Source organism: Lactuca saligna, chromosome 9 (assembly GCF_052625555.1).
Source record: "Lactuca saligna cultivar CGN05327 chromosome 9, ASM5262555v1, whole genome shotgun sequence".
NCBI classification, from domain to species: Eukaryota; Viridiplantae; Streptophyta; class Magnoliopsida; order Asterales; family Asteraceae; genus Lactuca; species Lactuca saligna.
This window is the reverse complement of record NC_136425.1, coordinates 13,970,691-14,042,779: the sequence shown is the minus strand read 5'-3', so window position 1 is coordinate 14,042,779 and position 72,089 is coordinate 13,970,691. Positions and strand designations below refer to the sequence as shown.

The 72,089-nt window shown below is 35.8% G+C and overlaps 3 protein-coding genes and 2 non-coding genes across 5 annotated transcripts; 3 read left to right on the top strand and 2 right to left on the bottom strand.

Moving 5' to 3' along the window:
* The first annotated feature begins 13,331 nt into the window (after positions 1-13,331).
* Positions 13,332-14,362, top strand: ATL63 (TOXICOS EN LEVADURA 63). The gene has a single exon (XM_078975707.1). It carries the CDS (start codon positions 13,391-13,393, stop codon positions 14,249-14,251), a length of 861 nt encoding a protein of 286 aa, XP_078831833.1. The 5' UTR covers positions 13,332-13,390; the 3' UTR covers positions 14,252-14,362.
* Positions 14,363-43,362: 29,000 nt separating this feature from the next.
* Positions 43,363-45,333, top strand: LOC145018721 (BAG family molecular chaperone regulator 4-like). The gene is made up of 4 exons (XM_078976576.1): positions 43,363-43,730; positions 44,234-44,490; positions 44,569-44,715; positions 44,799-45,333. The coding sequence occupies exons 1-4, from the start codon at positions 43,523-43,525 to the stop codon at positions 44,985-44,987; spliced, it is 801 nt and encodes a 266-aa protein (XP_078832702.1). The 5' UTR covers positions 43,363-43,522; the 3' UTR covers positions 44,988-45,333.
* On the bottom strand, positions 45,295-45,374 carry TRNAL-UAG (transfer RNA leucine (anticodon UAG)). Its single transcript has one exon. It is a non-coding gene; the product is annotated as a tRNA-Leu (tRNA).
* Positions 45,375-47,235: 1,861 nt separating this feature from the next.
* LOC145017770 (putative phytol kinase 2, chloroplastic) lies at positions 47,236-49,292 on the bottom strand. Its single transcript, XM_078975728.1, has 6 exons — positions 48,794-49,292; positions 48,233-48,300; positions 48,027-48,158; positions 47,836-47,951; positions 47,601-47,715; positions 47,236-47,527 (listed from the first exon to the last, which is right to left on the bottom strand). The coding sequence occupies exons 1-6, from the start codon at positions 49,151-49,153 to the stop codon at positions 47,347-47,349; spliced, it is 972 nt and encodes a 323-aa protein (XP_078831854.1). The 5' UTR covers positions 49,154-49,292; the 3' UTR covers positions 47,236-47,346.
* A 19,521-nt stretch (positions 49,293-68,813) lies between these two features.
* LOC145018984 (U6 spliceosomal RNA) lies at positions 68,814-68,916 on the top strand. Its single transcript, XR_013667304.1, has one exon. It is a non-coding gene; the product is annotated as a U6 spliceosomal RNA (small nuclear RNA).
* Positions 68,917-72,089: the final 3,173 nt, after the last annotated feature.

Here is a 72,089-nt window from a genome sequence, read left to right as displayed (position 1 = left end):
TCCAGATCTCTCCTGACTTTTATTCGCAGCTTGCTTCTCCCCAAGGGTTCCAAAATTCTTTATGTCGATCTGGAAAGCTGTATTTATAGATTTGAATCGACTCGCCGAGTCCATGACCGACTCGTCGAGTCTATCACTTAATTCCCATGCACGGTAAGTCATAGAGTCCTTATCTTCTCGATTCTTCGACGCGACTCGCCGAGTAGTCGACCCTACTCGCCGAGTACCATGTATTTTTACATTTTTCTTCTTTGTTCAATTCCCGAGCTCCCAACTGATTCTCCTGCTTCCTTTTGCTCCCGAGCTTTGCTTTTGGACTAAAAACACAATTCAAACACTTTTAAGTATCTTTTGTCCATGATATGCAATAAATTAGCTAATAAATGATAAAAATCTATACTTAATATAAGACTAAATATGAAAATATCAACCTTCTCATCCATGTCGGTCTTCTTCTTAAATATCCATTTGCACCCAACTGTCTTATGGCCTGGTACATTGCCAACCAAGTTCCAAACTTGATTGTCATACGTGGACTGAATCTTGTTGTCCATGTCCTCTTTCCATTTTGCAGACTCGGGGCCTGCCATGGCTTCCTTGTAGTTGTTAAGTTTATCCAAATTTACCAGTGTGCTATCATTGATAAATTTATCACCTTCTGCAGTAATATGGAAACCATAAAACTCAGGTGGGACTCTAACTCTACTGGAACGCCTCAGGGGTACGGACTTATCAATCGGTTCAACTTGAGTTTCCTCCTTGGGTTGAGTGCTAGTGTTTGAGGTTCCTTCACCACTTAACTCTTGAGGCTCTTCAAGGTCAATTTGCCTCCCACTGTCCCCTTGGCATATGAGTTCTCTCTCACGGAAGACTCCTCTCCTTGCAATGAAGAGTACATTGTCACTCGGTCTATAAAAGAGATATCCAAAGGACTTCTGCGGGTAGTCGATGAAAATACATCACTCACTTCAAGGTTCGAGCTTGTCGTAAGTCTCGTGTCTCATGAAAGCCTCGCAACCCCAAACTTTGATATGGTCTAATGAGGGAACCTTCCCTGTCCACATTGTTGGATAAGGTGTCTAAGTCCATAACTATTTCTGGTAAATACTTGACCCGACCCGGCATGGTCCATTGGGTTGCATGGCACCATGCAATTGGATAGACTAAATGAGAGAAATAACACTTGTGGTTATTAATATATTATAAGTTCTAATATATTAATAATATTATTTAATTAGTTTGATCATGAATTAATTTAGAATTAATTAAGATAACTAATTAAACATATGGATTGATTATGTAAATCATCTATATCTTGTATAGTAGGCTAAGAGGCTTCATGGGTAATCAAGTTGGGTTAAACCCATTGGATGCTCCATGGGAGTTACAAACCCATGGGTCATGGAAATGAAGACTCATGACACATTAGGGTTTACATGGTGTAACCCTAGATGTGTTAACACTATATAAAGTTCATGTTTCTCCCAAAATCAGCTATGCATCCATACTTGAGGGCTAGAGCCGATATTTAGAGTGTTATACTTTCTCTCCAAGTTTACTCCATAGCATTTGGTGTTGTGTGAAGCATTTGAGGCATCACACTTGGGGTGCTAGGCTCATAAGGTTTCAAGGATCAAAATCAACAACAAGGTATGTAGTTCTATCTTTTATTCAAGTTAAAGTTGTTCCCCATGTATGCTAGATAGGATCATAACCTTGGAAATCAACTTTGCATGATAATTAGAAAAACATAGCAAGGAGGGCTGTCTTGAGAGAGAGAGAGAGAGAGAGAGAGAGAGTTCATAAGCCAAGGAGACAATGGGAGGCTAATTGACCTTAAAGAACTTCAAGAGTCAAGTGGTGAAGGAACCTCAAACCCTAGCAGTCAACTTGAGGAGGAACCTCCTGTTGATCCAATTATACCTCCAATTGTACCTTTGAGGCGTTCCACAAGGGTTAGGAATGAACCTGAGCATTACTATTGTTTCCATATTACTGCGGAAGGTGAGACACTTATCATTGATGGGACACTGGTAAGTCTGGATGAACCTAACAGCTATGCGGAAGCCATGGCAGGCCCCGAGTCTGCTAAATGGAAAGACGCAATGGATAGCAAGATACAATCTATGTATGAAAATCAGGTCTGGGACTTGGTTGACAATGTGCCAGGTCGTAAGACAGTTGGGTGCAAATGGATCTTCAAGAAGAAGACCGACATGGATGGTAATGTACATACTTATAAGGCACGATTGGTTGCAAAGGGCTTTTCTCAAACTCCCGGAGTTGATTATGATGAGACCTTTTCACCAGTAGCCAAGATTAAGTCTATTAGGGTATTGTTAGCCATAGCTGCATTTCATAACTATGAAATATGGCAAATAGATGTCAAAACAACTTTCCTTAATGGAAAGTTGGCTGAGGATGTTTACATGAATCAGCCAGAGGGTTTTGTTAGCACAGAGTACCCTAATAGAGCGTGTAAGCTTGAGAAATCCATCTATGGATTAAAGCAAGCACCTCGCAGATGGAATCTTTGCTTTGATGAGAAGGTCAAAGAGTTTGGTTTTTCTAGGAGTGAAGATGAATCTTGTGTATATGTCAAGGCTAGTGGGAGTATAGTTAGCTTTTTGGTGTTGTATGTGGATGACATACTACTCATAGGAAATGACATCCCAACTCTACAGGAAGTTAATTCCTGGCTTGGGAAGTGTTTCGCTATGAAGGACCTAGGAAAAACTGACTAATTCTAGGAATAAGGATCTTGAGAGACCGGAGTAAAAGACTAATTGGACTTAGTCAGAGTACATACTCGGATAAGGTGCTGAAGAGATTCAGCATGCAAGATTCCAAGAAAAGAGAGTTACCCATCCAGAGTAACACTAGACTGACTAAGACTCAGAGCCTGAGTACTGAGGATGAGATAGCAGAGATCAGTCGGGTACCTTATGCTTCGGCAGTAGGCTCGATCATGTATGCTATGACCTGTACTCGTCCTAATGTAGCCTTTTCTTTAAGCATGGTTAGCAGGTATCAGGGGAATCCTGGTAAGGCTCACTAGACAGCGGTAAAGAACATTTTCAAGTACCTGCGGAGGACTAAGGACTGGGTCCTTACCCTTGGTGGGAGTGATGACTTGAGAATTGTAGGGTATAGTGATGCTAGCTTTCTGACTGATATGGATAATTTCCGCTCTCAGTCGGGCTGGGTCTTTACCTTAAACGGAGGAGCAATCTCTTGGAAAAGTTCCAAGCAGGAGACAATGGCTGATTCAACTTGCGAATCAGAGTATATAGCGGCAAGCAAGGCGGAAAAAGAGGCTATGTGGCTAAATAACTTCATTGGAGACCTTGGAGTTATACGTGCTATATCACAGCCCATAGGGATTTTCTGTGATAGTGAAAGTGCAGTTGCCTTAGCAAAGGAACCAAGGGATCATGGGAGATCTAGACACATTGACAGAAAATATCATTTCATCAGACATCGTATAAAAGAAGGACTCCTCGTGGCAAAGTGGGTATCATCAGATGAGAACCCGGCAGATCCCCTCACGAAGGGACTGGGTAAGGTTAAGCATCTCCAGCATGCTAGGAGCATATGGCTGAAGGATGATATTAGTCTTAGTAGTTAGATAATTTTTGAAATTGGTAAATGTAATTGACATTTGATGATGAATAAAAGGTGTGTTTATTTATGAGTAAAGTGTCGCTATTCCTTGTCAATCGTTTATTATTATATCTTTTGCATGTTTTGACTTCCAGAATATTTATTTGTTTTACATATTATTCAAATTATCCATAGTCAGTCATATGTTGGAAGTAGATATGAAGTAAGATTGTCATGAGTTGGTTGTAGAGGTCTAAGATGTTGGACATGGCCTCAACACTCATGAGTGCTCATAAGTCCTGAGTATTGGATTTAACACACACTCGCTGGTATCACTTCATGGAATTTATCTCGAGTGATTGTGAGACGGTAATATCATATAAGTCTTCAAACCTAGAGATATGACTTGTTAACTATGAGTTAGTTATGCATTGATCGTGCGAAACCGCATTGGTAACTCGATGTTATAAAACGTGCGTTTGTGTGTAATTTAAGAAGTAGTAGAACAAGCATATGAGTCAAAGTTTATCTGTTCCTTCTTGGATTAGAAGCTAATATCTGGGCCCCTCGATGATTTTGTTTTGACCTATGTACCAGGCCCGATCAGAACTAAGTTGATGTGTTCAATTAAATTCTTTGTCAAACAAATCAGAAATCGGGAAACAAACTGCTGGACAATGAGTAAGACCATGTTCCAGGTATTTGTACGGCTGATATCTAGAACAGAGGATTATATGATCCCTTATCTAAAATGGCGTACCATCATCTTCTCAGTTCCGAGAAACCTTGAAAAGAGCTACGATTGCTGATCGGTTCCTGAAGTATTACAGTTATAGTTATTAGACTTATCCAAGTGGGAGACTGTTGGGTACGGTGTCTAAGTTTATAACTATTTCTGGTAAATACTTGACCCGACCCGGCGTGGTCCATTTGGGTTGCATGGCACCATGCAATTGGATAGATTAAATGAGAGAAATAACACTTATGGTTATTAATATATTATAAGTTCTAATATATTAATAATATTATTGAATTAGTTTTATCATGAATTAATTTAGAATTAATTAAGATAACTAATTCAATATATGGATTGATTATGAAAATCATCCATATCTTGTATAGTGGGCTAAGAGGCTTCATGGGTAATCAAGTTGGGTTAAACCCATTGGATGCTCCATGGAGGCTCCATGGGAGTTACAAACCCATGGGTCATGGTAATGAAGAGTCATGACACATTAGGGTTTACATGGTGTAACCCTAGATGTGTCAACACTATATAAAGTTCACGTTTCTCCAAAAATTGGCTATGCATGCATACTTGAGGGCTAGAGCCGATTTTTAGAGTGTTATACTTTCTCTCCAAGTTTACTCCATAACATTTGGTTTTGTGTGAAGCATTTGTGTGACATCCCCAAAATCAAGGCCAGAAAAGACCGGTTTTGTTTATACTTTATTTCAAAATCAGAGTTATCTTTTAATAAAAGGGTTGCGGAATTTGTCCCAAAACAATAATATGATAAAGATTTATCAAAAGCATTTCCATAGAAATGTATTTCATTAAAAGACTCGGGATGTCATGTTCGTACATATCAAAAGTATAAACAGTACAATATAAGCCTTACTACATTATTTCATATCTACAGGCCTATATCCGTAATCCCTCGTCCAAAACATCACACCTATGCTCATGCGCCACTACCTGTAATGCATAAAACTCAGTGGGTCAGGCTTGGGAGCCTGGTGAGCACATAGGGTTTTCAACCCACAATAAATAAGTTTATTAATTTCATCAATCAACAATAACCCGATTACCCATTCCCGTTATCCTCACTTTACGTCCCTAAACACCTATCATAAGGGACCTAGCCTAAGGATCATCATCGGGACGAACACTACTGATAAGGGGATTCCTCAGCAATAAATGTCCTAATAGGAAACCATGTAGGGGATGGAGTACACCGGTGAACACATCGTTCACAACACCTACAGGTTGCGAGCCTGCTAGTGTTCCATTGGACTGTCTAGAAGAGTCCGTGGTCGTCATCTATACTCCGCTAGATGACTGGATCAACAACAACAACATCGAGGCCTCTCATCATTTTATCACACATCACCTATTACATCTACCCATGTTTTACCCCAACATTTTCGTAGATATAAAATACATATACAGTTTAAATCATTGAAAACATGTATAACAACGTTCATCTAACGTAGATAGTAAGTATTCAGATAATATGCACACATAGCACGTAATTTATATAAAATACTTCATATCTATGTGTAAGCTGAAAGTAACTATGCACTCACCGGAAAAGGTGGTGATTCCGAACTCAGACAGCGCTTCGCTTCTTAAAAAGAATTTTTCTTCGACGAAACCTAGTATTATTACCACTAGAGTTTAGTTTATTATTCGTCGAGACTAATTAATAGTCTAGATATTATTATTATTATTATATAAGCGTCAAAAAAATACTTATATAACCCATAATAATAGCCCAAGTATTTATTATAAGTTCCTAATAACGTTACTATAATTAAATAAAAGTTATATTAAAAATACCGTAGGCGTAGCTCACTTACAGCGGGTTTTATAGAAAACCGGGCTTTGCTTGGAGCAGCGTTCCCGAGCCGAAAAGCTCTTCTTCTCAGAGCCTTCGAGCACTCCGGGGCTTCCGCCTCGTGCTAGGGAGGTTCCCTAGGCTTTTCGGGGGATTTCGGGGCTAGAGAGAGGTTCTAGAGAGAGAGAGAGAGAGTAAAGAGAAGAAAGAATGGGAAAGGTGTGAAGAAAATGATGGTGGGAGAGGTGGTATTTATAGGGTGAAATGTGGCTGAACTTGGTGCCACATGTCACCATCTGGTGGCAAGCCTTGGGGAGAAAGCAATGGCCAAGATTGTGCCACATCACCCATTTTCGCACAGCACACTTCCGACTTCTAAAATCCGTAACTTTTACATACGACCTCCGTTTTTGACATTCTTTATATCCACGCGTAGGTAATAATAAGATCTACAACTTTCATTTTGACACCGTCAGCTAATTCTCGACCGATCTTAAATTTAACAGTACAAGGAGATTATACTGTTAAACGTCTGCGTAAAATTAATAACTTCTACATACAGACTCTGTTTTTGTCTGTCTTTTTACCGTTGATTTCCTATTAATGAGATCTTCAACTCTCATTTACGTTGCGTAAGCCAAAAACCGCTCGAACTAAAATTCGAGTTTCAGGCCGTGCACTGCTAAGCCGAATCTTAGAAAAATCATAACGTCTTCATACGAAGTCAGATTTGGGCGTTCTTTTTATCGATGTTCTTAGTTTAACATATTCTACGACTTTTGTTTAGATTGCTAAGGCTAAAAAGTCTTCTATCGTAAATTCACTATTTACGTCTCCCGGTGTCGTGCCGGTTTTGCCGTAAAACTTCGGCGGGCCATAACTTCTTCGTTATAGCTCGGATTTCGGCATTCTTTATATGTACGGAAACCTTGAGACATATTCTACAACTTTATGTAGAGATATCGGGATTATCTCACACTTTAATTTTGATGCTCATTTTTATTCTTTATTAATTATACATTTATAATTAAATAATAAACACATAAACACACATAATTCACATAATACTCAAATATTTCATATTTATTACTTCAAAAAGAGTTACAATAGTTGACCTAGACTATTACATTGACAAAAATGCTTAGCCCTGAAAACCCGGGCGTTACAATTTGAGGCATCACACTTGGGGTGCTAGGCTCACAAGGTTTTAAGGATCAAAATCAACAACAAGGTATGTAGTTCTATCTTTTAATCAAGTTAAAATTGTTCCCCATGTATGCTAGATAGGATCATAACCTTGGAAATCAACTTTGCAATATAATTAGACAAACATAGATCCAAGGTTATTAGGGTTTCATGTACACTTAGGAAGTGTTATAATGCTCAAAACCCATCACACATCTCATGAGGTGTTTTGGAAACCTTTTTGGTAGGGACTAGATTAAGGATATGGGCGACAGTCTCTAAGGCATACCACCATAATGAGATAGGTAACGATGCTCGAATCATCATGGAACATACCATGTCTAGCAAGGTTCTATTGCGCCTCTCAGCCACACCATTAAGTTGTGGTGTCCTAGGTGGCGTCAATTTTGAAAGAATTCCATATTCCTTAAGATAGTCTTGGAACTCGATACTAAGATACTCTCATCCTCGATAGGATTAGAGCATCTTTATCTTCCTGCCCCACTGATTCTCCACTTCTTGTTTAAACTCTTTGAACTTTTCAAAGGTTTTTGACTTATGTTTGATTAAGTAGATATAGCCATATTTGTTGTAACCATCAGTAAACGTCATATATAAGCGATTACCATCCCTTGTGGCGGATCTGAAGGGTCCACACACATCAGTGTGTATGAGATCCAACAAACCCTCAACCCTTTTTTAAGTACCAATGAAGGGTCTCTTGGTCATCTTTCCAAGCAAACAAGATTCACAAGCATCATCCGACTTTAAGTCAAATGACTCCAACACTCCATCCTTTTGGAGTTGGACTATGCGCTTCTTGTTAACATGTCCAAGAAGATAATGCCATAATTATGCTTTATCTAAAACATTGGACGAATCAATATGCAACACATTATTTCCTAAGTTATCTACAACCATCACAATTTCATACATAACATTACAAGGTAATGCTTCAAAATAAAATACACCATTGTAATAAGCATTAATACCACCAATTTCATTATTAAAAAAAGGGTAAAACCTTGTTTATACAAACTGTGAAAGCAAATAATATTTCTCGCCATGTTGGCGTAGTAACAACAGTTATTCAAATCTAAATCAAAACCATTTCTAAGCAATAAAGAATAAACTCCAATCTTGGTCACAGGCGACACTTTCCTATTTCCCATGATTAAGTTTATATTCCCATGCTCCACATACTTACTTCCTTTTAGTCCCTGCAAATTAGAACAAATGTAAAATCCACAACCTGTATCATGGACCCAAGAATTAGCATGTGATGATTTATTAGATTGAATAATGTAAATACCTACAAAGGAGGGCTTGATCTTCCCATCATTTATTTCCAACAAGTTCTTGGGGCAACTTCATTTCCAGTGCCTTTTTTCATGACAACGGAAACAATCAACATCCATAAGATTGGATGAGGAATTAGCAAAACCAGATTTGGTCCTACTAGAAGAGGATCCATCAAGAGACTTCCATTGCGGCTCTTGGAGGGTGCCTTCCTCTTCTTTCCCTTCCCATGTCCGATTGCAAGAACATGGGCAGAAGTAGTAGTAAGAATAGACACAACCGACTTGCCTTTCAGGTTGATTTCTGCAGTCCTTAGAAGGCCTCGAAGCTTGCTAAGAGTGAACTCCTCCTTATTCATATGATAAGTCATATGAAATTGATCATAATAAGAAGGTAAAGAGTGTAGAATTATATCTATGGCCAACTCTTCATCAAAATTGACATTCAATTTAAGCAAGCAGTCCACATATCTTTGCATCTTTTGCAAGTGGGCCATGATGGACTCTCCATCCTTCATTTTGGTTGTGATCATGGAGGAAATGATCTCATACCTCTCCCATCGAGCACTTTGATGGTATCTTTCCACCATGAAAAACAAAATAGATTATTAAGTTTAATTAGATTTGAAATTCATAGATTCCTTGAGATTCATTAAACTTTTCAATGACATGTTTAATTCTCGATTGCGCCCTTCAAGTTTTGTGACTGGGATGCGAAGGATCACAAACAAGGTGTGAATAACCATGCCAATTAGCTTGGTACACCCAATGTTACAAATCACATAATCAATGTCCCGGTTAACCATACAAGCTCCATTGATCTATGATTAAAACCAAACTACCATTTGCCACACATTGCCAGTCCCAAATTAGTGTTCCAGTTAACCACACACGCTCTACTAACGACTTAACAAGGTGAAAATTGTAATTTCATGGATTAGCACCATTTTCACATTTTTCCTAAAGTAACTAAGATTGGGAATTTAATAAAAGTTTAGTTACTTTATATTTATCATTATACTTTTAATGAGGGGGAGTTAGTGTCCTATCCTAACCGTTCGGCTAACGACCTTCCACCAGTCAAGGAAGCGGTGAGTGAGAGTAAACACCCATCGAGTCCCTAACCAGCTCGCCAAGTTATTTCATCAACTCGATGAGTTCACTTGATATTCAGAAGGCGAGGAAACCCAATCCGGCTCATCGAGTTCCTAGGGCAACTCGTCGAGTCCCCCTTCCTTTTGCTTGTTGTGATGATACACCGAATCCAGGGACTCTAGGGATTAGATCTAAAGCCCTAAGGTGTCTATAAGGATAAAATTTCCAAATTTATCCTCTAGAACCGTTCCAAATGCTCTAAGGCCCTTTTCAAATATTGAAAAGCTCCAAAGCTTTTCCATAAGGTCCAAAACTCTAGGGATCTAAAATCCCTCCTTTCCAGAAAGGTTTCTAGTCCTCAAAACATTCCAAAGATGGAGGCTTTATGGACATGCATGTCCAATGCATGTCCCTAGGTCAAAATGACACAAAAGAGGGAAATATGCCCTAAAACACTTGCATGGTGTCCTTGCTCAACCAAAGGCCAAATCTAGCTCACCTTGGGACCATTTTGCTCTGGAGATTCATAAAGTTGCAAACTTTATGAACATCATGCATGCAATCAACAAGAAGAGTAGGAAATGAAGAGTAAACTCAAGATCTAGCCATATTCTATGATAAAAATCGAGTCTTGAAGACTTACAGCAGTCCACAAGATGGTCAAGCTCAAGGATAGGTTCTTGATTTGCTAGATCTTCTTACTAACTCCTTCTTCTTAAGCTTCAAAGGTCACTCTAGCTCACCAAACGAATAGAATGGGGATTAGGGTTAGCACATGCGTTCTTGGGGTTTGGAGGCTAATGGGAGGTCAGCATGAAGGCTCTTAAGGAGATTACATAGGGTGAAAACCCTAAAATTAGGGTTTTATCATTACAGTACCTACTTGTCGAGTCGGAAATTACAAAGCCTAGCCGCTTCCTTGAAATGCCCTCTACTCAATGATTTGGACCCCCAACTCGCCGCGTCCACACACCAAAACCCTGGATCTTAAATAAATTAAGTAATACCTAGAACAAGTGTTATAAGTCTCCCCCACTTATACTAGAATTCGTCCTCGAAGTCTGCTGATCTAAACAATTTCGGGTAGTGATCTCGCATATCTTCCTCCGGCTCCCAGGTCCACTCGGATCCCCTGCGGTGCTGCCATTGCACCTTTACCAACTCCACCTCCTTGTTTCGAAGAACCTTAGTCTTCCTATCTAAGATGGCAACGGGCCTTTCAATGTAGTTCAGGTTATCATCCAATTGGATGTCGTCCAACGAGATGACTTCGGACTCATCAGTGACACATTTCCGAAGCGGTGACACATGGAAGGTGTTTTGAATCTGGCTAAGCTCATCTAACAGGTCTAGTCGATATGCTACCTTGCCTACCCAGGCTGAAATCCTGAATGGGTCGATATATCGTGGTCCTAGCTTGCCCCCTCTTCTGAAACTTGATAACCCCCGTCCTGGGTGACACTTTCTGTGACATCCCTATTTTCACGGTCAGAAAAGACCGATTTTGTTTCTGCTTTATAAAAATCAGAATACCCTTTTAATAAAAATGTTGCGGAATTTGTTACCAGTAAAACATGATAAATATGTTATCAAAGCATTTTCGAAGAAAAGTATTATTATTCATTTTAAAACATTTGAGATGTTATCGTCAATACAGAAAAACTCGAATCAAAGAAGCAAAATGAAAAGATCAAATCAAGGATCAGTTAACCCATAAAAAAACTTAAATCACATATAAGGTAGATTTCTCATATCTTGTGCATATATTATTTCCTTTGTTGCACGTTATTTAGTTGTATTCCTAATTAAATGTTCTCATAACATCATGTTATGGTGTTCTTTTTTTATAAGAAATCACGATTAATGAAAAATTGGTCTTAACTTGTTTTCCAAAAATTTTACAAACTGTTGGACATAAGTGGTTGTTCCATTAACAATGAGGTTTATTAAAATTTATTGTTAACGTTAAACTCTAGGATTTATATTAATATTTTCAATTTTTATATTTGAAAATTCTATGAATGATTTGGATGATACCGATTGGGATGGTAGAAAGATAAATTGGAAGGTTGGATGATCTCACATCATGGTCGTTGTGGCAAGTGAATCTATTGAGAGATATATTGAGTCGGTAAGTTGGACTGACTTGTCGAATAGTGATATGATGTCACGAAAAAAGACTGTTTTTTTATATATTGAAGAAAATCAAGCAAGAATATATGACATGCCCCTGGTTATTTTGTCTGGTCGTTGTGGTAAGCAAATCTAATGAGAGATATATTGAGTAAGTAAGCATGATTGAGTTGTCGAATAGTGATATGATGTCATGAAAAACGGCTGCTCATTTCGTACCTGGAAGAAAATCAAGTAGGAATAAATGATATGTCTTAGCTCTTTTGTCACATATTGAGTCGGTCAGCGAGATTGACGTATCGAATAGTGATATGAAGTCTGCGCATTTCGTATCCGGAAGAAAATCAAGTAGGAATAAATGATCTATCTTAGCTCTTTTGTCACATATTGAGTCGGTAAGCGAGATTGACGTGTCGAATAGTGATATGATCTCATGAAAAATGGCTGCGCATTTCGTATCCGGAAGAAAATCAAGTAGGAATAAAGGGTTTGTCCTAGCTCTTTTGGCACATATTGGGCCAGTAAGCAAGAACAACGTGTCGAATAGTGATATGATGTCACGAAAAACGACTGCTCATTTCGTACCGGGAAGAAAGTCAAACAGAGATGGCTTGACCTAGTTCTTTATTCTGGTCGTTGTGGCAAGCGAATTTATCGAGAGATATGTTGAGTCAGCAAGCGAGATTGACTTGTTGAATAGTGATATGATGTCATAAAAAAGCAGCGACTCATTTCGTATCTAGAAGAAAGTCAAGCATGAATAGATGGTTTGACCTAGCTCTTTTGTCTGGTCCTGGCAAGCGAATCTATTGAGAGATATATTGAGTCGGTAAGTAGGGTTGACTTGTCGGATAGTAATACGATATCAGAAAAAATGACTGCTTAATTTCGTATCTGGACGAAAGTCAAGCATGAATAGATGGTATGCCCCCAACTCCTACTAATATCTCTATGTTGATACCACATAGTGCTTTCATTATCTGTCATCCGTTCATATAATTCCCTATTGCTTGATCGTCGAACCTGATGAATGAATGAAAAAAGAATGTTATGATAAATTTGCAATTTACTGTACATTTACGAATTTATTAAATTAAATTCCATTCATTTTTTCAACAGAACACCCTATAACATTTTAATTTTTTTTTTTTAAAATAAAACTAATCTTTTCAAATAAATAAATCTGAAAAATAGATACTCCCTATTAAGTATGTATGTTTTAAGACTACTAGAAATAAAGATTTGATTTATAATTGTTGAAATAGCAAATTTGCCCCTGGATCACATTTAGATTGGATTTAAGTAGTCGGGTAACGGGGGATCTCTTCTTTGACTTCTTTTACTCCGTACAACCAACGCTCACATGTAAATGAGGAGAGAGAGTGTGAGTGTGTGTGTGTGAGCCTATATAGTATATAGGCAATCTTGTTACATCTTCTACGCAACCATTCCACCACTACACCCCCTTCTCCCTTCTCTCTTAGCTCCGCCGCTTGTTCATTGCACGGCTTCAAGATGTCATATGAATCTGATCCAGACGATGATAACTCCTTCAGCGACAACTCCCTCAGCGAGCTCGTCCATACAACCCTCTCCTACGACACAAACTTGATGCTCGCCGCGGTTATCTCCCTTCTCCTCGTGATCCTCTTCGTCCTCCTCCTCCACCTCTACACCCGTTGGTACCTCGTGCAAGCTCGCCGGCGAAGCCGCTCCTCCGTGACTGTGCCGCGCGTCCTAGGATCTAGATTACATAACCGTAGCAGTTTCACCATCATCGACACCACTTCTAATCCTGGTAATTCGAATTCTCAGGGAAAATTCGGCCTCCCTTGTTCAACCATCGCCTCATTGCCGCTATTCGTGTACAAAGTCTCATCCGAGGAAGATCGTGATTCCAGATTAAATTGTGCAATTTGTTTGAGCGCTTTCGAGGAAGAAGAGATCGGAAGGAAATTACCTGGATGCGGACATGCATTTCACGTGGAATGTATAGATATGTGGTTGCACTCTCATTCATCATGTCCGATTTGTCGAGCATCAATCCGGTGTAATCACAGTAATAGAACTAATCGTCTGGAAATCCAAATGGCTGATCAAGAGCAAGAATCGGAATCTGTCGGATTGACAATCAGTAATGAGGAAGAACTGCGATTGGAGAATGTAGCTCCAATAAGCGACCAGATCACGGAGCTTCATGAAACGGCGGATGCTGCGGCGGAGAACGACTCTGGAGTAGGTGGTTCATCATCGTCTTCGATAGGAGAATCGATTAAAAAGCTCATGAGCACCAGTAGCGGTTGCAGCAGCAGCAGCAGATCCGGAGGTAAAATTCATCCTTCATCGGATGATAATGGAGATGAATCAGTGGTTTGATGTTGATAATGATAGGTTTGTTTACTAAAATAGTCATCGCAAACATGTTACTTTGAACAAAAACTGTAAAAAATATGTAGTGAAATGAAGTTTTTGGGAGTCATAAAATCATTGAATTTAGGGTTTTTTAGGTTATGAAATCAAGACGGTGATCTACAATCGAATTTTTCTTTTTAATTGGTTTGAACTGAATTTAGGCCACCGTCACCGGCCATTCCGAATGTCTGGTTTCCGCCTGCTGCCGCTGCCGGCGATTTCAGCTTTCTACAATTTCGCCTTTGATTCTCATTTTCACAAAAAAGGAAAAAAACAAAAAAAAGATATTCATCCATCGTTAATTTTATTATAATAATAATATAATTTAAAATTTTATTTAATACTCTAAATTTTTTAAGAAATCTTAATATTAAATGATTTTTTTTTTCAGAAAGACAAAGATAATAACTAAATGTGTATTGATTCAAAGGATACAACAATTAAATTTGTATTGATTCAAAAGTGCGACTCCTTTATGATTGTACTCTTAATTCAATTGTGTATACCTATGTACGATAAAATATTTTTATTTAAAAAAATGCAAAGGTAACAAGTAATATATACTTCATTTATTTGTATCGCAATCAGATAGCAATAAACAAATAATAGTCTGACACAAACATTATAATGTTCAACATATATATGACATGTTTGTATCTGTTCACCACATAAGATTTTTGAAAAACATATTCCTACGCTCACTTTAGTTATTGAAATTTTATTCTATACAATTATTAAATTTATTTTAACTTATATAATTTAATAGAAAAACTGATATAAAAGATTAGGTATGTTATCAAACTGATCTTGGGGAAACCCTTTCTTATTCAAATAGATTTTCATATCTTTATTTACGTTCTTAATAAGTGATCAAATCATATATATTTCTAAACTGGTAAGCTTTTTAAGTAGAAAATTTACATTTTATTCTATTTTTCGTAGTAGTTTTTAAAGGATTCTACGAATATTTATTCAGTTTCTTCTTTGATGCGGTGTATCAATACTTCGATAGTGAGACTTTGTTGGTTATAGATCTTTCTACTAAATGGATCATTTTTGTACCAATCAAAGTAAAATCTTATTATCGAGAGTATTGTTGCGATAATTGTCTAAAATAAATAACTTGTAAAAAAGGTAAGAACATTCATTCTCTCTTTTTCTACTTATGTGATTTCATCTTGAAAACAAAAAGCGTTTTTTCTTATATTGTTATCTATTTTTGGAATCAAATTGCTTCTTAGTTACTTTTAGTGTGTTGAACGATCTAGTCACTTGGTCAACTAATTCTTCCCCATATTCGAGAGGCTTCTAAAGAAGGTTTGGAGATGGTGATTGTTACGACGATGTGGATTATTTGGCGACTTTAAAATAACATGTTTTTTTTCAATATTTTAAACTTGAAGTGCGTTTCAAAATAGAAAAAAAAAATAATAAAGATGTTTCTCGGATTTATGATAGATGCAAAACAAGTTAATTAGTTGGTTTGTTGGTTTTATACTTTTATAATCTAATTTTACATTTGTCTTTTTTATAATGTTGCTTTAACATCTTTGCTAGTTTGTTACTGTAATTTTGTGTCGTTCAAATATTAAAAAAGACTACTCATAATATATGGAATGTTAAAATTGTTGTGTTTTTATCTTTATCGTGCTCTATCCTTTTTGATTCAATACTATAAAATTAAGATATGTGATAAGTAAATTCTTAATTTTAATCATATAAAATATAATATTATATAAGACTAACATTTTTCCCACCCAAGCATCTATTTATTTTTTTTTGAATGACAAATAATTATTTTTCTCGTATGTTTGGGCTTGAACTCATAACCTTCAAATTATTTGTTGGTTTAAAACAACCAAACCATATTAACCAAGAGAGCTAACTCCAACTTATAAATAAAAGAATTAGTTATAACGTTTTTCTTTTATTTTGTTTTTAATTAAAAAAAGAAAAAGAAAAGTTCCCGAAACTCTATTAATAGAACTTCAGTCAAAGTATTGGCGTAAGATTTTAAGACGGTGATGCTAGAATTTTGGTGTAAGCCCACAATTATTGACTTTTGGTATACATATCACATATGTGTCATCCACCGAATCTATATGCCATTTTTGGCGACATTACTTAAATAGCATTTTATTTTTTCTTTTTATCTTTTTATATATTAGAAAAAAAATTAAATCAGTTTATGAAAAGTTATAAAATGAAATGTATATATATTCAAACTTGATTTTTATAATTTCAAATTTCAGAAAACGAGTTCATGAAAAATTGCATCTATCATCCAAATTCAGTAAGGGGTGGCTTTTATTTTTCATCTAAGTTTTTTTCGCAAAACAAGAAAAGATATTTACAAACATGCTTTAAATTTTATTGTTAACGGCAACTCTAAACCCCAAAATATAACCAAAGTATGTAAAATTTAAAAAAATTAAATTGATTTATATAGTTTTTAATGGGCCTTCTTGATGACACACATTGGGCATTCAATTGATCACATTTCACAATCCACGGACATTAGAGAAAGATAAATATTTGGATTCGGTCCATTCTGATAACATCATGTAGGTTAATATTCTGATTTATGTATTTGTGTTCGTTATGCTAAGGATGCATATGGACGATACACATTATATCCATTTAGTACATTATAATTTCTTGAACTTCCCCAAAATGTTCAACTCGAGTCGCTCGCTAAATTAATTGGTTTAACCTGATACGTGGCATTTATTTGGTACATTTTTGAAGGGTATAAGTTCATAGAATATCAATGTAGTTTTCAGTAGTAGACCTAGAAAAATCAGACTACATTTTTTTATAAAGTTGCACTAATAGAAAAAAAAATCATTTCCGATGACAGTTCTATCACAAATCCATCACTAAAAGGTTTTAACAACGAATTTACAGTAAATTTACACTTATCAGACTTTGTTACGAATTTTCGAATGATCTGTGGCAGAGAAAATTTGAATGGTAGCAGTCTGCCCATGATAATTTTTCATTTATCTTACCTGGGCCACAAAGCATTTTATTTTTCATACATATTAAGTCAATGCATTTACAAAAAAAAGTTTGCATCTAGGGATAACATTAGAGACCATTCAAAATGACTAAGACCTACAACATTGTAAACCGACTTTTTAATGACCCAATTATTTATAAAGACTCCAACATATATAATGGATGGGGTACATGAGAATTAAGTCCATGAGTATTATATGAGAAGGAAAACATGATGACCATGAGGTCTATTGTATAGTAACTTTGGTCTGTCTATTTATTATGTTATTTTACTTCTGTTAAGTTAGATGAAAAAACTATTTTTCTTCTTCATTGATGGTCTAATAAAAAATATTCATTAAATCATCGTTAATCTTTAAAGACTAAAAACATATATATTTTATATAAAAGGGAAAATGACATATATGTCATATTAAGTTTCTAGGGTTTATCCATTTAGTCACTTAACTTATTTTGTGGCTTTATGAGGGAACGAATTATTTGTAACTTAGCAATCTAATCCCTTTCACATATTGTAGCAGGTTTCCATTGCCACATAAGTGTAAGCTAACACATATGCGATGACATGATAAGAATTCAAAGTATCCCAACAATCCAAACGATGTCCGCTTGTATGTGAATTGTAGGGAGCACGCTTGGACTGTTTAAGCCGCCTTCGTATAAATTGAAGACTTTGTTGCCCTAAAATGGCACATCTGGAAACTTGCTTACCCTAATCTCGTCTTTAACTTCACTCCGAAATAGGAAAAATGTCTTCGCGAGCAACTGAAGAACACAACTGGTCTCCAAACTACCGCCGTCAAATGGCGGAGAATCATTCCAATGGTGTAACCAACAAAGACATGGTTATCAATCTACTACAAACCTAGCTGAAATTGTTTCTCATACAGGAGGACTTCCAAAACCAGTTGCGTAAGCTCCAACAGGGTGTTAATTGAGACTTGAATGCTATGAACCGTGAGGTTGATGACGTTCGCGCTAGTCAACTGGATATCTCTAATATCTTTGTTGATCTTAAGAATCATTTCTTTTCTCTACAAAGGTCGTATGTGAAGATGGTCATCGAGCACAACAAACATAATAAAGTGATGTATTTTGTTGGGATTATTGGTGTTTCTACTGTAGGTGTGTTCACCTACATGTTCTTCAAGTAATAAAAGAAGTGTAGGTTAAAGGATTCCTGTCATAGGTTTGTGTTTTGGTGTGTTATTTAAGTTGTTTATTGTCAATATTAGTAATAGATTTTGTGTCTGGTGGAGCTTGTTGCTGGTGCTGGTAATAGTTTGTGGTACTGGTGTATATAGTTGGTGGTGGTGGTGACTGGGATGGTGATGCTCATCATTTTTTGATGAAGTATGTTTCGATGATCTTTGTAATATATTATAGTATATATGAAAAAATTGATGTAAACAAACCCATGGATGGAATGTTGGTTTATATATTATTAAAAAAATGTATTGCACCTGTGTTTGTGTCTGTGCATGAACGAATGAAATATTTGGGGATTATATATGTTCGGGTAAGTTAGTCCCAGTCATGTGGATCTTCATCATTGGGATGGGACCACAAGCCAAAGCAAAGTCAATCTATTTTTAAGTAGATACATAAGGACCACAAATGGTGTGGTTGTGGAAAATGGACAAAAAAAAAATATTGCACATGAGGCACAATGGTCTTTTTCTGTAACCATTTTATGGAAACAACTTTTCTAAAGTGCAGTTTTTCTTGTTTACTTGTCAGTGCACTTTTGCTTGTTTAATTGTCAATTTCAGATCAGATATATAGAATAGTTTAATGGATTAAGTGACAGATAACATGTTACATGAATAGCTTAATAGATTAAGTGACACAAAAAAGAAATTGACTTAATTACCCCCACATCCTAAAATTTTAGTAATGACAAAAATAGCCCCTAAATGGTCATTTGTATTTATATGACAAACATACTCATACTTGATTGCATACTGTAAATGGCAAAACCACCCTAAATGATAAAAATACCCCTACATTGGCTATAATTCTCCTACTTTCTTAGTTAATCCACATGACTAAAATACCAATACGTTCCTAACTTAATCTAAAATAGCATATAATAACTTTCCATACCATAAAACAACATAACATACATGATTTTATTTATTGCAACACGCATGAGTGATGAACACTACATTAATTCTTGTTCTCATACACAATCATACGATTAAATATCACACATACACTACAAATATCAAACCATTATCTAATCCAACCCCATGGCCGTTTCAAGACTGCTACCTTCACCTCCCACTTTTTTAGCAAGCCCTATTTTAATGATTCTCTTTAACTTCTTCCTTTTGTTAGGTGGTCTTACATGGTGAACTTGACGAACACGAGCATTGACCCTAGCCCCTTCCCCACACCCATTGACTCCCACCACTTTCTCATCCTAACCTGTCTTCTTTAATGCATCACTTAAATCAACCATCACCTCATCATCCCTACCCTATTTTGTAAGGTTCACATACTCCTATGTAGGTATAATCTTTTATTTCTTTGTATTATTTTGTTTGGATGGACATGCAACTTGACTGCAAGTGGCCTTGTTGTGGTCTTTCTCTTTGTATATGCTACAAGAAACCTTCTTCCCAACCTTTGAAATGGTGTGTTTTCCCACCCGTTCAAAAGCATCCATTATTCTCTTCATGGTTGGCCTGCCTAGCATTCATATTTTCAATGGAGGCAAAGGGGGTGTGAATTCTATAGAAGGCACAATGTTTTTTCCATTCATCCCATGGATTGATTGTCTGTAAGGATTATCGAAGAATGTGACCAAGTACATTGGATATACATATGGCCCATCAAGTGTGATATTAAAATTGGCTAAGGTGGCAACCGAATGTACGCAACCATACCCATTAAGTTGTCATAGCCCGCAACTGCATTCCTTTTTTGGAACATGAATAATATATGCCTCGTCCATTTTCCTGGCTTCGAACTTCATACCCCCATAAGATACAACTTGCCAACGCCTACATAATTGGAAAACCAAAATATTAATAGATGTGGCAAGTAAGGTATGGATGTTATTGGATAAGTGTGCAAATATTTGATCAATTTGGAGAATATTCAACCTTGTTCTAATATTTGGACAAACGGAATAACGATTCCATCCTTGTTCGATTAGTTTTATACCCACCATCCTTTGCATCATATATATCTACGAATGTCCTTTAACATGCTTATGATAGATTTCTTTCGGGCATCCAAAATCACACTGTTAAAGCTCTTTGAAAAACCATTCTCCAAGGACTAACAAGATGAATTATGAACTCTAAAAAAAGCTAAAGACCAAGTCTTTAGATCTCTATCAATAAGACGCACAACTGATGTTGGATTCAACTTTTCAATCTCTTTCATAACTCCATTAGAATGTGCTTCAATTGTTGCCGTGATTGCTTTCCAAAACAAAATTTCAAACTTGGCTCCACTAAATCTCTTTCTAAAATTGGCATAGATATGTCTAGCACACTGCCTATGTTCAACTGCTGGGAATACTTCTTTTACTGCCTCAACAAAACCCTACATATGTTACATGAAGGATTGAACTTAGAATTGAAATTAATAATTTTAGAACATGAAATATTTATGTACCATACCTTGTATTGATCCGAAATTATAATCAAACCTTGTCCTTCATTCCAACATTGCAAATCTTCTGAAAAAGTTTCTATGAACCATTTCCAATTGTCCTTGGTTTCCATACAAAAAACCGCCCAAACAATTGGGAATATTCCATTGTTAGCATCCCTACCAACAACACAAAGCAACTCCCCTTTGCAAAAACTTTTCTGGAAACAACCATCTAGGTTAATGATCCTCTTATATCCTTCCTCCATCTCACTTTTACTAAAACATATGTACATCTTGCTGAAGTAATTCTTACCATCAGGCATTGCATCAACACAAATTTTAATTGTGGATCTAGGATTTGATCATTTGATCTCCTCACCATATGACCATATTCTTGTATAATTTTTTTGCTATTGTGCCTTCAGCTAGATTCAATGCATACTTATTGGCTCTCCTATACCGAATCATACTCACATCAATGCCAAAAGTGGATTTTACTTCCTCTCTAAGCAAACAAACACTCATCTTTTAATTGTTATAAAATTTTCGCTTAAAGTGGGTCCATATCCATTTGTAAGCAACAATTGATTTGAATTTGAAATTCTTTGCACGATTATGCTCACCAATAAGAGACTTGATCTGGAAAGACTTATTATCACTCACCCATGAACCCCAAACCCTAGATTTACATTTTCCATCACAACATTTGGCAAGCAATCGTCTAATATCATTCTTAACAAAACATAATTGATAACCACTCACGACAACATAGTTACAAATCATGTGTTTCAATTTTTTAGGACTCTCAAACCTCATAACTAACACAAGTTCCTGCTCCTTCCATTTGACCTTATCATTGAAAATATTAGGAAACTAGGGATAAACATCTTCATTGTCACCCATGTCTTCTTCCAAAGGCTCACCTACACTTGTATTCTCAACCATGTCAAATTGAAGCTCGTTATCCTTTTTGAAAAAGATGAGGGTTCTCATGGTCGTCCTCACCGTCATCGGCATCCTTATCCTCGTCGTCATCCTCATCGCCATTGTCTTCCACATCGTCAACCTCATCCACATCTTGATGCCCTGTTGCAACTTCCTTAATCTATCCTGAACCAACAAGTACCTCTTCCTCTATGTTACCAACAACCTTGTCTTTGTGTTTATCCAACCATTCCTGGTTGTTACTATTCCCAAAATGCTCTACATACATAGGGAGTATAACACCACATTCGTATGCGATCACTATAGAGTCGACATAATCCAGGTCATTTCTAATTAAATTCAAACCTTTTGGAAAATCAATATCGGGTTAGCAGTAACAGAGCTTCTCACACTTTTCCCCAGTGAACATTTCGATGAACGCATAACACCCATCCTTGTCCATGCTTGCGAAATCGATATCCGAAAACCTATGTAATTCCACCGGTGTAACGTATGGGGTATATGGTGAAGATTCCTTGGAAGTGCACATCTATTTGTAAGAATACAGGTTCCATGTTTGAAGTTTTAGGAGTAGAAAACAACAAAGGGTTTATCGATGAAGTGATGAATAGTGGAGGTCAAAAGGGCTCTTTTATAAAGCATATACCGACAGTAAGAAGGAAGCAACTAATTAATGACATGACATTACACAGAAGATACGGTCAACATCCTATGTGGTGTTACTAGAGGGAGGTGGACTAAAAATGACCGGCCGAGCCCTTCACAAATGAAATAAGGACTTAATCGACCTGAAAAAGTGTAATTTGTTCCCTTATAAAGCCATAAAATAAGTTAAATGACTAAATGGGTCAACCCTTGAAACATAATAGAGCGTATATACCATTTCCCTATATAAAACGACAACAATATGAGTTTTATTTGTTTAATGACCACAACACTAACAATATCCTAGTTACATAACGATAATGATTAGTTTAAAAACATAAACCATTCAAATCACACGATGGGAAATTGTTACTTTCATACCCCAAAACCGAGAACGGCGAAAACGTTATGGGGAGGAGGACGTCATGTAATGTATCACAACAATGCAAAGTAGTAAACAAGCAACAACATCATCCATTGCATTAATAGTATAATTTTGAATACATGTGTGTTCTTTCATAGTATAAAACAACATAATGAATGTTCAAAATAAAAAGACGAGTCTTGACTGCTCTGTCTTCATGAAACCTGGTCATCGTACTTGTCTATTTGTGACTTGAGAATACAAGTTATTTTGAAAGCGAGTATCAGCAATTAAGCTGGTGAATTCATAAGTATTAATGTGTCTTTGATTTCTAAAACTGAAAAGAAAGACTTTTAAATGTTTGAAGAAACGTTTGTATAAGTATGAAAGTGTTTGTAAGTAATTGTAAACGTTTGAAAATCCTAGAAAATCCCATATTTCCTACTAGTATAAAAAGTAGTTGTAACACCCAGAATCAGGAAGACCAAGAAAAGAAAGGTTAAGCTCTAAATCAAGAGTCAACTCGTCGAGTCGAGGGGGAAACTTGACGAGTCGGAGTGGGACCCGGGTCATTGAGTAAGTGACCGACTCGGCGAGTCAGCGAGTGTACTTGACGAGTCTGGGCTGGGCGAGAAAAACCCTATTCCCAGAGGTTGTGCCTTATATAAAGCACATTATAACCCACCCTCAGCCTCTTTGCTCCCCTTTTGAGTTCCAGATGCCCTAGAATTAAGTGAGCCTTCATTATTTGAGAGAATAAAGCCTTGGAGGAGAGAATCGTGGTGAGGGGCTTGAAGATCAAGGGCTTTGCTGCAAAGGAGTGGTGTAGATCCGGGATTTACTTCAGTTGGAGCTTTCATTTGAGGTAATAGTATGTTGTTTGGGCTTATGTGCATTTAGATCTATCTTATGTTTGAGTTTTGGGCATTTTGAGTATCGATGAGATCTATTTCAAGTTTGGAGTAGATTTGAGGTTGCTACCTCAGATCTAGGTTGGTAATAACCCAGAAAGTCATAAAGTTTAAGCCAATAAGTTATTGGTGAAGCCCCTTTGTTACAAACCCTAGCCCTAGAGTGTTCTAAGCCTATAACTCCTTGGTTACACGTAAAGTTTGCCACTTTACGTGGGGGTTAGGCTCTAGAGGAATGGATCTATGGATTTGAGCCCCTGCATGGCTCGAAAATCCACTGTATGGATTAAGAACTGAAGAGACTCGGTGAGTTGCATGGGTGTACTCGGCGAGTTGGATGAAGTTAGGCAGCAACTCGACGAGTTGGAAGAACAACTCGGCGAGTCTGTTAAAGATTGCATTGGACTCGGCGAGTCTGTTCTTGGACTCGGCGAGTCAAATCGCGAAACCCCAAACCCTTAGAGTTAAGACTCGGATCAGTGAGTTGAGTAGGGACCCATTTATTGGACAAGTCAGGACTCGAAAATCAATAGACTCGGCGAGTCATGGTCTGACTCGGCGGGTCGAGTAGCGAATAAAAGGGATTTCAGAGCTTATGAACTCAGCGAGTCAGTAGGGTGACTCGGCGAGTAGGGTCAACCTGGAAGGTTGACTGTGACCAGTACTTTGACTTTGACCATAGTTGACTTAGTTGACTTTTAAAGGGCTATCAGACTAAGTATCATTTTGATATTGGTAGTTCAGAGAGCTAGAGGAGTAACGGCTCAAAAGGTTGTCGGTTAGCAGCCACAGGGTATCAGCAGAGCTCAGCAGTTCAAGTGAGTTTCCTTCCAGTAGGAACGGGTCTAAGGATATAATACCGGCCCGTTTAGCTAGCAGAAGTTTCCGGACTTCGGTCCGATGCAATAGTTAGTATGTTTGATGACTTCGTGGCTCAGACAGGATTTATGTGTTATGTGTTTCAGGCTACGGCCTGATGCAGTATGCAATATATGTGTGTTCATGCTAGTTGATATTTTTATGTTATGATTTGTTCAGTCAGTTTCCGGACTTCAATCCGATGTAGGGGCAAGGCCCCAGTTAGTTCGGACTTCGGTTTGATGCAGGGGACAAGGTCCCAGTCAGTTTCCGGACTTCGGTCCGATGCAGGTGATAAGGTCCCAGTCAGTTTCCGGACTTCGGTCCGATGTAGGGGGCAAGGCCCCAGTTAGTCCGGACCTCGGTCCGATGCAGTGGGCAAGGCCTAGTATGTGCTTTATATGTTATTGTATGGTATGTGGTAGTTTGGGGGAGCTCACTAAGCTTCGTGCTTACGGTTTTCAGTTTTGGTTTCAGGTACTCAGTTTTCAAAAGAGGAGCTCAGAGAGGTTGCAGTGCACACACCATAGTCAGTTAGTCTGGGAATGTTTTACTCTGATGATGAGATTATGTTTTGAATTAATACTCGAAAATTATGTTATGACTTCTGATACGGTTTTATAAATATGGTTTTAGTAATGTTTTAAAAGAAATTTTTAGTCGTGATTTTTGGGTCGTTACAGTAGTCTTCTACCAAGACTCGATTGTTTTGAAAGTAGTCTTCTACCAAGACCCGACTGTTTTGAAAGTAGTCTTCTACCAACACCTGATTGTTTTGTAAGTAAGCATCACTGTAAATGTGATGGTTTTTCCTTGTTTAACTATTATTATAAAACAATAGTTTACCTCATCGTTTATGCGTATGAGTCACAATATAAAGGTAATAAGGAAAATAGTTTGTCTATATCAAATATATCCTACCTCGTTGATTATGTGAATGTGTCACAAAGTAAAGGAAGGAAAATAATATAATAACTAAAAATTGTATCCTTTTGTACTAGGATAATCATGGCGTGGAAACTTGCCGAACAGTATAACCATAGACACCCATCGATGATCATTTTCCCTACTGTAGCTAACAATTTTGGGTGTGAAATGGTTAGTCCTAAAACGTTTGTAACATATTCTATGTAATAGTATCTATTAAACGTATTAATGTAAACGTGTTCATGTAAGCGTATCTATGTAAACGTATTCTTGTGCACGTATCTATGTAAACATACTTATGTAAATGTATCTATGTAAACGTATCTATGTAAACGTATTCATGTAAACATATTTCTTCATATATTATGTAATGTATTAGTATAGACTCATGAATGAACTGACTCTTGTGTGATTCTTTGTACTTGGAATAGCAAGTAATATCTCCTAACTATACCTATTATAGTTACTAGTGATGTACGTGTATAACCGAAAGTATGCCTTTGCTACCCAAAGGTACCGAACTGACTGATGGAACTTTTATGTCTATATATGTATACATGATATATAACTAATATTTAGACGACATTTGGATGAATAACCGGTGCTCTAAGGCCACATCCCAACGAGGAAAAGGAAATAAAGCGAGCTAGTCGTCCTAAGTCCTTTAAACATTACTTATGTAACTATACATATATAGGCATGCATTTTACAATATAAAAGTATAAAAGAAGTTTTGTAAAAACTTTGAAAAGTTTAATACTAAGAAATGATGACTTGATGCCAGTTTATAAAACAATTTAAAAGTATTTTGTTTGATAAGACAGTTTTAAGTCTAAGGAAAACCTTTGTTCGCAACACAAGTGTAACAGAGTTTGAAAGGAAACATACAACATGTAAATCAGTTTGATAAAGATTTTTAACATGTAAAAATGTTTGGGAAAGTCATTTGAAGTGCTATGTTTGGTAAAACAGCTAAACGTATAGTAAATATATTTGTATGCTAGTTATTAATCACATGTGATTGATATAATAAATAGCATGATTCAACTTGTATCCCCCCCATAAAGTATTTATAAACATTTAAAAACATTTAAAAGGTTAATTAAGGGGTATGAACTCACCTGCAGTGAGTGGATCGGATGGAAGTTTCGGACAAGTGTTTGGTGTCAAGTGAAGACTTAAACACACACAATGATCCTAATAACATATAAAGACATATGTATATATACAATTAGTGATTTAAACACTAATTAGGCAAGTATAAACATCCTAATGCGTGCAAAACACTTTGGTCAAAGTGTTAGGAGGCCATTGGGTTGCAACAAAGGAGTGCAAGGCATTGTAAGTGAGTTTATGGTCCATAGACCATACTTGTTGGAGTTTACGGCCCAGGGGAGTTTACTCCTGGCCGTAAAATCTCAAATGGGTCACCAAATGAGGCTTAAAGGTAAGGTGTATTATGTGGTTAAGTGTTTCAAGGCTTAAACAAGATGCTAGGTGGGTTTAAGGTCCAAGAATGACCTTATATTAAGTTTACGGCCTGGGGACCACTTCCCCGTGATTTTACAGCCATAAACTCATGGTATGAAGTATAAGTTCGTTTCTTGAAGTCCTTAGTTCAATTGTCTATGGTTCTATACTAAGTTCCAAGGCTTGGTAAGGGGTTAGGGTGCCATTTGCACCACTTATAGGGGTTTACAGCCCAAGAACATTTCTTGGTCCTAAACTCCTTTGATCACATGATTCTTTGTGATTTCTAAGCCCTAAACATGTTAAACCTAGTGTACAACGATTTAGAACAAGAGTACTTACGATCTAGGAACTTGAATGGTCGGTTTTGGCCAAGAACACTAGTGTGTGTTCTTGGTGAAACTTGAAGATCTACACAAATGGAATGATTTCACGGATGAAATCATGTAAGATCATTAGTTCATGTAAGATATCAACTAGTTAGGACAAGGAACTTATGGGATTGGAAGATTAGGGACGAAGATCAGGATGATACTTGAGAGGATTTCAGCCAAGGGAAGGAAAGGAATGAACAAATGGTTAACTTATCACCATATAAGGGGGAGTTTATGGCCCACATGGAGTTTACGGCCGTAAACTCCATTTTGGTGGCCGTGAACTCCTTGTCAAAGGGTTTTAGACTTGTTCATTGTGCTATAACTTCAGCAGATAAACCCCGACACTTATCCTTTAAGTGTACAAGGCTCAGAACGCTCAAATAAACTACTAATTGTGCTAAAAGATAACAGCAATGAGTTTGACTTTCAATGAAGTGTTTGACTATACAGGATATAAATTTTTGAGTTTTCACAGTTACATCATCCAAAAAATATTGGAGTAAATTACTGAAATCGTCCCTATGGTTTGGACAAAATTACACTTTTGATCCCTAACTTTTCTTTTGCACTCAGATCATTCCTATGGTTTGATTTTGTTGCGTTTTTCATCCCTTGCATACATAAAGTTAGGGACCAAATGTGCAATTTTGACCAAACCATAGGGATGAAAAACACAGCCAAATCAAACCATATGGACGACTCGAGTGCAAAATAAAAGTTAGGGACCAAACGTGCAATCTTAATCAAACCATAGGGACAATTTCAGTAATTTACTCAAAAAATTGATAAACAAAAGTGACCAATAAAATCCATTCTCCTAAATCAAATACTTAAACCAATTTCTATCTCTATTAGACAACATAATATTAGTATATCTATTGTATATTTATCTCTTGTACGTGATATTACATGCACAATACGATTATCAAAATCTATTTTAGTATCAGAACCAAGAATACTTCGGCTTCCTTAGGGTATATCGATGACAATATTACATGTCTCAATGCAACTCTACCAGTGGCAAAACAAGACACTACAGCCAAACCCCAAGCAAACCGGTCACATGCAGCTCGGATCGCCAATGATGCCCACATCCTTATGCTTCTTCTATCAACCATATCTGAAGCTTCCTATCCCCATGCACAAGGTATAACATCCAAAGATCTATTGTTTTCTTTACAACGAGCCTATACGCCTCAATTATCCTCTCGAGAATACACACTCAAAACACAACTCCTTAAACTAGAGATGAAGCCTGATGAAACATCCTCTACCTATCTCTTACGAGCCCAAGAGTACCCCAATGCTCTTGCCAACATTGGTGAACGAGTTAAAGATAAAGATTTAGTTATGCTTGTGATTTTAGGTCTTCGTGAAGAATATAATGGACTCAAGTCTAACCTCTTTGCTCGGCAAACCCCCACCACTTTCCAAGATCTTCATGGCCTACTTGCTGACCATGACTTCATGGTTCGGAAGTCTATACCTAGTGTACCTCTGGTCCAAGCATTTGCAGCTACCACCACCACCCGGTCCAACCCCACAAGTTTACCTACTTCTCCTTATCAACTACAAGCTCTTCAACAAATCTTATCTCACCTTGGTTTACAACCGTACCAGGCTCCTACCTCTAATCCTCAGCCTTTTTACACCACTCATCCTCCATCATCTCGAGGTCGCGGTTTCAACACTTAAAGAGGTCGGGGCAGTCACAAACAACCATATGGGGGAAATCGGACCCAATTTCCTTGGGCTTCTACACAAAACACAATCTTTAGCACATGTAACCACTGCGGTATTGGAGACAATTCCTTCACAATGTCCCAACCGAGATCATACCACCATGCAGACCCGTTCACATCCCACTGCCAATTTTGCTGAAAATCGCTCTCACACTACTACCTGGCTTCCCGATACTGGCTCCAACAACCATGTCTCTCATGATTTCTCATCCCTAGACAGTCACTCACCTTACTTGGGTGAGGATGCTCTTCACGTCGGCAATGGTATGGGTCTACCTATTCTTCACACTGGTTCTACTCGTTTTTACTCATCCTCTAAAATGTTTTCATTATCTAATATTTTTCATGTTCTGGAAATAAAAAAACATCTCCTTTCTGTTCAAAAGTTTTGCTTAGACAATAATGTTTTCTTTGAATTTCACTATTCTTTTTTTTTGCTGTAAAGGACAAAATTACCAAAACTACCCTCCTTACGGGTCAAAGTGACAATGGTCTTTACTCCATTCGTTTTCCAACCTTCCAGCGCCTTCCCAAAGTTGCATACACGTATCTTATAGATTCTTCTGATGTTTAGCATCAATAGTTGGGGCATCCTCATTCACAACTTTTGAACTTTATGTTTTCTAAGTATTGTTTTCCTGTTTCTAGCAAATCTTCAAATTCTTTTTATAACTCGTGTCATATTGGCAAATCATCAAAACCTCATTTGTCTACTTCAAGTTTTAATAGTAAACAACTTTTAGATCTTTTTGTTTGTGATGTCTGGGGTCCAACCCCCGTTAACTCCATTGATGGCCACAACTATTTTTTTATTATGTGTTGATGATTTCTCTCGCTTTATGTAGATTTTCCCTCTTAAACGCAAATCTGATGTTTTTGATGTGTTTAAACAATTTGTTGTTGTGACTGAACACCAATTCTCTACTAAACTTAAGTCGGTTCAAACAGACTGTGGTGGTGAACTTCACAAACTTACCCATTTTTTTTACCTCTACGAGCATTATCCATCGTCTCTCTTGTCCTCAAACCAGTGAGCAAAAATGGTCTAGTTGAGAGGCATCACCATCATGTTGTTGAAATCGGCTTGACGTTACTTGCTCAATAGGGGTTCCGAATACTTATTGGTATTTTTCCTTTGATATAACGATCTACCTCTTAAACCGGATGCCCTCTCGTACCATCTCTCATGTCTCTCAATTTGAAACTATCTTTAAGTGTAACACCCATAAAAATCATGCCAAATTTAAACTTTTAAAAGCATTTCAAATCTATTAACCATTACAAAACTTGTTTTCAAAATGTATCATATCAGAGTATCCTAGAAACAAAGAGATAAAAAGTGAGGAGATGTATGATCACGCCTTTGCCTTGCCACGATCCCCTAAGGTACCTGAAACAGTAAACTGAAACTGTAAGACCGAAAGCTTAGTGAGTTTCCCCAAAATACCCATAACCACAACAATACACATATAATCATAAACAACATACTATGGGTCTAGTCAACCATCGGGTTGGAATACCCCAGGCCCACAACCAACAGGTTAGAATGCCAACATACTATGGGTCCAATCATCCTCAGGATGGAATACCCCAGGCCCACAACCAACAGGTTAGAATGCCCACATACTATGAGTCTAATCATCCTTGGGATGGAATACTCATGTCCCATAACCAACAGGTTGGAATGCCCAAGTCTATTGGCTTTCACACAAAGCAAATAATCCTCAACCGCCAAACAAACATGTGCACATATAACAGATAATCACATAATAGTCTATTGACAACAACTAATCTAATGCATCATACCACATATCACATAATACCATCCTATCTATCAGGATACCAATCTAACAGGTCATACCACATACCACATAATACTATCATACCCTTTAGGATACTGATCTAACATATCACACTAGCATAACATAACCATATAACAATCCAAAGGGTCAGACTTGGTGCTTTAGACCCTTGAGTATAGTGAGGACAACTCACCTAACTCTGCTGAAGTCCCGCAGATAAAACTCCAGCTGTTGGTTGACAGATTCTCAAACTGTCAACATCAAACAATACCTGATTAATAATTAGGTTCCAAGCCCAAGGTCCATCTCACACTCCAAAGACCCAAAAGTCAAGTAATGGGCCAAAGCCCAACATATGGCCCAATCTTCCGAATTAGGCCTAGACCTCTACATGGTCTTTCCTTAAGGCCCATCCAATTATTCTAGTCCAAACTCTTGGTATTCCTATGGCCAAATATCACATAATCATAATGCACCAATTTTCCAAATTGGGCCCAAGTCTCTCACATGGGCCTTATCCTAAAATCCATACAATTATTTAGTCCATTTACTTATTCTTGGAAAATTCATTAATAGTCCAATCACCAAAGCCCAATAGAAAGGCCCAACTCAAGGCCCAAGTGAAATTATGGTTTCCACATGAAATGATGATTAGGGTTAGGTGTTTCTCACACAACCCATTAAGGATTTAATCCATTAAGTCCATCACTCTACTAGATATGTCATATGGTGCGATTGGGTGTAATTTACAATCCCATTCTAATGGCCCAAAAGTGGGTCCCGATAAGTCCAACGCTCATAAATCCAATATTAAGGTTCTCTAAACCCTAATTAGGGTTTCCAACCCCATCTTAGCCCAAAAGAACACGTAAAGCCTCAGACTTTCCTTCCATGCATGGCCTTTTGGGGCACAAAAGGCCATAACAACACCTTAGAGCTTTCATTGGGGCTTTAATGGCATAAAGTTTGCACCTTTATGCCTTAATAACCCTTAATGATCCCAGATTTGAAAGGATCTTGCTTGGGACATCCAAACCCTAAGGGTCAAGTTTCTTAAACCAAAACCCTCAAAAAGTGGAAATAAGTAGATCTAATGAATAAATGATCAAGTTAGAGACTTGATTACTAGAAAGTGAAGGGAATGAGATATTGCTTCTGGATCTACAATCTTCTCTCGGAGTTCTCAAGCTTCTTCTTCTTCTACAAGCTTCAAAACATACAAGAACACTAAAAAATGGCTCACACACTCACACAATGCTCTAGGGTTTCGTGGATTTAGGTTTGGGACTTGGAGGTTCGAAATGAGGCCAAAAGGTGATGATTAAGATGCTTAAAAAGGGTGTAAAACCCCGAAATTAGGGTTTCACTTTGGCAGACCTACTCACCGAGTCGAGGGCTCTCGACTCGTCAAGTAGATAGCTTAAAACCCGCGTCTAAGACTCATTTCTACTCGACGAGTCTGGGGCTTCCAACTCGTCGAGTAGCTTTATCAAAATGAATAATTTATAAATAAATGTGTATCAGAAACTAGGCGTTACACATCATCTAAGTAAAAATAGAGGTGAAGGAGTTGCACAAGTCTAATATGCAAGAATTATTGGTAGTCCGATGTACCTTATGAGTTGTACCAAACCTGACTTAGCTTTTGCAATAAGAAGACTAAGTAGATATATCAGTAATCCGAGTGATGAACATTGGAAGAGTATTAAAAGATTATTACAATACTTAAGGTACACTCGCAATTATGGGTTGCACTATACAAGATATCCCAAGGTGATAGAAGGGTATTGTGATTCAAATTGGATATCTAACATTAAAGACTCCAAGTCAACCAATGGATTTTTGTTCACACTTGGAGGTGGAGCTATGTCATGGAAATCTTCAAAACAAACAGTTATAGCTAGATCCACCATGGAATCTAAATTTATAGCACTTGATAAAAGTGGAGAAGAAGTTGAATGGCTACAACAGTTTTTGGAAGATATACCAGGATGGCCTAAACCAATTTCTGTAATCTCAATCCATTGGGATTGTCAATAGGCAATTGGATATGCATAAAGTCCTATGTATAATGGTAAGTCTCGATACATCCATCGAAGACACAAGACCATTCGACAACTACTCTCAGCCAGAGTTATCTCAATTGACCACATAAGTTCCAAAGATAACATTGCAGATCCGCTAACCAAAGGGTTAAATAGGGAGTTAGTTGCAAAATCGTCAAAAGGAATGGGAATAAAACCCATGAACGAATAAGTTACTGATGGAAAACCCAACCTAGTTGACTGGAAGTCCCAAGATCTAGGTTCAATGGGACAACTTACTTGCATATAACATATGTGGATCACTGTGGGGGACATCTCTAACCCATTCCTATAAATAACAGTGATGCATGTTAAACTTATAGTAATTGGTGATAAGTTGGAAATCATCAAGCTTGAGCTCTTAATGATTATGATATAATCACCTATGTGAGAGAGAGTGGTGTCGCTTCAAAGGGAATCGAATGGGAAAGTTCCTAAGAGCTCTTACAGAATCAGGAAAATGTCCACGACCAAAATGGACACATCAATGAGAACCTAACTAGGTTAGGGAGAATCATGTGATACATGTACAGATTATTTACACAAATGTCATAACAGTTCAAGGACATCGAGTCTACCGGTCCACTAGTAAAATAAATATGTATCTTAAGGGAAGGTTCAAAGGGTCAAACCTACATATCTTGTGCATGATTCAACTGCTGGATTTTTACCTAAAGCAACTTGGAATTACGGATGTTGAAGCAATTTTCATTCATATGAGGGATTGTTGGAAAATTAATTTTATTAATTCCAAAAATGGATTTTCTCCATTTTGAGCACAAATTTTGGACTCTAAATATATTCAAAACGAGTTATTGATTATATATTCATGTTATGCTATTGGATATCTTAGTTTCGATACATCAAACGTCCAAAACAAATTAAAATTGAATGATAAATTACTTGTCAAAGTAGGGCAATCGAAAGAGAAAATAAAGGAGTTAAGTGAGATTTAAAACTCATCCCACAATTGTGGGAGAATGAAAAGGAAATTGGTTTATAACTACAAAGACTAGCTACCTTTGTAAGACTTATTATATCCAATGCTCTCTCTTGCACGCATATGCAAGGGGGTGCAAATGCGAACAAATTGTCTTTGGGCCACAGAACTTGTGTGCGAACGCGCATTCTGCGGGAACGAATGCACCACCGGTCGAACAAAAAAGTTCCCGGACTTTTTTGCATTTTGATTTCTTGATTAATTTTCTTATTTAATTGTGACAGTTACAATTTCGTTTTAATTACATCGGTTACATTGGGTTGTAACTCCTCGATTCTGGTATGTTATTTAATATTATTCTTTATTCAAGTTTCTAGAGGGAATCGATGAGTCAGTAACCCGACTCATCGAGTAGAGATGGGATTTCGAGCACGTTTAAGTTGGCGACTTGGTGAGTCCATATCCTGGATTCAGCGAGTCCATCAGTCTGAATGAAACCCTAAATCCCCGGGTTTTTCACCCTATTTAAGCCATGTTATGAGCCCCAACCTCGTCCCCTTCACCCTCAGAGCATCATTTAGCAAACACTAACCTTTCCTTGAGCATTTTGAGCATTTCTTGTGTGAATCTAGAAGTTTTGAAGAGAAGAAGGTAGCTAGATCCAAGGGAGTAGAAGAAGGTCCAAGATCTTGCATCTATTGCAGAGTTATTGAGGTAAAAAATGGATTCCCTCTGTTGCTATGATTGATTCTCCTTTGTTGAATCACATTTAGACCATTTTATCCTTTTCTTAAATTATTTATGGTAGAGAAATCACATTGGGGTGATTGGACTTCGGGTCTAGCCATGTTTCAGTCCCAAGGTCGTGGATCTAACACCTTTATGGAGCCTTTTTGCTGGAAAGCCCTAAATCTATTCCTTTAAGTGTCTTTTTAGCCTTTAAATCCACTTTCATGCATATGTACATGTAAAGTTGGAAACTTTACGTGGTAACTTAGCTTTATGAACCCAGATCTATAAGTTGTATGCATTAGATTTGAGCAGAATCATCGAAGTAGTGTTGCATGCAACCGACTCGGCGAGTTGTTCTTCAGACTCGGCGAGTCGGGTCGCGAGTCCCCGATTTCTTCCCCTTTTATGTGTTATACCGAGTGGAATCAGTGAGTTATGGGTAGACTCAGTGAGTCGGAGATCAGACTCATTCATGAATGGACTCGGCGAGTCGATGCCCTGACTCGACGAGTCCAAGGCAATCTTCATACCTCAAGAACAAACTCGACGAGTTGTTCATACAACTCGGCGAGTCACAGCCAGAGTGTTCATGTGTTAAAGGAGGACTCGACGAGTTGTTCATAACTCGGCGAGTCGGATGAAGATTGACTGAGTGTTAGTATTGAAGAAGAACTCGTCGAGTCTATACCAAACTCGACGAGTAGTAAAGAGCAGAAGCAAGAAAGTGAGAGTAAGGACTCGACGAGTTGGTGACCCAACTCGACGAGTCAGCTCAACTGTATGTTGACTTTGACTAATAGGTTGACTTTGACCAGGGGTAAAATAGTTATTTTACCCTCAATGTAGTTATCAGTGATTGATTGAGTATACTTATGGAAATTATAGTCGGGGAGATACCGGAGCAACAACAGACAATTTCCCGAGCAGTTCATTTAGCAGCCAGATTACGAGGTGAGTTTCCTTCCAGTAGGAACGGGTCTACGACCACAATGGCGACCCGATTAGCTAGCAGTAGTTTCCGGACTTCGGTTCGATGCAGCGGATAGTGTGTTTGATGCCTTCGTGGCTTAGATAGGATTTATGTGTTATGTGTTCCGGGCTACGGCCTGATGCAGTATGCAGTATATGTGTTTATGCTAGATGATATGGGTGCATGCTAGTTGATATGTGTTTATGCTATGCTATGATCAGTTAGTTCCGGACTTCGGTCCGATGCAGTCAGTTCCGAACTTCGATCCGATGCAGCTAGTTCCAGACACCGGTCCGATGCAGGGGACAAGGTCCCAGTCAGTTCCGGACTTCGCTTAGATGCAGTTTTCGTACTTCGGTCCGATGCAGTAGGCAAGACCCAGTATGTGATTTATATGTATTGTATGGTATGTGGTAGTTTGGGAGAACTTACTAAGCTTCGTGCTTACAGTTTCAGTTTTGGTTTCAGGTACTTCCGCAAGTAAAGGAAAGAGCTCGGGATGATGGCATCGCACACACCACAGCTTCAGTCTTTGTCCTGGGAGTTTGTTTTGATTCATAGTATGATTTGATACAATTGTTTCACGACATTGTATTATGATTTGAGATATTTGACGTATGGTTTTATGATATGACGTTTAGTATATGATTTTTATTATTATTAAAACAAAAAATTTTAGGTCGTATTTTCGGATGTTACATGGGTAGTATATATACAACGCCTATGTGACTGATTCGATACACCGAATGAAATGAAAGCACTCTCTTCCTCTCTTATGCTTCTGTTTCATCTTTTCTCTCTTGGTGCAACCAATATATAATCCGGGCCAACTGAGGGTTCGGACAATCTAGAAGAATTCCTTTCTACTACTGTATCCTGGAAAACACACACTCATTTAGGACGAATTTGTTTTAAGAAAACTGTGTTAAATATAAACCTCAGTCAATACTTTTTAGGGTTTTGTTATTTCGTATAGGTTTTAGGTTATATTTTTCTAACACAAATCAATCATAGTGCTTTCATTTGGCTGCTTAATGGCATGTTGAATATGTCACATAAAAATGTTTATGTGAGTGTTTTTTTAACAACACTATTTTATTTCTTTTTTCTTCTTTGAGTTTTGACTACCAAAATGTTTTTCTTTATTCGATTTTTGAAGTCTTGGATTTTTAATACATTTTAGTAACTTCCCTAACCCTTTGGTTGGTTTTATTGTTTGAATATTTAGTTTTTTATTCAATATACTTTCCCTTAATTTCCAGAAATAATATGATACACCATGAAATTCTGAAAATTAAAATCACTAAGACATACTTAAATCAGTTAGCATAATAAAACAAGACTATTTAGGGTAGTAGTTGGCATTTGTGATATTTCCATTTATGTTTTTGATTCGTCCAATTAAAAACAATACAGTTTGACTTTAATACCTTTATTTTAATTAAAAAGTAATAATCATGTAAGGGAAATCAAAACCAAATCACCTCATCTCTAAGTGAACAAATCAAAAACCTAAATGATACTATTACCTCCCATCGAGAAAAATAGCATAAAGAACATGTCAAATATGATACTAACATTTACTCCTTCCATCTGAAAATAATTATGCACAAACAAAACAACACACGGATTAAGAAAATATTAATTATCATTAATTTGATTAAATGAAATAACAGTTTTACCATTTTATTGCATTTAATTTCATGATAATTTAAGTAATAATAAAGGGTATCATGGTAAAAGATATATTTATTTTTTAGAAGTAGATTATTATTTTGAAACAAACCAAAAAAGAAACATGGACTATTAATATGAGAGGGAAAATAATATTTAGCCATATCCAAAATAAATAAACTCTCCCTTTTGCTTCATTAGGCTTTCTACATTCTTAACCTATTTAAGATCCAACTTAAATATCTCCCTTCCAAATGAATACCATATCTCCCTTCTAAATGAATACCACAATGTTTATAAAGCCAGATAAACAATACACAAAATACTTGAATGTATTAATGAGGGAACACATATAAGTAAAACATAAGCCAGATCAACTTAAATAAATGAATCGAAATTGCAAGTTCTTGTTAAAAAGCTTATGACTTGAGGTATAATTATGTAATTAGATAATTCTAACTACTCAAAAATGTGATTACAAAATAGAAGCTGTGATTCTGGAGGAAGCTAATGAGGGAACACATATAAGTAAAAAATAAGCCAGATCAACTTAAATAAATGAATCGAAATTGCAAGTTCTTGTTAAAAAGCTTATGACTTGAGGTATAGTTATGTAATTAGATAATTCTAACTACTCAAAAATGTGATTACAAAATAGAAGCTGTGATTCTGGAGGAAGCTAAATTAATGCTACCAAAAAGTAATTAGATAATAATTGGTCCCGACGGGGCTCGAACCCGCGACCTTCGACTCATAAGACCAATGCTCTAACCAACTAACTGAGCTATGGAACGTCGAAAGTTTACAATAATATAATCATAATACATTAACGTTAGCAAACCATCAGCCAAACTATTGCAAACAATTAGTTTTATTTGATAAGTAGCCATCGTCTTAAAATATTATGATTTAACACTTTTTACGTTTACTTTAATTAAGAGCAGTCTTACATGATATTCTAGTAGAAAATTCTATTTTATTTTATCATATATTATTCCTTCAATTGTGTCATGAATGCAATATCATTTATTATTTGTAACGATGAGTTGAGAAGATACAAAATCACTCGGACGATAAGGTTAAGAGGAGTTGTGACACTCTTGGCAACTTGCCACATAAGCATTTTAAATATCACATCATTTTTCTCCTTTTAACACATACACTTAACATTTGGTAATGAGTGGTAACACTCTTAACACTCAATTTTTTGTATTTTCTTTTTTCTAATTTAATTTAATAACTATATTTTAATAAATATATTTTTTGTATTTACTTTTTGTAATTTAATTTAATTCCTTGTAATTTTCTTCATGTACTTTTCTAGACTTTTAAGTTGTTCCTATTTTGCCCCTGCTTAGCCTCTTGCTATCATTGTAGTTCGTGACTTCAAGATTGTCCATCAAAGTAGCACCACTTTGTCTTGTTTTACACAAATTGCAAAAGTAAAAATGTTAGCTTTAAGAATTAAAGAACACTCCAGATGTTAAAAACTTAAAATACATACCTTAATATCATAAAATGTTTCGTGTACTTATTCAAAATTGCAATATCATTACCAAATCCGAAACTAGAATAAGCCCTCACTATCCCTAACCTCTTTCCTTAAAGTCCACCAGATTTTAGGTGCTTTAGATAACCACCATGGGGGATATACTTTGACGCTTTTCTTGTTGCAACTTCATCATTTTTATCAACACCCACAATGGCATCAAGGACATAAACAACATCAGTTACAGTCCTACATATCGGTATGTCAAGAGGGACAAAAACTGTTAATAAAATCATTAAATCACCAGGACATATGAATGGGAATATTAATAAGTATATTAGGTTTACCCAACTGTGTCTTGTCTAGGGGAAATTGGAATGACTCTTGCTCGACTTATGAGCCCTAAAGTGGGTTTTCGCTCTTCATCAGCTTTCTGAGCTTGATGAACTGCATTTGGGTTCACTTCAATGACTGCTCTGTAGACGGGATTGAGTTTATGTATCTGGATGTAGAACTCAACTAAATCCTTGGACGTAAGTTTGTTGTGCTTAAAAGTTGTTCGAATCTCTTGGATGGCGGCGTCCTTTATGGTAAATTCGACAAAACTATAAAATTGGTCCTTGTGGTATTCAAAAAACTTTGGATGGGGTCAAAAAAAATTTCAACTTGCATGGAAGGTCCAAAATCAAAGTTTTTCTGGGTTTTTGATCCTTGATACACTTAAAAAGACGATTTTACCCTTTTCATTTCTTTTCTCTATTTTCTTTATTTATTTTGATATATAAATAATAAAAATAAAAACAAAACTAAAATCTCACCCAACCCTCCTCTCTCTCTCTCTCTCTCTCTCTCTCTCTCTCTCTCTTTCTCGTGTGTGCGCGCGCGGACGTCATTCAACCACCATCACCGCCACTATATGCTTGTCGGAACCCTACATCATACACCGTTGATTACCCCATCATCAACATCCAGTCACAACAAAACACCACCATAAACCCACCATTTAACATCTGTTCTGATCATTATCTCCGATGACAATTTTCATCAAAAGATCTTTGATGTCGTAGCAATTCCAAACTGGTTTATGGTGATCATTTTCCTTACAAGACACCTAAGAGCTCATATATCAGGAGTTGATTCCTGTTTATTTTTCCTAATTTATCACCTGTACATTCTAGCTTCATTCATGAATTCCTAATTTCACTAACTTGTGTGTACTAGATTAAAGAGATTTGTTTTTAATTTGTGTTTCAGATTAAAGAGATGATGCAGCAAAAAATGAGATGGAAATGATGAAACCCCTGAAATCGAACCTTGGAAACCCTAAAATCGAACTTCGAAAACCCGAAAATAGGGCCTTGAAATCCCTCCGGTTGTTCGGGGATAGTAATTAACTCGCTAGAGAGCCATATCATCACCACCATCTTTCATCAAAATATATGAACTGAAACTGATGGTCTTGCCTTCATCACATGGAAATACAAATACAGGGGAAGACGCAGAGAAGGAGATACTACAAGCTCTTCATTAAGAAATCGAGACATTACATAGCTGATGTCATATCCATTTCCGGTTGTCTTCACCCTTCCATATCACAACCCAACACCACCACCAACAATTGCAATAACAGGGAAAAAGAAAACTGATATGGCGAAAGATGCGAGAGAGTAAATGAGAGTGAAAGTGGGAAGGGAGGTTACGGGTAGGGAGGAGTAAGTGTGTTTTTTTTTTCTTTTTTATAATTATTTAAGGGGATGACATTATATATATATATATATATATATATATATATATATATATATATATATATATATATATATATATATATATATATATATATATATATATATATATAAATACTAAACAAATACAGAAAATGTAAAAAGAAATAATAAAGGGTAAAATCATCTTTTCAACTTTTTTAGGACCAAAACCAAAGGAAATTCTTGATTTTGGACCTTCCATGCAAGTTGCAAATCTTTTTGGACCCCATCCAAAGTTTTTTAAATACCACAGGGACTAATTTTGCAGTTTTGTCGGTAAATTCAGAGCATTCAATGGCGCTAATGCTCTGAAGCAAGAGGATTAAGAAAAGAGTCCGAGTAAACATTGAGATCTTCAATGGAGGCCAACAACCACCAGATCTCTTTCTCTCTCTTCTCGTTTTGGTGCTGGCGAGCTATTGCTGGCGATCCCTTTGGTGCAAGCGAAGGGACGGTGTTTAGCGCCCTTGACGACCACCCGATCCCTTTGGCGCAAGCGAAGGAACAGTGTTTAGCGCCCTTGACGACCGGTGGCGACCTCCTTAGCGATACCCACTCCCTTTAGCCTAAACATACAAAGATAAAATATCACTTATTGATTGGTATAATAATGAGTCGAACGCAATAATCGATCTCTAAGTAGGTTTTTTTTTTTTTGAGTAAATTACACGAATGGTCCCTATGGTTTAAGGTAATTTGCACGTTTGGTCCCTAACTTATTTTTTTAACTCGGAAGGTCCCTACTATTTGTTATTGCTACACACTTGATCCTTATTGTTTGTTTTGTTACGCATTTGGTCCCTATCTTACGTAAAAAGATAATTATTTAAATAAAGAAAAATGGTAGGGTAGGTAAGGTAAGGAGAGAGGATGGGATTGAGGGTGTGTTTATTTAAATAAATTAAAAAATCAAGATAAAAATAGACTTTTTATGTAACACAGGGACCAAGCGTGTAACAAAAACAAACAGTAGGAACCTTCCGAGTTAGAAAAATAAGTTAGGGATCAAACGCGCAAGTTACCCTAAACCATAGGGACCATTCATGTAATTTACCCTTTTTTTTTTTTTTTTTTTTTTTTTTTTTTTTTTGGAAAGGGGTTACTGCTAGACAAAAGGGTGTTTTGATTTTGACATGGGCATAAAATAGACTTTAGCAAAAACCCTGTGAATTGTGTGAAAGTAGGGTCCATTTACGGGCCAGGGCCATAAAGGCCTATATGAGATCCTAACAACGTCATGGCATGCTCAATTATCTCTTAACCTAGCTATTGCAGATGAATTTTCCTACGAAGAGTACTGAACAAAAGTTGGTTTGTTTATCCACAACTGGAAAAAGATCGATTGGGTCCATTGAAATGAAATGTCTGATCTCCTGTTCTCAATGATGTTAAGCAGCACCATACGCTAAAATTTGTCCCTTTTTAATGCATTTATAACTTTAAAATTTGAAATGAAAGATTACCTAAGAGCATCTTTAACCTAGTTTCATTCTCCATTATTTTTCTTATTTTTTCACCATTTTTTTCCAACCATATTCCAATTATTCCCCCATTTTTTAGTGTTATACTATTTATTTCCTCCAAAATTTGGATGAATTTTGTGTTGTCGGTTTTACTCATTTGTTTTATATATTTATATATTTATGGTTTTTTTATTTACTAATTATTATTTAAATGTAATATTTAATACTTATAATATTGTGTTATATATTAAATTATATTAATTAATTATAAATATACAGTGTTTTTTGTTTAACAAATTCATATTAAAATTTAAATACATATTTGAAATTTTAAAACATAATAATGTATTTTACAAAAGCTTAAAATTACATATTATAAATATAATTTTATTTATTTAATATTATTGTAATGAAAAAATATAAATTATATATTTGTTAAAACCAAATTAATAAAATGGATGAGTTTGACAATTGATATAAGTTAGAAGAATAGAATATTATTATTTTGTAAAGTTTCACTTTCCACCCAATTATTTTTTAAAATCTTATTTTGGTTCTTTTGATTTTTTAACTTTATATAATTATCTTTGCCTCTCTATTTTATAAACTTTCATGTTTATATCCGTAGTATAAATAATCTGTTTTCCCTTATTAAATTTTGTTCGTTAACTTAAAAAAATTAATCTTTTAGATGTTTATTTTTATGTATATGTCGGTAAACATTATCACGTAAATTTAGAACTATTTAATAAAAAATAATTTATTTTTTATGGGTATAAATTCGAGTTCGTTTACTTTTTTAACATAATTTTTTTAAAGTTTTACTGCCTTTTTTATATACTTCCTATGAATGAGTCGTGTCACTTAATTTTATGTATATTTCTTATGTATGAATTTGGTCAGAGATACAATACAATGTTTTCATTTGACGGTATATATTGGAGTTAGTCAGTGATATTTATCTACAAAAAAATACAAAAGTAATTAACTTTTATTAATATAATTATCAAAATTCAACTTATGCACAACAAGAAAAATGTTAGTTTCATTGATCGTCATGTTTTAAAATTTTCCTATTTTCACAACAAAACAAAAAAAAATTTCTTATCAATTTACGTACACATAAATAGATAAATTTTGATAATAAATTAAAACACGACCTAATAAATTAATACAAATTTCATTTCATTACATAATTTGATTTTTTTTTTTTTTTTTTTTTTTTTTTTAAAAAAAAAAAGGTATAAATTGGTTTATGAAAGAACCGACCACCAACCGCTGATCAACCAATAACCCGCGGGTGGAATGTCGCTTTCCTCTGCCTCTCTTCTCCAATCCACTTTCCTCAACAAACAATTTCAAACTTTCACTTTACACTTTACACTCTTTACTTCCCACCTTTTTCTCTTGATTTCTTCATAGTCTTTTTGTTGGTCAATCCTAAAAAGTATGATGAAAACCTCAAAAAGGAGTAAACAGAAAGCAAGTCAAGAGATTGAGGTCGCCATTGATTGGGAAGTAAGACCTGGTGGTATGCTTGTACAGAAGAGAGTTGTCGGGTCGGATCCTGGCTGTGTCACTGCCCCAATCATCAAATTCAAAGTCTCTCATGAATCTTATCATCATCATATATCCTTACCCTCTCACTCAACTTTTGGTAACCCTCTGCTTTCTTTCTTCTTCACTCATTTGTTTGGATCAACGATGTCATCTTTAAGTAATCTTGAATTAGGGTTGCTAATCTTTCATGTTATTTTTGAATTAAAAACGTGATCTTTAAAAAATATTGAATTTGGGTTATTCATGTTAGTTTTTGATCATTATTCATTTAGCTCTTTTCCCATATTTGTTTTTTTATTCTGAGTTGAGTTTTCTGTATCTTACTAAGCCTATGAATCTTGATTATGCTACATGTTAGTATAACATAGTGATTATGTTGACTGTTTGACTTTCAAGATCATTAGTGGTTCTGTTCTTTATTACTCTGCAACTTGCTTTCTTTGGTTTGTTTATAGTCAAAGTGAGTTAGGATTGGGTTCCCTCAGAATCCAGAAACATAGATCACATGATCTAAAGTTCAAAATTCTGATACATATGGTTTAATTTTTGAAATGATCTTTGAATAATTATATTGTATCCTAATATATGATTATATTGAAGGTGATCTCAAAAAGATTCTTGCACGTGAGACGAATTTAGAAGCCAAAGATCAAAGACTATTGTTTAGAGGGAAAGAGAAGGGGGATGATGAACATCTAGACATGGCTGGTGTAAAAGACATGTCAAAGGTAATCTTGTTAGAGGATCCTGCAAGCAAGGAGAGAAAACTTGTTGACAAAAACAAGAATCATGGTAATTTACAAGCATATGATGCAGTCATGAAAGTGAGAAATGAGGTGGATAAGCTCTCAGACAAGGTAAAACTGTAAATAAATGTATGTAACAGGGGTAAAATCGGAAGTGTATTCAGAATATCTGTGTGTGCTTGTATGTAGGTTGCGGGATTGGAAACATCAGCTAAAAATGGGATCAAGATTGTGGAGAAGGAAGTTGAAGTTTTGACGGAGTTACTTATGAAGGAATTGCTTAAACTCGATGGGATTGAGGCCGAAGGAGAAGCAAAAACGCAGAGGAGAATCGAGGTTGACTTTTAACAAGTCAAAGGAATTACAATTCATGTTGAAAGTTGGATTTTTTAAGAATTTTTTTTGTGATGTTTTGATAGGTTCATCGTGTTCAGAGGTTTGTGGACATTCTTGATAGTCTAAAGTTGATAAAGAGTAAAAACCATTCAGACAAAAGGGTTGCAGCTGTTACAATAACAGAGAAATGGGAAACTTTTGAGTCTGGAATTGGAAGCCATGTTCATCAAACTTCAACGAAAATAACAAAGGATTGGGAGCAGTTTGATTGAATGTAAATTGGTGTTTGCTTACTGAATCCGATTCCATGATTACTGTTGGAAGTTGTACAGAGTCTTCGGTGGATCTCAGGGATGATATTGTTGGAATAAAGCTTGCATGAACTTCATTTATTGTTCATTGAGACTCGTTTTAAGTCTAACAAGATGCTTCGGATTTGATAGAGAATAAAAGTGTGGATTAGGTTGGTGTTGTAAATCTGTGGAACTATGGAAGTTCTTATTTAATGTTTGAGTGAGATAGAGTGAAGTGCATTTGATTTTGAATGGATACAAAAATACAGAAATAAAAAATATAAAATGACGGCTGTGGGATTTGAACCCACGCCCTTTCGGACCAGAGCCTAAATCTGGCGCCTTAGACCACTCGGCCAAACCGTCTTATATGTTTTGTTGTTAATGTTTAGTGATATCTATTGCAATATTATTCTGTTATTGTTTAAAAACATATCAGCAAATTATAGTTTGTTATAAAAGGCATAAAATGATGACATGTTTGTAATAAAATTGTATTTAGTCTTTTGATGATGTAGACTATACCATTACCATTCTCCACATCTTTTGAGGTCATAAAAACTCTCATATATAGTTAAAACAGTTCAATTTTTATATCATGAGGTAATGAGAAATTACCTTTTTGGTTAATTTTAACAAAAAAGCTATATCCAAGTCCTACAAGATAAATAGGAGGTAAGATGTAAGGAAACCACTATCCGAAATCAAAGATATTACCATCATAGATTACCCTCGACATTAAAAATTTAACAAATAAACATATAAGAAAAACAATAAAGTTGAAAGTAAGCTGGTAAATAATATATAGATCCTCAAACAATGAAAAGATATACAAACAATAAAACAAGAAACAAACATAACTACCACATGTACACCACGATATCCTTATTTCCATGACCTTCATCTTTCTTGCATGTCTCTTCTTAATCAACAACATTCATATCGGTATCAACATATCCCAAGTTCCTAACACGCCTCATTTAGTATTGAATTGACATGCCAAAATTTATTTCATTTTTTTTTTGTTTATAAATAATCGGTACGCAATAAATATTTAAATAATGATCTGTCTTTTATTCGAAGAATTTAGCCATAACCAAATTGAACAGTTTATAAACCCATTTACCCATAACCATTTAAACCCATTTTGGCATTTTGCCAAGTCTAATCATCAAGTTGATATTCTATATGCTCTAATGTCTGTCTTTTAGCATGAAAACAACCCAAAGAGGCAAAGACTCTACTAGCAAAGCAACAGTGTTTTGCCATCCCCAATTGATTATTGAAACAAAAAGACAATTTTATTTGGTGTCCCAACTCCCAAGAAACACACGTAATGAGTATGTCCATACAATATTAAATATTTCTCCAAAATTTAAATCAAGACAAAAAAGGCCTTAAATATTTCAAGAAAACCAAAAAAAGAAAACACAGATGGACAACACAATTCATGAAGTCCTCCTATCACCCGCAATGGCGCCAATTACTCCATGTTCTCTTCTCTCGCATAATCGGCGTTATGCTGTTGATGGCGAGATCATGGCGTTTGTTGTAATTATTGTTTTCTCAATCTTCATCTTCTTCCTTATTATCGCTCCTCATCTCATGCAGCTAAGAAGAAGCAGAAATTCTGCATCTATTGACCAGAATCATGGTGATGTGTACAGAAGGAACTGGAACCATGAAGATATCGTTTGATTTCCAGAGATTCACACACACATAGATAGAAGGTTGTGGAAACTTAAAATTAGGGTAGTAGAATAGAAAGTAGTGTAGGTGTTAGCTCCATTTCCACTTTTTTGTTCCTTTTACTATCTATTACTGTTATTATCCAGCTTCATTTGCACGTATTTACTTTTACTTGTATTGTTTGTATATATTTTTTTTTCTTTAATCGTACACAACTCTTAATTCTTCATTATGGGGTGACATTAATTTTATATGTAGAAAATCACATACCAATGTATGTCTTTTTCTCTATGCAAAGGTTATCAATGTCGGTTATAGGTTGTCTATATTTCAGTCAACCAAAATCATGGCAATGTGTTCTTTACTTCCGATTCCTTTTATCATCTATTACTTGTCATATACTATATTGAAGAAAGTAATAAAAAAAATTATAATTATTACTTGTTTTCCAACATTTTAACCATAGGTTTTATTGTATAGACGATTATTGTTAAAGCATTCAAAGTACAAGGTCGTAACAGAAAAAATGAAAGTAGGATGTTACAACTTACAATACAATAAACAATTAAATGAAAGGAGATTGATATTTGTTGCATTTAGTCCTAGAACTAATAACAGGGTAAGTCAAGTCAAGCATACGTCATGATATCTATGAGAAAACTAAAGTTCCCAACAAGAAAGATGTGAGTGGCACCATGAGATTGTCATCAAATTTGGTGCTTATAGGGTGGGATTCTATCAATGCACTAGCAATTGAAACAATCAAAAACCCTAACATCATTTCCCAACTTTCTTCAAAGTAGCCAAACATGGAGAAATAATGCATGTACCTATCACCAACATTTTGTTAGAATTATAAAAATAATATAAAAAGACTATTTTGCCCTTGTGCATAAAGATTACCCAAGAGACACAACGAAACCAGAAGCTGCCATGGCAATGCTTCCCGCAAATGATTTGTCTTTGTTATAAGGGATCTTTTGCTTTCCAAATCGCCTTCCAACAATGTCAGCCATACCTGGAATATCAAAGATTTGAAGATTTTTTTTTTTTTTTTTTTCAAATAATGTTCATAGCATTTTTGTAAAATATGTAAATGGCATTTTTAATATCACAAAAGGGGTCATTAATTAAATACCATCTCCAGCACAAAGATTACAAATTGCTGCAATTGCAATTGGGGATGTTCTCCAGTAGATTATAGAAGACAAAGCGATGGTAGAAGCGTAGTATAATGGTCCCTTAATTAGTTCTCTGATTCAATACTTGAATTGTTAAATATAAGTTTTCATAATATATAAAATATGAAGGGGTTATTATAAAATAAACCTGTAGTCTCCATATCTGCTCATGGATTTTACAGTTGCCTCATCTTTCCATATACCAAGTCCTATGAGAAGCACTTTGACTATGTTGACCCCAGGAATAAGAGCTGCTATAACTGCCCCTTGACGACCTGAACTGCAAAAGTTTAAGAGGAAGTAGATGGTCATGAAGAAAATGACAAATATACCCTTTTTGTCATGTATAATTACCTGAAGAGAGGCCAGCATAACATGAATGCCAGCCCAATCGTTGTATGTACAAGCTTCCTATTTAGTTTCTGAATAAGAGAGAATATGTTTTTAAAAAGCATTAATTTTTATAAATGAATAGCTTTAAGACATTTAAGATTCTCCTATAACCAAAGTTGAATGAACGCAAGTTTATTATGCCAGATTTTTTAAAGCTACATTTTGATTTTTCATGCAGAAAACTATATCATTTTTCAAATGTAAAATGGATTTTTGTTGCAATGTATAAACAAACATTACTGTATTTGTAGAAATGTAGTTGGCGTTTTTGGCAAAAAATTTTGGATTGATGTTGATATGAAACGTAACACATGGTTTGACATTCAGGATCAAAATGGCTCCCTCTGTCCACCACAGAAAGAGCAGAACTCAAGAACTGAAATAAATAATGCCCTGACAAAGAAATCATTTTCTTTTAGCTAATTCAATTTCCTAGTTTCCCTATATTTGACAAAACTGCATAAACAATACATTTACCACATAACAAATTAGGCAAATTCAGAGAAATTGAAGTGCACCCACCTGGTCAAAAACACCTCTCCTTGCAGTTTCTTCATAAATCCGAAGTATAGATAGTGCAAAGCAGCCGGAGAAAACCATGGCGAAAATATCCCCGACGAGGGGATTCTCCGGGAAGAACATAGGTCCAGCAGCTGCAGCTGACCTTATTCTCCGAGGACCCACATTAGGATTTAACTTTTGGATGGAGAAATCGAAGCTAGATCGACCGTTTAGAGTAGTAGAAGAAGAATTAGGAATGGTGGAAGAAGCAAGAGGGAAATATGTTGCTATAAAACGCGAATCCGATTGGCGGAATCTCGGATCACGAAAAGAAAACGACGAGAATGAGTGAATTGCACATAGAGAGGAAGCCATCGCCATTCAATTGCGGTTTTGGGTGTGTAAACTATCAATTATCATACAATATGAACTTCGTACGAGGATTTCACAATTCGCTTCGAAGCTCGAGTTAAATGAGGACAAGAAATAGCAGTAACTTATTATAGCTGCAGCCTTATAATTCCAATTTTATCATGTTAAGTTCAGCGATAACAACCAGAATTTTGTTCTGGATTTGATCATAAACGTTAACTTAGTTTGATGAAGGGGAATAGAATCGTACAGATTCGTTGATGATTCAAGATACGAAACCCTAACTTCAACCAGCATTGTTTAGACTTTTATTTTTATTTATTTTCTTTCTTTTTTTTAATTGAATGTAATTTAATAAAAATAAAATTTTATAAAAGTAAGAAATGGAAAATATTTCATTAATTTAATTAAAACAATTACAACGATAAAACGAATACAACAAAATTGATTAGGTTTATTTTTTTTACCTGTTCTGGTTCAGTTACGGGCTATTTACAACTATCCAATTAATAATTCTCAGATGTACTAGTACTAGTAGTGCATCAAAGATGCAGTCATCGATTCTCCCGAGAGGCTACAATTGCCGCGAGCAAACATATTAATGACGAGGAACGCTTTTGCTTTTAACCCAACTCAAGCTGAAGAAACTTATTCAATGGTCACTGCTAATCGCTTTTGGTCCCAAATCTTTGGGGTTGCTTTTTCCAATAAACGTTGGTTACATTTCTTTATGTTATTTGTACCAGTAACTGGTTTATGGATAGACAGCGACGGGTTCTCTGCCCCTGCGGGGATGGAGCGACAGAAGTTTTGAGAATTCAAGAGAAGGTCACGGCGAGACGAGCCGTTTATCATTACGATAGGTGTCAAGTGGAAGTGCAGTGATGTATGCAGCTGAGGCATCCTAACAGACCATTGAGTCCTCCTCTTTCCGGACAACACATACAAAGAGACCCGCCAACAGTCAAATAATTAGTGAATCTCGGAGAGATATTTCCATTTATTATCTTATCAATTTAGGTTGCGTGATAATGATAAAGAAAGGGAAAGGATAATTTCTAAAAAAGGGGATTTATAAATGGTTCGTAGAGGCGAGGTCGAACTAGGTATATGGAATTGAATGGCTATAAGTTAACTCTTGTCAAGGGTTAGACGCATCCTTATCAAATCAGCTTGAATTAAAGATTAGGGAAGAATTTATCGATATTTCCAATTCAATCGTCTTGTTCCTAGATGTTCTATAGGAATAAATTGTCATTCTTTTTGGAGTTTTCTAGAATTTGAAAGCAAGAACTCCTTTCTTTTTCTTTTTTTGGTATACCTACTTGAGCCGGATGAAAGGAAACTTTCACGTCCGATTTTGAGGGGGGGGGGGGGGGGGGGATGAAGGATTCCTCGAAAAGTTAAGGATTAGTAATCTTTTTTAGAAATCGAATGGATTCGGTCTTATACATACGCGAGGAAGGTAATCACCGAATGGGGAGTAGCGAGTACTCGAGAGTACTCGGATTCGGTAATTGATGTAGAAATATTTTTAGGAAAGTTATATATATCAAAATCATAAGTTAAAATCATAATTTGATTTAAATATATAACAAAATTAGATACTTATGAATACATAAAAACTGAAATATACACAAATGTTTCACTTTATAAATAATTACTGAAAATTTAAGATATGTATGTAGTAATAATCACATCTTGAAATTCTTGATTTTTTTCTCTTTTTATGACAAATTTGACCATTTGACCGAGTTTGACCAATTTTGACCGAGTTGGTCGAGTTTGTACGAGTAAGCCCGAGTTAGAGAGATATTGACCTATTTTTGAAAGATTTTTGACCGAGTCTGACTTAATCCGAGTTTTCTTATCGAGTTCACATTACTCGCCTCGCTGGAGGGCCGATTCCGACTAATCGGCCGAATAGGCCGAGTTTTGCAACACAGGTTTGAAAACTAGTAGAATTGAGAGTGTTGTGTGTGATATATGATGTTAATTTGTAGTTGAATTTTTTTAAAAAAAAAAGTTGAAAAAGTGACCATCGTTAATGGTCAAATGTTCAAACGGTCGAAATTACACGTGGTAAGGTCACCTCCCGCAGTAAGAATCTCGAGCGAGGTAACAGGGGGAGGAAAGGGGGGGGGGGGGGTCGGAGTTTTGCTCACCGCACACTGCGGTGCCAAATCAGCTACCGTAGTGTGCGGTAAAGGGTGCACCAACCGACCTTATTATGATGTGTATTAGGCTATTAGCTAATAAGTACGAGTCAATTTTTTTTTTTCATATCAATTTTTTGCAACCTCATTCTTCCTACCATACCTGGAGAAGGGGTGATTAAAATTACATTTTAAGCTCAAAAGTTTTTTTTTGAAAAAGTTCATTTTGACTTTAGCTTTTGAGGGGACAAAGACGGTTGTTTTTAATATATATATATATATATATATATATATATATATATGGCTTGCATTTATTAACTTTTAAATGTAATTTACCTTTTAAGAAGCTAAAAGTCACAAAAATATATAATTTCGAAAAACCTTTTTTTCTACAAAAGTTACTTTGAAAATGGTTTTTCTATTTTCCAAGCATCTTTTTGAATTTTTTGATTTTTTGGAAAAACTAAAAGTCAAAAAAAAATATTGAGTAAATTAGACGAATGATCCCTATGGTTTGGGATAATTTACGTGTTTGATCCCTAACTTTTTTTTTTAACTTGGAAGGTCCCTACTGTTTGTTTTTGTTACGCACTTAGTCCCTACTGTTTGTTTTTGTTACGCGTTTGATCCCTGTTTTACCTAAAAATAATATTATTTTAATAGGGAAAAATAATGAGGTAGGTAAGATAAGATGAGAGGGGTAGAGTTGGGGGTGTGTTTATTTAAATAAATAAATAAATCAAGGGAAAATAGTCTTTTTAGGTAAGACAGGGACCAAGTGTGTAACAAAAACAAACAGTAGGGACCTTCCGAGTTAAAAAATAAATTAGGGACCAAACATGCAAATTACTCTAAACCATAGGAACCATTTGTGTAATTTACTCAAGAATATTTGAAAAGCAAACACAAACACCCTCTAAGCCTCTAAGATGTGTATTAGCTGATAAGTACGAGTCAATTTTTTCATATCAGTTTTTTGCAACCTCATTCTTCCTATAATATATTATTTGTTAGGCTTCTCGGTATAGGTCCTCCACAACGTGAAAGATCCTATGCGGCTCTTAACACCGTTAAAGGCTTTGAAACACCACCCTCATGTCACATTATATTAAGACGCGTTGAGGAGACAACATAGCTTAATGAGAATTTATACAAACGACCTCATGATCGTTAGGCTCAAACAGTGATTTTAAAAGTTACCTATAAATACCTATTAATCCGCTCATTTTTCGTCACACTAGTGTTTTCTTCTGTATATTTTATACAACTTCAAAACATTTTCAACTAAAACTTGGAGCAAAATTCAAACACCCTTCCACCAAACTCAAACCCACAACCAAACACAACGTCTCATATCGGATTCACTGGATACTAGAGTTATTAACCTATTAAGCACTCAAAGTTCGCCGCAAATACTATACCAACAAACTTATTTCAATCTCACCTCACCTTCGTTATAATTTCCTTCCCCACCGTACTTCCAACAAAATATGTGTGCTACTTCATCTCTGATACCAAATCTCCAAACAGAAATAACCCTGCAACCACCACCCACACAACAAATTGTATAATTTGTTACCGAAAAGGAAGTCGAAAGTAGTAGGGGAGGGAAAGGGAAAGGGAGAACGATTACCATGGAAAATCAAGACATTACACAATGATGGACACTAGTGGAGGAGTACGTTTTAGCGGAAGCATGGTGTGGGACATCGCAAAATGATACTAAAGGAAATGGTATGAATAAACAAGCTTTTTGGGAAGTGATGCTTGTTAATTGTACATTTTGTCGAAGAAACAAATATGTATCGTAATATCGATATGCTAAGTAGTAAATGGCTTGAATTGAATAAGAGGTGCACCAAATTCAACTTGATCTACAACAAGCTATATTTGGAAACAGTGAGTGGTTGCAACGATTTTGATTTGTTTAAAACCACAAAAAAACTGCAATATCGAGTCGAGATGGGTCATACGTTCGAGTTTGAGAGAACATGGGAGATGCTGAGAAGACATCCAAATGGAACTCAACGTCCAACATCAGTGGATGTGCAATCAAAGAGGTCTCGAAATTTGAGTTCGATCGATGTTTCAAACGCATGGATTCACATTGACCACAATGTCGACACCGATGAGATTACGTCCGACATTGAAGATATCCCCCCCTTCATGACAACCTGTATAACGCGACAAAGTGAAGCTCACAACAAAACATATGGAGGAAGTTGACAGAAAAGCAAAGCGTATGGCGGACATTGAAGTGAAGTTCCAGGAACACAATATACTTCAACAAAATACAAAATGCATTGCAATGTGAGCACTTGATACAAAATGCATTGCAACATGAGCACTTGGAAATACTTCGATGACACGAAACAGCTGAGCAGCAACGATAAAAGCAAGAAGAACTCATGAATGACTTGGAAATTTTTAGGAAAAATATTGAAGGTTTGACGCCTGAAGATCTTGTGCAAGTGTTAAAGGCGAAGACTCATGTAAAAATTAAGGGTAGAATTTAAATTGTTATGATCATTGTATGTTTTTAATTTATCATAACTTTTTTTTGTAGGCTTGTAATGTTTTCGTTTTCTTTTTAAATGTTAGGTTTTTATTTAGACAAAACTATAAAAAATAGTCCATGTAGTATCCATTTTTCCCAAGTTTTAGTCCAAACCCTAACTTTTTTGGCTTCGTAGTCCTTTTAGCCATGTTTCTATGTGGATTTTGTAGCACCAAGTTCCAACTAAATAACATCTTTGAGTTTTGGCAATTCAAGTATTCAACAATGATTTTGTGATGACCACGACATGGAAAAGGATTCACCACGACGTGGTCAAGGCCAGATGAAACGTGCATTTATTTGGGTCCCCACGACATGGCATGATGTTAACTGCGATATGGTGACAACCATGCCGCAAAACCCTAGTTTTTGGTCTTTAATCCCTATTTAAAGGATGTGATGGTTAGGGTTTGCACACCCTCAACCTCCGCCACCTCCCTTTCGACCTAGAAGAACCCATAGCCATCATTGTTGGGTTTTTGAAATTTTGTGGTGATATTTGGTGAGAAAAAGAAGAAGGCATCCATTATGTGCAGATCCAACAAGTAAGCCTCTCCTCCACTTTCTAGCTCATTTTCTAGACCATGGTTAGTCTTCAAGTTCCAACCTTTATGTTTGATGCTTTTAGATTTAGGGTTTTTGCATTGTTCTTCAAGATTGGTATAGTTTTAGTGGATGGACTCCATAAAGTTGACAACTTTATGGATCCTTGGAGTCCACTTGTGAACATATGGTCCATATCTGAAGTTTAATAGACTCTTAATGTTATGCATGGAGTTTTGGGTCTCATTTCCTTTCTTTTTTACCTAGATTGGGCTCAAGGCATGTATTGGACATGCATGCCTAAAAAGCACCAATTTTTATGACTCATTAGGTGACAGAAAGCCTTTTGGAAAGTATGGATATGTGGCTTGAAGGATTAAGAGCTTAATGCATTAAACTAGTCAGATCAGTTCCCACAACATGGAGATTTATCTCCCATAATGTCACAACTAGCATATTTGGGCTATGAAATTATGTCTATATATGATCAACTCTTGATGTATCTGGTAACTCTAAGATTGATGTTATACATGTTATTCAATTCAAAAACAACTGTTCGAATCACAAATCGCTCATGAAGCCCAAAACCTAATTCTATTACATTCACTCAACTTTGGGTTGTAACCCTAACTTTCCGGTTCAAACATATAATTGGGCCAAGAATCATTTATTGGGCCTAATGGGCAAATAAACCCCCAACTTGATTATTTTGGGATATGATACCTCATTTGGGCCCTAATTGGACTCACCTTCTCTAAGTAATTGATTTTGGTCCATAAGACTCATCATGGGCCTTATTGGGCCGAAAACCACTTGCTTAATTCTAATGGGCCGAAAACCCATTTCCTTTGTCATTTTCAGCCATAAACCTCCTAATGGGCCTTATTGGTCCATGAGAGATTATTTTAAGACTTAATTAGGCTAATACCCTTCATGGACCATTTATTGGGCTAAGAGCATTTCTTTGGGCCTTTAAAAATCAAAAACACTCTTTTTGGGGCAATGGTTCTTGATTATACTCCAAGCCCAATACTTATCTTCCTTCCACTCCTTTAATTCTCGACCCTATACAAAAAAAAGATGGGATAATTCAAATGGTGACACCTTAATAATGCATGGAGGGTATCCATGCATAATCCCACCATGCTTCTAGGAAGGATATTGTTCATCAAATATCTAGGCTAGTCACTTCCTCCCCTCCCCCCCCCCCCCTTATCCTCCCATTGGTAGAGACCACCCTAACCCCCTCATTTTCCCTTCAAACTCACTTACAAGTCTCTCATTTCCATCTCAATCCTCACAGGAAAAATCCTCCTTTCTTCCCTAAAAATTGTGTGGGTGTAAGGTGTGTTCAAAAGGTTCTTCATCAAAGATCACAACTTGGTAAGTTAATCCCCACTCAAGTTGTTTTATTTAATATTGTGCTAAAAATCTCTCCTTAAACCAATCTCACTTAGTGATTCATGCTCTTAAAACACCTTAAGTTCGAAAACTCCTCCCAAGAAGCAAGTTAGGCCGAAAATCTCCTTTAATCTTCTCACCAAAATTGATCCATCAACCAAAGTGAGTTCATACCCCCTTGTTTTTGGTTTTTACTATGTTTTGGGTGAGGATAGAAGTTGCTTTGTGTTAGTTCTATGTATTTATACATGTATATGTGTGTTTTCATGTTATATGTAGTGATTATATTATGAAAACATGCTAGATCTCTATCAAAATTGGGCCGAAAATGTCCTGTTATACAAAATGAGCCCTTAAAAGTAAACATTCGGTCTTAATGGGCCTAAAGTGTCATTTTTACCAAAAATGTGCCTTAATTGTAAAATTTTCGGCATATGGGACAAAAATGTCATTTTTACAACAAGTGGACCTTTTATGTCATTTTGATAAATATTTGAGCTAAAAGTAGGCAATATAATAACAAACGGACTAATTATGTCATTCTCATTTTTATTGGGCCTTGTCTACCCATTTTCATGTTATTGGGCCTTTGTGGTCCATTTACATGTAGGGATGTCAACGGGGGCAAACGGGACGGGGGGCCCCACCCCCGCCCCCGATTGATTTTGGGCTGCCTTTTATTGGGCTAAAAGAAGTTATTTAGGCTAAAAGATGCTATTTTTTAGATAACAAATAATTACTTATAGCATAATTTTACATGTTAAAAATAAAAAAGTTATGGCGTCTTAAAAACATTATACAAACAACTTAAGAACATGTTTTTTTGATGAATTTTGGAAGCTCAAAACCACATTATATTTTATTATATTTATATGATTAACATATGTATATATATATATATATATATATGTGTGTGTGTGTGTGTGTGTGTGTGTAATTTATTAACGGGGTCCCTATGGGGGTTTCGGGACGGGATTGCCAACCCCCGCCCCCGCCCCCGAAAATAAAACGGGGGTTAACCTTGCCCCCGCACCCATCCCTGCCCCCGATTTTTTTTAAATAAATTCCCCCAAACGGGACGGGGCCGCCACGGGAACAGGGTCCCATGAGACTTTTTGACATCCCTATTTACATGCTTATTGGGCCTTAATGATCCAGTTACATGCTTATTGGGTCTTATACTTTCATTACATGTTATTGTGCCTTAGTGACCGATTTACATGCTTGATAGGTCTTGTATATTCATTTCATGTTTATTGGACCTTATAACCTAAATACATACACGGAAACATTATTTTGAAATGGTAAACAATGTGATACACTGTTCGCATAAATTTAATTAAGGTTCTTGTGAGACGTTCTTTCATTCGTACCTAGCTAGTGTACAACCTTAAGTCCTGTAGTTATAACCAGAGTCTCTTGGAGGGAGAGCGAGAGTTTGTGTATAGATCTATACGGGGTTGACATCCCCGCACCTAAGGTGTTCGTTGCAGCTAGACTAGGCCAGTCTAGGGTGACAAACGTCTTACCTTAAACAAGTGACGCCTAAAAAATGTCATGACATGCAGATCAATCATATCAAGTATGGTTATAACGACTCACATAGAAATTAACTTCACTATAAAATTTACTGAATACATAAAGATTTATGCAGTTGCGATACTATACAAACACCATTCTATGGTTTTTGGGTTTAAGACCACAACACTTTTACATGCAAAAAATATCGGATTTTCTGAGAAAACTTACATTATACATTACCTTCTACTTACAACAGAAAACATAGGAATTCGGGAATACACCCTTTATACATTTTCAAAACAGAAACACACATGCTTTAATACAAGATTTGATGCAAAGCGTTCAAACCATTTATTTCTTTTACAGAAAATATCGGATTTTCTCGTGTTTACAAAGTGATACAAACTTTTCATACAAATATGCTTATGAACTCACCAACATTATATATGTTGACCATTTTCAAAATAACTTGTATTATCAGGAAATCCTTAAGCAGGTTGGCCTTCAAGAACTCATGGATTTGTTGTATTTTGTTATCATCATACACTTATATTTTGGGAATGTAATTTGTAATCCAACACACTGATGTAAACAATGACGGTTGTGTTATTGTATGTGTGATGATGATGTTGTCTTGATTCAATTATATACATTGTGATGGTATTACAATATAAAGTCACCCAAACCCCCAGACGTTTCTGCCATTCTAGTTTGGGGGTATGACACATGACGTAACGTTAGGTGGTCTTTGTGACTGTTCTATCATGAGGTCACCACGACATGGGAAATGATTGTCTACCGCATGGAGACCGACTATTGGACTTTTAATCATTGACTTTTGAATTTTTATCATCTTTAACTTTAAGTCAACTTAGGGGATTTGGGTTGTATATTAAGAATTGGTCCCTAGTTGTTGTATAAGTGACTCGTAATACCAGTTATTTGATTGCGTGAGTTGTGTTGTTTATCTGCTAGACTACGATGTGAGTTTTCTCGCTATACTTTGTGTTGCAATATCTATCATTGTGTGTAGGATGTTGGTATGTTGTAGTGATTTTTTATGATTATCGATATTGATGGGTATTGTCTGTTTGTTTGTTTGTTTGTTTTCATATGTCGACATATTATGGCAGAGTTAAGGCGGTCCTGCTTTGTGTTGTAGGCCAAGATACCTGGGTATTCTAGGTGTATTGTAGGGCTTGTGAGGAGGTCCATTCAGATTGTAGGCCCAAGGGAGCAGTCCAGCTATATTGTAGGCCTTGCGAGACGGTCCAGTTGGACTGTAGGCTCAGGAGAGCAATCCAGGAATCATGTAGGTGTAACACTGTAAATTTTCATTTAAAAATCACATTAATCTCATTAAAAAAATCACAAAATCCCCAATATATCGAATCATCAAAACACATGTTCACAAATTGTTTTAAAACACAATCTAGGATCCTCCAAAACATATCTCCAACTCGTGTGTACAATCAAGTCGGTGCCTTCCCATGATCCTGAGAAGTACTTCAAACACATAACACATAACACGGTAAGCACGAAGCTTAGTGAGTTCCCCAAAATACCACACATATCTCATTAGCATCTCATGGCTATGCTTAAATAAGACCCTCCGGTCCCACAACTCGGGTGGACCCTCTGAAAGACCCAAACTTTCATATTTATGAAAGACCCAAACTTTCGTACTTAACAATATAGTTACCCCAAAACATGCTACTTGCATATTCATAAAAACAATATTTTACATTGATAAAGAGGTTACAAACTACTGGATACAAACTGACTATTTTAAAGTGTTATATATTACATTACTTCCCAGGATTCTATAGTTTTATACATATGAGAATGCAAAATACAATAGTTTCAAACTATTCATAAGCTTCTATCGATACAATAATTTCAAACTATTAAAAAATCTTCTACCAGTATATAACTAAACATTGAGAGGGTAAGCGGTGGCGCTTAGTGAGTTCAATAATAGATACAATATAACGTTATGTCATATATATACTTCAATTTGGCAGAAGCAAAGAGGAACAAGGAACAACAAGAGCATATACATCAATCATTGATTTGATTTAAAGATATACAATCAATGAGACATAACAATTTCCATACTTGATATACATCAATAAAGCTTTGGCCCAAATGGCACAAAAGACATACAACTTCGAATTAACATTTTGGTAGATTTCAGGCTTATAGCCTTATCTAACCTTCTGCCAATACCATATAATAGAAATCATTCTCTTACGGAGACATGCTCTACATGGCCAGAGGCTACATACCAGTACCAACGTGAATTTAAGTCCTTTCACTGATCATATGGTCAAAGGTATTTCTTTGCTATTAAAAATAGTGAATAAAAATAACCCGGGAAAATGACCCGGAATAATAACACTTGTTCATATATATTAAACTCACTGTGAAATAACTGGGGGCTAAAATATTAATTTGGGCAGTACTTCGGCTTTAAATATGACTTTCTTCGTTGAAAACCAGAAATTTTCTTGATAACCGGGCTCTGTGAAGGTAGAGCTTCAAAACCAAAAAGATAAATTTTTTCGGGCTTCTCGGGAGTCTCAGGGCGTGTTTCGGGCTTTGGATTCAGTATCGAGGCTTAAGGGAAAGTCGGAATAGTAAAAATATCAAAAAGGGGGGTGAAAGTGGCAATTTTCCAAAATTATCCGAGAGGTCTCGCAGGCTGCTATTTATAGGGCCAAGGTTCGGAGGGTGCACTGGTAGAAGGAACACACGGCATCAGATGCGAGGTTCAGCCGAGAAGGTGACTCAGCGAAGCAGCGAGGGAGAGAGACACGCGAAGGGGGAAAGCGAGTCAGCAGTGAGGCGCGGAACAGGTGGCGGGTTCGGCGAGGCTCGGACTGGCTCAAGCGATACAAGGCGCGTCGGATGCACATTGGGCCGAAGATCTGGGTGAATCGGAAGGCAACATGCGTCGGATCCGCGTAGAGCGGCTACTGTTCATGCGAGGTGACGTGGCAGCACTATTCATGCGAAATTTCTCGATTTTTGTGCCAAATCTTGTAAAATCCATAACTTTCACATACCAGCTTCATTTTTTATGTTCTTTATATGCACACGTAGCTAAATTTATGCTCTACAACTTTCGTTTCGACTTCGTCAGCTAATTTTGAATTTAATTTTAATATTATTATTTTTAACAGACCGGGACAGGAAAATCCGATAAAAATTCATAACTTCTTCATCCGACATCTGTTTTCGTCAGAATTTTTACCGTTGCACTACTTATGATGAGACCATCAATTATCGTTTAGGTTGTGTCGGCTAAAAATCAATCGATCTAAAATTCGAGTTTTTAGCTGTCTACTGCTAAGCTGAAACTTCGAAAAATCATAACTTCCTCATACGAAGTCAGATTTTGACGTTCTTTTTATTGAACTTCTCGGTTTAATGAATACTAAGACTTTAATTTAGATTACTAAGGCTAAAAAGTATTTTATCAAAAACTCACTTTTTACGTCATTCGGCGTCGTGCCGAATTTGTCGCAGATCTTCGATTGGTCATAACTTATTCGTTATAACTCGGATTTCGATGAGGTTTTCGCCTAAATGTTTCTAATGAGATTATATACAACTTTCAATAAAAAAATTATACTTATTTTAAATTTTATATTTTCACTATATTTCACTATTTGGTTTTTAATTGGAATCTCATAGGACTTCCAATATTTTATGAGTATAGTTTTACTTCATTTCTAGTAAAAACTATATGTTAGAACTCAACATTCAAATTCACATAATATTTCATAATATTATTTACTTAAAACACGATTTCAAAACGTGTATGTTACACCCTCTGGTCCTAACTCAGTAAACTCAGAATAATACACAACATAAATCACAAAGACATATTGCAGGATATCACAATACTCAATATAAGGACATAAGACTCTCCGGTCACACAAATATTACCACTCTAGGTAAATATAGTGAGAAGACTCACCCCGTAAGCAAGCAAGCAAATAACCTTGTACACAAATCTCGAACTAGCCTCCGCCTAACACATAGGATAATTATCTCTAATTAACACTTAAATCACGACTCTAAATAAAATAAGTTATTTTCTCTCTAAAACTCTTGGAATGGGTAAAATACCATTTTACACCTCCATAGTCCCCATAATCCCTGTCTTGACCAAACACTAAAGTCAACAAAAGTCAACACTCGAGTCAACAGTCCATGTTGACCCGACTTAACTAGTCACATAGATGCCGAGTGCATCTATGTGACACGTCGATTTCCATCGTTTCCTCTAAAATGTCATGAAAATACAACTTAACTAGTCAAGTTGTCTCATCAACTCGCCGAGTTACCCATGTCCAGACTCATTGGGGAAAATCATAGCCAACTCGTCGAGTCAGCTCATTGACTCGGCGAGTCCATTCAGTCTATATTCTCATTTAGATGTTTTAAGGTAGATTTACAACTCCAAACTATAGATCTAACCTCCTAAGGCTCGAATGTCACATAAAGCTACAGGCTTTTACGTTCATGCATGGCATATTGGCTCATAATGCCAATACAAACTCCATTAACCTACACAACTTTAAAATATGTCACCCCTTGATCTGTACGTTCATTAACATACACAACTTTATCAATAAACCCCAGTCTTGCTTCATGATCAACATACTTCTTCCGGTAAGTAGCCAGTAACCATAAAAAAGAGGAAATTCAGCCAAAAAGGCATCATAAACATTCTTCATCTTCAACACATTGGCATGTTAATGTGCTGTGAAATCAATATAGTGAAACAAAAGATAAAAATAAATGTTGAAAAAGTTACATACCTCTGATGTGTTTTCTGACTCCTCTGCTTCTTCAATATATATGTACTTAAATATTATAGAAGATTTTTTTTAATGTACTATTCAAACACCACTGTCTACTACTTATTGTATTCAATGAAAAATAATAAACGGAAATTTGGTTGATAAACTATATATGAAAAATAAAAAGATAAATCATAAGGATATTTTTAAATAATATTTTTTGACTTGAAAATATATTAGATAGTTTTATAATTATATAGAACAAAATAATAATTAGAGAAAACCAAATTTTTAATTACTATTAATGCTAAAAAATATAGAAGCTAGTTATTTTAAACTTTGACTTAAATTTTGTTGTGAGTTTGATTACTCTTAATATTAAGGTTCGTTCATTGTCCTCGGGCATCCTTCAAATCTCAACATACATGATTTATTTCATGTAGACGTTATAGCCTAATTTAGAGGGTCATTAAAGGAATAATTCGAACACATTTTTTTCTTTATCACATCATTTTACTATTTTAGTCGTACAACATATATCATTAAAGTAAAAAAGACGGTATGTTTGTATTTTCGTTTTGAAAAAATTAATAAAATCAATATTTTTTATACATTTTACATCTACAAATGACTTTGCAAATGTAAATTATTTTTAAAAACATATAACATGATAAATATTGTTATATTTATATTTTTTGAAACGAGAATACAATAATATTTATCAATGATTAGATTTTGTTTTTCAAAATAAATGAAAAGTATATCACAATTCTTAATTTTTTTTATAATATAAAAGGTTATATTGTAGGTTTAATTTTTATGCTTTAAAAATGAGTCCTCAATCTTAAAGATTGTTGAATAGTGATTTTATTTTTATATTTTATTAGAATTAAAAAATTATATATATATATATATATATATATAAACTCTAATAAATAAATATCTATTTTCTACATGTCATTTTTTTTGTTTTTTTTCATTTGATTAAATTGCACTTAATATTAAATGTAATAAGTTGTAATAAATGTAGTAATAAATTTATATCAATTTAATTAATGGATTTATCTTATAATTTCTAAATTTCTAAATTGAAGTCCCATTAATTTCTTTTGTTTATTTATATAATAATTATTTATTTAAATTAAAAGAGAAAAATCACTTCAATTTTAATAATTCATTATTTTTCTCATAAACTTAAATATCTCAAATATTTAGGATTTTATATTTAACTTTTTTATGAAATAAATTCATGTAATACATGAGTCTCACTACTAATACATACATACATACATACATAACAATATATATATATATATATATATATATATATATATATATATATATATATATATATATATATGATTAGGTGAGAAACAAAACTTTCATGAAAAACATAAGAAATGAACTATTTGAATGGTTTTTGGTAGGAGAATTAAATGAATCATTATATGATATAAAAATATGTAACACCTAATTTTTTTAATACAAGGTACACTAAAAACTTTCATCTATAAAACATGAATCATAACAAATTCGGTGTACATTCTTATCACAGATCAATACAAGTACTTTTTAAGAGGATCTTATAATGACCTCGTGTAAGAATCCAAACCAGACGCTACAAACTCCACTTGTCTACAATTCTACTTAAACATGAAAGACATACACAACAAAATGGTAAGCTAAAACGAGCTTAATGAGTAACATGTACAATAAGATATAAAATAGTTTTATAATTATACGTATAATTAATGTTTTTCAATCAACCACATTCGCCATAGTAGGCTTACAACCATACAAGTTACTATCAATTCCATATAATCATTTTTAGTAGTATCCATACTACATAAAGTACCTATCCAATAAATATTTCACTAACTGGCATTATAAACTTTTAGTATTTCACTACAATAGATACTTTCATAAGTATAGTATTCATGCTACTGTAGGTAAAGATAAACTTACAATGCTAACATACAAGCATTTATACACTCGCATAGCCTTATGGTGTTACAGTTACCAAGACCATCACAAATAACAATTGCCAATACATTGGTGTTACCTCCACCAATCCTTCGCTCCAGACCAAAGAAGGTTCACAATGCACTTGACCTTTTGGTCAGCTGGGCAAGAGCATGTAAAGAAACATCCCTTAATATATGACAACCACTTCACGGAAATGATCGGATCCTGGACCTCGTTAAACACTTGGGGCTTCGTATTATCGAAGTACCGGTACTGGAAACCCTGTTGGTGCCAATCCCTGCAACAACAGTCTCAAAAGTCCAATGTATCGATTATCAAAGAACTACATCATTACGCTCTTACTAGACCCAAAAAACTCCAGTATCTGATGGCTGAAGATGGAAACAACCTCCTCATGAATGATCTCCTAACACGGTTATCAGTCAATACTGGCCTATCCTGGACACCCGCTCGTAATCCTGATCCAAATCTTGCCTCAAATCGCCTCGTTACCACCATATTGAAATAAACAACGGTGATATCAGATAAACACACATAATACCATAAGGACCAATACCTAACAAAACCATAGGGGTTATGACTTCCCTGTTATGCGAACGGGTCCTATGCTTCCGGTAGTATGGGCTCATACTACCTTCCACACCTACCTATAATTGTCTCGGAAGATCATAACAACAACCCTAACAACACTCACTAGAATACGCATACATCCTATTCTCACTTCCTAGAGAAAGGATAGACATCCCTCGACTAGTCGGCTAACCCTACATAACTCATCCATGGAACTTCCATCAACCCTATAACACTTGTGTATACTAATCATACATAACATTGGATCTTATAGTCAGTCGAATACTTGATTCTACCCTAATACCACAACCAAAAAAGAAACATGAAATAAGGCTAAATCAAACATTCTCGGGCTATAAAATCTTACTTATCACTAACAAACTACAGTAATGATGTCAATTTCATATAAGGAAAACCCTAGACTATCTGAAATAATATAATTAGGCAATTCTATCATGCGATTCCTGAAGATCCCTAGCCTATCACTAGCATGCTTTTCTAACATATCACACTATCAAATAACATTATGGTAATTTTGGGTCTACTTACTGGCTCCGGTTGATCGTACACATCATATCCTCTCTTGATTATTTTGAAAATCATTTTTAAAACCTTTTCATTTTATTGCTTGAGACTGGATTCACACAGGTGTTCCTCCAATTCACTCAAACCATGGCTCTGATAGCACCTTGTAACGACTCAAAAGACACAATAAATTTAAACTTTTTAAAACAACCCTTAGTCATAAAAGGTTTACAAAATCATTGTTTCCAAATTGTTTACCTATATCAGAGTATCCCAAAATCATAAATCCATAAAACAGAGGATGAGTACAGTCACGCTTTCACCTTCCCTCGATTATGAGAAGTACCTAAAACAACAAACTAAAACCGTAAGCCAAAGCTTAGTGAGTTTCCCCCAAAGTACCAACACACAAACATATAACATATACAACAATATGTCGGATCCAATCAACCATCGAGTTGGAATACCCCAACCCCATTCAACCTCTGGGTCCAGTCATCCTCGGTATGGAATACCCCAGGTTGGAATGCCAATATACAACAGGTCCAGTCATCCTCGGGATGGAATACCCTCGGGCCCAATCAACCATCAGGTTGGAAGGCCCCGACGTCTGTTGGCTCACATACAAAGTAGTAAAGCCTCAACCATAACTCAAAATATGTCGACATATACATAACATATAAACATATATTCAGCCAATAGAAAAATAGGCAGATCTACAGATCACTACCATATAGCAACACCCTATAAACTTAGATACAAATATAACAAATCACTACATCATAGTAACATACGATAAACCAGGATATCAATCCAATTGGTCGGGCTTAGTGCCTTTAACCCGTAAGTATAGTGAGGAAGACTCACCTCATAGTCTGAACAATAGCTGATGAGGTGTCGACTATGAATCTCAGCTCTAACCGTCACCTATTCAACCAAATGATCAATTCTCAACCACAATCTAAAATACCAAAAATACCCTTAAATCAAACTGGGTCAACCTTGGTTAAAGTCAGAGTCAAACTGGTCAAAATCAACAAGTCAACTGATTCAACCCAACCGAGTCAATTCAGCCAAGTTGACACAGGACGCATACGCGAGGCGTAGTCCAGAGGTATAAGGGGTGTATTCAAATCTTGACCGCATACGGGAGAGTTAACCACATATATGCTACGTACTCAGGTTATGCAGGGTGTATGGCCAGACATATCAAAACTTCATTAAGAGCTTAATGCCTTAAGCTCTTACATCTAACTTTTGGATACAAGTCCAAATCATCCTCAAGAGTCATAAAGTTTCAAAATTTATGACTTTTCATGCCCATTAAGTGCTCCATACCCAAAAGTACAACATCTTAATGCATTAAGACCTTCTAAAGAAAGCATGGAGCAAAACTAACCATCCAAACCACATTTTTATGACTCAAGACCCTTCTTAAGGTCTAAAAGGACGACTTAATGGGTCAAGAACATGTTATGCTCAAGAATCACCATTTTGGGACCAAAGAGTGTCTTAAAAGAACAAAAGTCTAGATCTACAAGATAGAGTGATCAAGATGCAAGCTTTTTACCTTCTGGAGCTTGCTAACAAGAAAGAAACCTCAAATCCAAAGTGCTTTGCAAACTCCAAGATCTCCACACCACTTTCTTCTTCTTCAAGAACACTTCTAGTCACTCCAAGGGCTCCAAAATGCTCTTTATCACTTAGGGTTTGCTTGGGGGTCAATTTCACAGAGGGAGGATGAATAAGAATGAGATGTGAGGCTATAATGAGGTTTAAATATGAAGCAAACCCTAAAAAAATTAGGGTTTGCATGGTCCTCATGTACTCCCAGCATACTAAGGCGCGCCTTAGTACGCTCAGTGTACTCCCCCAAAGTTTGAAATTACTAAAATGCCACTATGGACCCTTTTGTACCCTTTCTCTTACTTAGGGACCAAAATACAACATTTAATCATACAAAGGGTTGAAATTGAAAATATCTCAACAACGGGATGTTACAATAATGTGCGTCATAAATAATTTGGCCAAAAAAACTCCTTGACGATTCATTTTTAGTGACTCAACGATGATTCTTTTTGCAACCAATGTTAGTGAATAATCTAAAAAAAATAACTCTAGGAATCGTCTTTTCGGTATATTCTTTGTGAGATTCATGTCTTGGTTCTTCAAAAAACATTCAATTGATTCAGTTCTCACAAAAAAATTGATTCTCACAGTATCCAAATGAGAAGTTAAAAATTATAATAACCTAAGAAATGTATTGTTTTTCCTTTCAAAAATTTCAATTAAAATACCAAAAATATTCACATATACAAGCTTTGAAGATACATGTGAAAAAATGTTCATTTTAGTGTGCATATGTTCACATTTTTCATATGCACACATGTTTGTATGTTGATAAAAAATGTGTACATATGAACATTCCAAAAATATTATGATTTTTTGGTGTTTTTATGAATGCTTTAGATGTCTATATGTGTGCATATATATGGTGTTTTGATTAAATATTTTATCAAGAAAAAAATTATTAGGTTTACACTCTTGTTTGAGTTATCATATATACTTAACCATATACACATGCAACATTATAATGAGTCTTCAAATCTATTGTTACTCTCCTTATAGAAAAATATAGCTACACTACAACCTCATATAGAGCATGAATGGCATCTTCAGTTATGTCTTCAGATCGAGAATGAGATGTTGGCACAAAACCTACAAATTTGTACTGATTGGAAAAATATGAAAGAAGGCAACCAATTTATTTATTTATATCTTTTTTTTAGTTTATATTATTTTTTTTATAATAAGAAAAATATTCATAATTTGTCATAATTAATTTTCTAGGTCAAATTGTTGAGAAAACAATGGAAAGACAATGGTTACTCAATATGCAAGAGAAACAACATTAACTCATGGTACTTGAATTACTGGACATTTATAGTAGCTCGTATGTTTCATGATCGAAACCATATCATTTTTAAGACACAATGAATCTTATCTCAATATTCCTTATGTCATAATGTTATTGGATTGAGAACTATTATTTGTATTATCTACATTTTATGGAATTTCACATTAACATGTTATGAAGGTCATTTCACAATTGGTGGCATAAGGAATATCAAGAATCTTCAATAAATGCTTATGGGATTTTATTGATGTTCTAATTGTTGGAGATTTGATATACCTATATGACGACCAAACATAGAATAATAGAAGAATGAGATAATGACTTAGGAGGGTAATAAGGTTTTCAGTTTGTCCGTATTAGGTCACTAAGGTTTTTTTGTGCGTATTAGACCAATATGGTTGTTATTACCGTTTAGAAATAGTCATTTTACCGGTTTTAACGGTTAAAAAGGATTATTTCTAAACGGTAATAACAACCATATTGGTCTAATACGTACAAAAAAACCTTAGTGACCTAATACGGACAAACTGGAAACCTTATTACCCTCCTAAGTCATTAACCCTAATTTTAAAGACATTGAGAATATATGACCATCAACAGTAAACTACTTCGTTTAGAACTCACATCGTCCTATATAACCTGCTACTCATCTATATGGCGAAGCTCTTCATCTATAGTCGTCCTTTTGGGAACATTCGATAAAATTGGAACGATACAGAGAAGATTAGCATGACCCCTGCGCAAGGATGACACACACAAATCGAGAAATGGTCCAAAATATTTTTTAACCCTTCATCGTCTTCTATGGAACCCTAATTCCCTTTTCAAATGCTAATAGAGTTCAATTGCAATTCTTACGTTTCAGTAGTTCATCTACTGAAGTCATGATCAGACAACATGTGGATTCTATGGTCAGATTGATCTTCTTGTTGATGTCTTCAACCATTTGTGGCAAGTAAGGGTGATATTTCTTTCTATAAAGTCTCCTTTAAGTTTTTTACTTTTTCAGTCATTAAGTTTCATGCTTTATAAACTTCCGTTTATGTGTTGTATATAGTATGTATGTATTTGTTTATGTGCTGATTTTTTTATTCATTTTGCAACTTCAGTTTCTTAGTTCATGTTGTGGTTTTGCTTTTTATAAAATAATTGATAATAGACATCCTATACAAGTCCCCGTTGGTTTTACATTTCCATTCGTTATCAAATGTAGACATTGATGGGAGGTATCAAAGTGAGATTTTGTTTTTGTACATATGGATGTGTTCATGTAAACATTTAAATGACAAAAAAGAAGTTATTGATAAAATGTTGCATATTTATGTAATGAAGATCATCAATCATATGAGTTTCTGGACTTAGAAGTTCTGGAAAGACTGTGAGATAAGTTTAAATGGAAGCAACTATTTTCAGTCAAACAAATCATTCACATTGATTAGTAAGCATGTTTTCTAAATAATTAGGGTTAATGACTTAGGAGGGTAATAAGGTGTCCAGTTTGTCCGTATTAGATCACTAAGGTTTTTTTGTGCGTATTAGACCAATATGGTTGTTATTACCGTTTAGAAATAGTCCTTTTTACCCGTTAAAAACGGTAAAAGGACTATTTCTAAACGGTAATAACAACCATATTGGTCTAATACGCACAAAAAAAACCTTAGTGACCTAATACGCACAAAAAAAACCTTAGTGACCTAATACGGACAAATTGAAAAACTTATTACCCTCCTAAGTCATTATCCCTAGAAGAATTATACATTTGTATGTACATATTTAAATATAAAATATTATTTTTTAGGTGAATTAATATTGAGAGAAATGACTGATAATATATCTTTTTTTTTGTGATTTTGACATTGTATTTTTATTTTAAATCGAAAATCATAATTTCTAATTCCATTCAATATTGACATTTTTGTTTCTGTTCAATGACACAAAATACATTATGTTTTTATTTTTATCAATTTTAATACGATATTTATAAAATTTTGTTCTAAAACATTATTTTCATTTTTTTTTTAATTTTGACATGTTTTTTCTAAATCATCATAGAAAACCAATACCTTAGGAGGGTCTCGATGAAATGAGTAAAATTGGGAAATACACTAGTTGATTTAAAACAAAAAAAAATCAAAAAGCAAAAATTATAGTGTTATTTGTGCCATTTTCCTTTTATATTTGCATTCTAATATATATATATATATATATATATATATATATATATATATATATATATATATATATATATATATATATATATATATATATATATAACGCGACGATGGCTCCGACAACCGACTCTCGGAGTGTTGACTGTCGTCGGAGGGATTTGCAAAGCCACAACAAGCAAAGGCGTCAGTCGTTTCCCGAGAAGAGGTCTCAGAAAGACAGTCCGATGGTCAAGTCAGTGAGAGATATTTGGGTGAGAGTGATGAGAACCGAGAGAGATCACTTACTTCTCAAGGCGGAACGGATTCCCTTTTATACTAAGGATCCTCGTTGGTCTGTACAGGGAACAAGGACTACAGTTATGACTGGATCCATTACTCTAATTGGCTAATTGTGTCCCCTGCTATGTCGGGGCCAACAATTGGCTTAGACGGTAATGCTCCGGGCATACTCTTTGTCGCCTAGAGCCATTGTATATGTTCTGTAGCGGAGGTGCTCTAGACGGGGTCGAACCCCCTGCGCGAGCGTCCCACCCTGAGGGAACACTCATGCCTGGCTAAGCTAACTGGAGGAATCTTCGGCCTGGAGATCCTGCTCCTAGCCCGTGCTAGGAGGTTCGTCATCAAGTCCTCTATTCCAGTAGTCATAACATTTGTTAGCTAACTATGATGTTCTGGACTTAATTACCATTTACACGTGTTGGGAAGACGTTCGCTCGTCGCCTCAATTCCGGCGCTGTGGCCGCTTATCCCTTCTGGCAGTTACGTCACATGTTAGGTTTTTGAAAAGTCATGCCTTCTGTCTTCTTTCTTATACCATGGAAGAAAATCTTTGTGTTTCCCACTTTCTCTCTTCACTTCATCCTTTGTCTCTTCTTCTAGTAATTTCCTGTTATGGCGACTCCGACTGGTCTTGTTCCTACCGCCTCTGAGTTTGAGACTCTACAAGAGACATATGGTCTGTCCTCGACCGACGGGGTGGAATTCCCGGTTCCCGGCATCGTGATCACTTCTCTTCCGTCCTGGAAAGTTGGCGTTTACTTGAAAACGCTGGACGATGGTCTTTGTTTACCTTTAACAGACTTCTAGGAGGAGCTCCTCCGTCGAAATGGGTGCAACATCCAAATGTTGACCCCTATTGTGATACATAAATTTTTTGCCTTCGAGATGATATGTTGAGCCAACGACATCATCCTAGACTTCTTCATCTTTAAATACTTCTTCTGATTTGGGGCTACTAGTGACAAGTACACCTTTTCTGCTCGTCGTGGGGGTCACAGCCTTGTTCTGGACAGTAAGACACCAAAAAACTGGGAAGAGAAATGGTTATGGGTCAATCAAGAGTTACTCGGTCGGGAGCACTGTCGTACGAACAATTTTGGATGTTACCCATAAGCTATTTCCCCATAATCAAGCCACTGCTAATTTCTTGTAGACTCTTCAAGTGGATGTCGACGGGTTATCGGATGTCTTGCTTGCCGATGTTCGGATGAGTTCGAGCTGGCATGCCCATGGTGAAATGCCAGTTTTCTTCACCATGTCCAAAGGTAGTGTTTTTACTCTCCTGCTCCTTCTCTCCTCCCACCCCCCCCCCCCTCACACACACACACACTTTTTTCTTTATATAATAACCGTTTGACAGGTTGTCACGCTCACATGTACTGAGTGTTCTATTTCCATGGATGTTGTCCTCCAGAAATGGTACCAGGGGATGTTGGACCATCGTGTGGTGGACCTGCATGAGACCCTTCCTCTGCCTCATCGCCTTACCCAGTCGTCCCCCGCGG

Coding starts and splice junctions, on each gene's coding strand:
- ATL63 (XM_078975707.1), top strand. CDS start 13,391: ATGTCATATGAATCTGATCCAGACGATGATAACTCCTTCAGCGACAAC.
- LOC145018721 (XM_078976576.1), top strand. CDS start 43,523: ATGATGAAAACCTCAAAAAGGAGTAAACAGAAAGCAAGTCAAGAGATT. Junction 44,491..44,568: donor TGGATAAGCTCTCAGACAAG/GTAAAACTGTAA, acceptor GCTTGTATGTAG/GTTGCGGGATTGGAAACATC. Junction 44,716..44,798: donor AAACGCAGAGGAGAATCGAG/GTTGACTTTTAA, acceptor ATGTTTTGATAG/GTTCATCGTGTTCAGAGGTT.
- LOC145017770 (XM_078975728.1), bottom strand. CDS start 49,153: ATGGCGATGGCTTCCTCTCTATGTGCAATTCACTCATTCTCGTCGTTT. Junction 47,716..47,835: donor TAATCTTTGTGCTGGAGATG/GTATTTAATTAA, acceptor TTGATATTCCAG/GTATGGCTGACATTGTTGGA. Junction 47,528..47,600: donor GGTTTCGTTGTGTCTCTTGG/GTAATCTTTATG, acceptor TGTTGGTGATAG/GTACATGCATTATTTCTCCA.